The 72,089-nt window shown below is 41.3% G+C and overlaps 1 pseudogene; it reads left to right on the top strand.

Annotated features, from left to right (window-relative positions):
• The first annotated feature begins 35,727 nt into the window (after nt 1-35,727).
• On the top strand, nt 35,728-46,979 carry LOC137234822 (trifunctional purine biosynthetic protein adenosine-3-like; annotated as a pseudogene).
• The last annotated feature ends 25,110 nt before the right edge of the window (nt 46,980-72,089 follow it).

The raw sequence follows: 72,089 nt of genomic DNA, 5'->3' as shown, positions 1-72,089 counted from the left end.
CCTATATACCTAAGACCCACTCCCTCTTAAAATGCTCAGTAACACCTTTAGTTTGTTACCCTTATCGTACAAACATTCCAGAGTCACCCTTGGTCCACCTTTATGGCGATATCTCGAAAAGGCGTCCACCTATAGAACTAAGGATCACTTCCTTTTAAAATACTCATTACCACCTTTCATTTGATAGCCATATCGTACAAACACATTCTAGAGTCACTCTTGGCCCACCTTAATGGCAATGTCTCGAAAAGGCGTCCACCTATAGACCTAAGGCTCACTCCCTCTTAAAATGCTCATTAACACCTTTCATCTGATACCCATATTGTACAAACCTTCTAGAGTCACCCTTGGTCCACCTTTATGGCGATATCTCGAAAAGGCGTTCACCTATAGAACTAAGGCCCATTCCCTTTTAAAATACTCATTAACACCTTTCATTTGATACCAATATCGTACAAGCACATTCTAGAGTCACCCCTGGTCCACCCTTATGGCGATATCTCGAAACGGCGTCCACCTATGGAACTAAGGATCACTCCCTTTTAAAATACTCATTAACACCTTTCATCTGATACCCATAGCGTACAAACATATTCTAGAGTCACCCCTGGTCCACCTTTATGGCGATATCTCGAAAAGGCGTTCACCTATAGAACTAAAGCCCATGCCCTTTTAAAATACTCATCAACACTTTTCAATTGATGCCCATATCGTACAAAACATTCTAGAGTCACCCCCGTTCCACCTTTATGGCAAAATCTCGAAAAGGCCTTCACCTATAGAACTAAGGCCCATTCACTTTTAAAATACTCATTAAAACCTTTCTTTTGAAACCGATATCGTACAAACACATTCTAGAGTCACCCCTGGTCCATCTTTATGGCGATATCTCGAAAAGGCGTTCACCTATAGAACTAAGGATCACTCCCTTTTAAAATACTCATTAACACCTTTCATCTGATACCCATAGCGTACAAACATATTCTAGAGTCACCCCTGGTCCACCTTTATGGCGATATCTCGAAAAGGCGTTCACCTATAGAACTAAAGCCCATGCCCTTTTAAAATACTCATCAACGCCTTTCATTTGATGCCCATATCGTACAAACAAATTCTAGAGTCAGCCCTGGTCCACCTTTATAGCGATATCCCTAAATGGCGTCCATCCATAGAACTATGGCCTACTCTCTCTTAAAATACTCTTTAATACCTTCCATTTGATACACATGTCATACAACCACATTCCAAGGTTACCCTAAGTTCATTTTCCAACATGGTGATTTTCCCTTCTTTTGTCTTCACAGCTCTCAACTGAGTATGTAATGTTCGGTTACACCTGAACTTAGCCTTCCTTACTTGTTTATTTTATTTCTGCCATCAACCATCACCTCCACACACCTTTCATTGTTTTTGTTAGAGTCGTATTCATTATCTTTAAAATTTGTTTTTGATGGAATTTTTTATATCAGCCATCTCCGCAAACAAATCCTTAAATTTAAGGTCCAGGGCAAGCATTGTGGACTCTAATGTAGCTTTATTGGATGCCAACAAAGCGTCATAGGCGTTGCAAAGCTTACCATAGGCATTTGTGCAATCCGCACACATATAACTTAAGTGGTGGTTCTTCGTAAGCAAATTCACGTCGTACTCTGAAAAGTTGCCTTCACAGCAAGAACGATAGTAGACATTCTTGCAAAAGCCACGACAAGGCAGAATAAGGGTATCCGAACGCGGAAGATGCTTGTCGCACTTGGCACTAAACTTATCCATTACACCAGATATCGTAATAGGAAAAATAAATAAATAACAACTGGACGAAAAGAATAAAAAACAGAGAGCGAGATAATACACGTCTGTTCGGCACGAAGTTATTAACAAATTTTTATGTTTAAAATTTGTCAAATGTATTTTTTATTAAATTATGGGTGTTTTATATTTTTATAGTTACCCTGAAAACGATTACCGTGTGTAATCGAAATATATTGGTAAGAAACGGATAAAACTTGCATTTTATTCATACATTTTCTGTACCTCAAGCCGGCTAAAACTTGAAAATTTTTCATCTAATGAGTTTTTCGATAACTATTATTATGTATATTGTAGTGATAGTTTCTCTAACGCAACCGGGTTTGAAAGGGGTTGTTGTGTCCTAATTACAAATCGATATCGATTATAATAATAGTGACGTGGAACAAATCTGTATATGCATTACGTTTACTAGTAAAAGTAAATAATAGTTTAAAAAAACTAAAAAAAACACGCTTTTATAGCTAACCGAACTAAAAAATAGAAAATAATTTTCAATTAAAAAGAGTTTATATTATAGTAGTAGAAGGTCAAACAATCATTTATAGTTAATCACCTCAAAATAAAATTATAATAAAATTTAAGTTATTAACAGAATAATTTAATTCACAGTAAAAAGCGTGGGGTGCATTTGACTAAATTTCATATCTTTCCTCTCAGATAGTTGTTTATAGAATGATTGTAACATTCAATATCAAGCACCCCACGCTTTTTACTGTGAATTAAATTATTCTGTTAATAACTTAAATTTTATTATTTATTAACTTTGATTGCATAACGGTTGGTTGTACAGGTATAAAGGAATCGAGATAGATATAGACTTCCATATATCAAATTCATCAGTATCGAAAAAAAATTCGATTGAGCCATGTCCGTCCGTCCGTCCGTCTGCCCGTTAACACGATAACTTGAGTAAATTTTGAGGTATCTTGATGAAATTTGGTATGTAGGTTCCTGGGCACTCATCTCAGATCGCTATTTAAAATGAACGATATCGGACAATAACCACGCCCACTTTTGCGATATCGAAAATTTCGAAAAATCGAAAAAGTGCGATAATTCATTACCAAATAAGCATTAAGCGATGAAACTTGGTAGGCGAGTTGAGCTTATGACGCAGAATAGAAAACTAGTAAAATTTTGGACAACGGGCGTGGCACTGCCCACTTTTAAATGAAGGTAATTTAGTGGTTTTGCAAGCTGTAATTTGGAAGTCATTGAAGATATCATGATGAAATTTGGCAGGAACGTTACTCTTATTACTTTTTGTCTGCCTAATAAAAATTAGCAATATCGGAGAACGACCACACCCACTTTTAAAAAAATTATTTTTTAAATTCAAATTTTAAAAGAAAAGTTAATATCTTTAGAGCATATAAGTATATTATGCCAACATTCAACTCCAGTAATGATATGGTGCAAAAAAATACAAAAATAAAAGAAAATTTCAAAATGGGCGTGGCTCCGCCCTTTTTCATTTAATTTGTCTAGGATGCTTTTAATGCCATAAGTCGAACAAAAATTAACCAATCCTTGTGAAATTTGGTAGAGGCTTAGCTCCTAGGACGATAACTATTTTCTGTGAAAAAGGGCGAAATCGGTTGAAGCCACGCCCAGTTTTTATACACAGTCGACCGTCTGTCCTTCCGCTCGGCCGTTAACACGATAACTTGAGCAAAAATCGATATATCTTTACTAAACTCAGTTCACGTACTTATCTGAACTCACTTTGTATTGGTGTAAAAAATGGCCGAAATCCGACTATGATCACTCCCACTTTTTCGATATCGAAAATTACGAAAAATTAAAAAAATGCCATAATTATATACCAAATACGAAAAAAGGAATGAAACATGGTAATGGTATTGGTCTATTGACGCAAAATATAACTTTAGAAAAAAACTTGGTAAAATGGGTGTGACACCTACCATATTAAGTAGAAGAAAATAAAAAAGTTTTGCAGGGCGAAATCAAAATCCCTTGGAATCTTGGAAGGAATACTGTACGTGGCATTACATATATAAATAAATTAGCGGTACCCGACATATGATGTTCTGGATCACCCTGGTCCACATTTTGGTAGATATCTCGAAAACGCCTTCACATATACAACTACCACCACTTCCTTTTAAAACCCTCATTAATACCTTTAATTTGATACCCATATCGTACAAACACATTATAGAGTCACCCCTGGTCCACGTTTATGGCGATATCTCGAAAAGGCGTCCACATATAGAACTAAGGCCCACTCCTTTTTAAAACACTCATTAACACCTTTCATTTGATACCCATATCGTACAAACAATGTCTAGAGTCACCCCTGGTACACCTTTATGTCGATATCTCGAAAAGGCGTCCACCTATAGAACTAAGGCCCACGCCTTTTTAAAAGACTCATTAACACCTTTCATTTGATACCCATATCGTAAAAAAAAATTCTAGAGTCACCCCTGGCCCACCTTTATGGCGATATCTCGAAAAGGCATCCACCTATAGAACTAAGGCCCACTCCCTTTTAAAATACTCATTAACACCTTTCATTTGATACCCATATCGTAAAAAAGAATTCTAGAGTCACCCCTGGCCCACCTTTATGGCGATATCTCGAAAAGGCATCCACCTATAGAGCTAAGGCCCACTCCCTTTTAAAATACTCATTAACACCTTTCATTTGATACCCATATCGTATAAACAAATTCTAGAGTCACCCCTGGTCCACCTTTATGTCGATATCTCGAAAAGGCGTCCACCTATAGAACTAAGGCCCACGCCCTTTTAAAATACTCATTAACACCTTTCATTTGATACCCATATCGTACAAACAAATTCTAGAGTCACCCCTGGTCTACCTTTATGTCGATGTCTCGAAAAGGCGTTCACCTATAGAACTAAGGCCCACGCCCTTTTAAAATACTCATTAACACCTTTCATTTGATACCCATATAGTACAAACAAATTCTAGAGTCACCCCTGGTCCACGTTTATGGCGATATCTCGAAAAGGCGTCCACATATAGAACTAAGGCCCACTCCTTTTTAAATACTCATTAACACCTTTCATTTGATACCCATATCGTACAAACAATGTCTAGAGTCACCCCTGGTACACCTTCATGTCGATATCTCGAAAAGGCGTCCACCTATAGAACTAAGACCCGCGCCTTTTTAAAAGACTCATTAACACCTTTCATTTGATACCCATATCGTATAAACAAATTCTAGAGTCACCCCTGGTCCACCTTTATGTCGATATCTCGAAAAGGCGTCCACCTATAGAACTAAGGCCAACCCCTTTTTTAAAAGACTCATTAACACCTTTCATTTGATACCCATATCGTAAAAAAAAATTCTAGAGTCACCCCTGGCCCACCTTTATGGCGATATCTCGAAAAGGCATCCACCTATAGAACTAAGGCCCACTCGCTTTTAAAATACTCATTAACACCTTTCATTTGATACCCATATCGTATAAACAAATTCTAGAGTCACCCCTGGACCACCTTTATGTCGATATCTCGAAAAGACGTCCACCCATAGAACAAAGGCCCACTCCCTTTTAAAACACTTATTACACTTTTCGTTTGACACCCATATTGTACAAACGCATTCTAGTGTCAACCCATGTCCACTTTTATAACGATATTCTGAAATGCGTCCACCTATAGAACTTAGGCCCACTCCCTTTTAAAATACTCATTAACACCTTTCATTTGATACCCATATAGTACAAACAAATTCTCACCCCTGGTCCACGTTTATGGCGATATCTCGAAAAGGTGTCCAAATATAGAGCTAAGGCCCACTCCTTTTTAAAATACTCATTAACACCTTTCATTTGATACCCATATCGTACAAACAATTTTTAGAGTCACCCCTGGTACACCTTCATGTCGATATCTCGAAAAGGCGTCCACCTATAGAACTAAGGCCCAAGCCTTTTTAAAAGACTCATTAACACCTTTCATTTGATACCCATATCGTATAAACAAATTCTAGAGTCACCCCTGGTCCACCTTTATGTCGATATCTCGAAAAGGCGTCCACCTATAGAACTAAGGCCCACGCCTTTTTAAAAGACTCATTAACACCTTTCATTTGATACCCATATCGTAAAAAAAAAATCTAGAGTCACCCCTGGCCCACCTTTATGGCGATATCTCGAAAAGGCATCCACCTATAGAACTAAGGCCCACTCCTTTTAAAATACTCATTAACACCTTTCATTTGATACCCATATCGTACAAACAATGTCTAGAGTCACCCCTGGTACACCTTCATGTCGATATCTCGAAAAGGCGTCCACCTATAGAACTAAGGCCCACGCATTTTTAAAAGACTCATTAACACCTTTCATTTGATACCCATATCGTAAAAAAAAATTCTAGAGTCACCCCTGGCCTACCTTTATGGCGATATCTCGAAAAGGCACCACCTATATAACTAAGGCCCACTCCCTTTTAAAATACTCATTAACACCTTTCATTTGATACCCATATCGTATAAACAAATTCTAGAGTCACCCCTGGTCCACCTTTATGTCGATATCTCGAAAAGGCGTCCACCTATAGAACTAAGGCCCACGCCCTTTTAAAATACTGATTAACACCTTTCATTTCATACCCATATCGTACAAACAAATTCTAGAGTCACCCCTGGTCTACCTTTATGGCGATATCTCGAAAAGGCGTTCACCTATAGAACTAAGACCCACACCCTTTTAAAATACTCATTAACACCTTTCATTTGATACCCATATCGTACAAACAAATTCTAGAGCCACCCCTGGTCCACTTTTATGGCGATATCTCGAAAAGGCGTCCACCTATAGAACTAAGGCCCACACCCTTTTAAAATATTCATTAACACCTTTCATTTGATACCCATATCGAACAAACAAATTCTAGAGTCACCCCTGGTCTACCTTTATGGAGATATCTCGAAAAGGCTTCCACCTATGGAACTAAGACCCCTTTTAAAATGCTCACTCCCTTTTAAAATACTCATTAACACCTTTCATTTGATACCCATTTAGTACAAACAAATTCTAGAGTCACCCCTTGTCCACGTTTATGGCGATATCTCGAAAAGGCGTCCACATATAGAACTAAGGCCCACGCCCCCTTAAAATACTCATTAACACCTTTCAATTGATACTCATATCGTACAAACAAATTCTAGAGTCACCCCTGGTCCATCTTTATGGCGTTATCTCGAAAAGGCGTACATCTATAGAACTTAGGCCCACGCTATTTTAAAATACTCATTAATACCATTTATTTGATACCCATATCGTACAAAATAAATTCTAGAGTTACCCCTGGTCCACCTTTATGGCGATATCTCGAAAAGACGTCCACCTATAGAACTTAGGCCCACGCCCTTTTAAAACACTCATTAACACCTTTCATTTGATACCCATATATATCGTACAAACAAATTATCGAGTCAGGCCTGGTCCACCTTTATGGCGATATCCCTAAATGGCGTCCATCTATAGATCTATGGCCCACTTCCTCTTAAAATACTCTTTAATACCTTCCATTTGATACACATGTCATACAAACACATTCCAGGGTTACCCTAGGTTCTTTTTACAACATGGTGATTTCCCTTACTTTGTCTCCACTGCTCTCAACTGATTATGTAATGTACGGTTACACCCGAACTTAGCCTTCCTTACTTCTTTTTAGTTCGGTTAGCTATAAAAGCGTGTTTTTTTAGTTTTTTTAACTATTATTTATTTTTAATTTTTTAGTTCAAGTAATTTTAAAAGTTTTAGTCGAGAGTGATGAAACCTCGAAACGCCAGCGGTCCATGGATGAACACAACCCCACGGCACCGAAAAGGGCCAAGACGCAGGGGGGCTAGACGCGGTCTTTCGCCGAAATCGCCAAGGGTCGGCAGATCATTGGAATTATAGACGAGAGCAGCGAAGATGGCAGGATCCCGAAACAACTGTGGAAGTGGATCGAGGCCGCGCTCGGTACGGTGGCCGTTAAGATTAAGAAAGACAACCCTGGTCCACCGCCATCTAACACCGATGCAGGGTGGTTCCAGGCCAAAGTCAAGCTAATTGCCTGTGACGACGCCAGTTCGGTAAACCTCTATAGGGCCGCCGTCACGCTGATAGGGGTGGTATATCCGGGCGCGCGCCTCAAGGTATTGGAGGCGGGTGATATCCCCTCACGACCAAGGGCTAGATCTTGGGTTCCAGTGACGCCAACGGACCCAGCTGACATCCTGGAGCTGCTCCAGGAGTACAACCCGCCACAGGTTTGGAAGTCAACCCGGATAAAACCGAGCTTGTCCTCTTCACGAGGAGGTACAAAGTACCAAATCTTATACCGCCAAGAATTGGGGGTACGTTTTTAGCATTTAGAGATCAAGTCAAGTATTTGGGAGTCATTCTGGATAGGAAGCTATTATGGAGTGACCATATTTTGGAGCGATCCAAGAAGGCAGCAACAGAGCTGTTCACCTGCAAGAGGGCAATTGGCACCTCCTGGGGATTCTCCCCTAAGGTGACCTACTGGATTTACACAGCCATTGTGTGCCCGATTCTTCTTTATGTTGCCTTGGTCTGGTGGCCTGCACTAGCTAAAAGTACCTATCTTAAAATGCTTCAAAAGGTGCAACGGAGTTCGGAGCTCTGCATTACCGGTGCTCTCGGCTCCACTCCAGATTCCGTTACATACATACATGGATACATAGATACATAGATAGATATAGGCCAAGCCAATAAAAGCGTGTTAAAAAGGGCTCCAGTATGCTCTTTCGTAGATGTGTCATGCATCCCCTTCTATCATTAATAAAGTAATGCGTTCTTCGCATTATGTGCAAGGTTTCAAATCTATGGCCATTTGGGGTGGTCATAAGTTCAATTGACCTTATGTCACCCCACCATCACATTATTGCATTGTCATTGAGCCTTGATACGTGTGCAAAGCTTCAATCAAACTTATGGCCATTCAAAGTGGTAACAAGGCCACTTTACCTTATGGCCGTTGACCTTATGTCACCACACCATCACATTAATGCATTGTCATCGTGCCCTGATACGTGTGCAAAGTTTCAATCAAACTCTTGGTCATTCTAAGTGATAATAACGCCAGTTGACCTTATGGCCGTTGACCTTATGTCACCACACCATCACATTAATGCACTGTCATCGAGCCTTGATACGTGTGCAAAGTTTCAATCAAACTTATGGCCATTCAAAGTGGTAAAAAGGCAAATTGACCTTATGTCACCCCACCATCACATTATTGCATTGTCATTGAGCCTTGATACGTGTGCAAAGCTTCAATCAAACTTATGGCCATTCAAAGTGGTAACAAGGCCACTTTACCTTATGGCCGTTGACCTTATGTCACCACACCATCACATTAATGCATTGTCATCGTGCCCTGATACGTGTGCAAAGTTTCAATCAAACTCTTGGTCATTCTAAGTGATAATAACGCCAGTTGACCTTATGGCCGTTGACCTTATGTCACCACACCATCACATTAATGCATTGTCATCGTGCCCTGATACGTGTGCAAAGTTTCAATCAAACTCTTGGTCATTCTAAGTGATAATAACGCCAGTTGACCTTATGGCCGTTGACCTTATGTCACCACACCATCACATTAATGCATTGCCATCGTGCCTTGATACGTGTGCAAAGTTTCAATCAAACTTATGGCCGTTCAAAGTGATAATAAGGCGAAATGACCTTATGGCCGGTGACCTTATCTCACCACACCATCACATTAAGGCATTGTCATCGAGCCTTGATACGTGTGCAAAGTTTCAATCAAACTTATGGCCATTCAAAGTGGTAAAAAGGCAAATTGACCTTATGTCACCGCACCATCACATTAATGCATTGTCATCGAGCTTTGCTACGTGTGCAAAGTTTCAATCAAACTTATGGCCATTCAAAGTGATAATAAGGCGAATTGACCTTATGGCCGTTGACCTTGTGTCACCACACCATCACATTAAGGCATTGTCATCGAGCCTTGATACGTGTGCAAAGTCTCAATCAAACATATGGCCATTCAAAGTGGTAAAAAGGCAAATTGACCTTATGTCACCGCACCATCACATTAATGCATTGTCGTCGAGCCTTGATAATTGTGCAAAGTTTCAATCAAACTTATGGTCATTCTAAGTGATAATAACGCCAGTTGACCTTATGGCCGTTGACCTTATGTCACCACACCACCACATTAATGCATTGGCATCGTGCCCTGATACGTGTGCAAAGTTTCAATCAAACTTATGGCCATTCTAAGTGGTAAAAAGGCAAATTGACCTTATGTCACCGCACCATCATATTAATGCATTGTCATCGAGCCTTGGTACATGTGCAAAGTTTCAATCAAACTTATGGCCATTCAAAGTGGTAAAAAGGCAAATTGACCGTATGTCACCCCACCATCACATTATTGCATTGTCATTGAGCCTTGATACGTGTGCAAAGCTTCAATCAAACTTATGGCCATTCAAAGTGGTAATAAAGCCAATTTACCTTATGGCGGTTGACCTTATGTCACCACACCATCACATTAATGCATTGGCATCGTGCCCTGATACGTGTACAAAGTTTCAATCAAACTTATGTCCATTCTAAGTGATAATAACGCCAGTTGACCTTATGGCCGTTGACCTTATGTCACCACACCACCACATTAATGCATTGTCATCGAGCCTTGATACGTGTGCAAAGTTTCAATCAAACTTATGGCCATTCAAAGTGGTAAAAAGGCAGCCTTGATACGTGTGCAAAGGCAAATTGACCTTATGTCACCACACCCTCACATTAATGTATTGTCTTCGAGCCTTGATACGTGTGCAAAGTTTCAATCAAACTTATGGCCATTCAAAGCGGTACTAAGGCCAATTGAATTTATGGCCGTTGACCTTATGTCACCACACCATCATATTAAGGCATTGACATCGTGCTTTGATAAGTGTGCAAAGTTTCAATCAAACTTATGGCCATTCAAAGTGGTAAAAAGGCAAACTGACCTTATGTCACCGCACCATCACATTAATGCATTGTCGTCGAGCCTTGATACGTATGCAAAGTTTCAATCAAACTTATGGCCAATCAAAGCGGTACTAAGGCCAATTGAATTTATGGCCGTTGACCTTATGTCACCACACCATCACATTAATGCATTGTCATCGAGCGTTGATACGTGTGCAAAGTTTCAATCAAACTTATGGCCATTCAAAGTGGTAAAAAGGCAAATTGACCTTATGTCACCGCACCTTCACATTAATGCATTGTCGTCGAGCCTTGATACGTGTGCAAAGTTTCAATCAAACTTATGGCCATTCAAAGTGGCAAAAAGGCAAACTGACCTTATGTCACCGCACCATCACATTAATGCATTGTCGTCGAGCCTTCATACGTGTGCAAAGTTTCAATCAAACTTATGGCCAATCAAAGCGGTACTAAGGCCAATTGAATTTATGGCCGTTGACCTTATGTCACCACACCATCACATTAATGCATTGTCATCGAGCGTTGATACGTGTGCAAAGTTTCAATCAAACTTATGGCCATTCGAAGTGGTAAAAAGGCAAATTGACCTTATGGCCGTTGACCTTATGTCACCACACCACCACATTAATGCATTGGCATCGTGCCCTGATACGTGTGCAAAGTTTCAATCAAACTTATGGCCATTCTAAGTGGTAAAAAGGCAAATTGACCTTATGTCACCGCACCATCATATTAATGCATTGTCATCGAGCCTTGATACGTGTGCAAAGTCTCAATCAAACTTATGGCCATTCAAAGTGGTAAAAAGGCAAATTGACCTTGATACGTGAGCAAAGTTTCAATCAAACTTATGTCCATTCTAAGTGATAATAACGCCAGTTGACCTTATGGCCGTTGACCTTATGTCACCACACCACCACATTAATGCATTGGCATCGTGCCCTGATACGTGTGCAAAGTTTCAATCAAACTTATGGCCATTCTAAGTGGTAAAAAGGCAAATTGGCCTTATGTCACCGCACCATCATATTAATGCATTGTCATCGCACCTTGGTACATGTGCAAAGTTTCAATCAAACTTATGGCCATTCAAAGTGGTAAAAAGGCAAATTGACCGTATGTCACCCCACCATCACATTATTGCATTGTCATTGAGCCTTGATACGTGTGCAAAGCTTCAATCAAACTTATGTCCATTCAAAGTGGTAATGAGGCCAATTTACCTTATGGCCGTTGACCTTATGTTACCACACCATCACATTAAGTCATTGTCGTCAAGCCTTGATACGTGTGCAAAGTTTCAATCAAACTTATGGCCATTCAAAGTGGTAAAAAGGCAAATTGGCCTTATGTCACCGCACCATCACATTAATGCATTGTCTTCGAGCTTTGATACGTGTGCAAAGTTTCAGTCAAACTTATGGCCATTCTAAGTGATAAAAATGCCAGTTGACCTTATGGCCGTTGACCTTATGTCACCACACCATCACATTAAGTCATTGTCATCAAGCCTTGATACGAGTGCAAAGTTTCAATCAAACTTATGGCCATTCAAAGTGGTAAAAAGGCAAATTGACCTTATGTCACCGTACCATCACATTAGTGCATTGTCATCGAGCCTTGATACGTGTGCAAAGTTTCAATCAAACTTATGGCCATTCAAAGTGGTAAAAAGGCAAATTGACCTTATGTCACCGCACCATCACATTAATGCATTGTCGTCGAGCCTTGATACGTGTGCAAAGTTTCAATCAAACTTATGGCCATTCAAAGTGGTAATAAGGCAAATTGACCTTATGTCACCGCACCATCACATTAATGCATTGTCATCGAGCTTTGATACGTGTGCAAAGTTTCAATCAAACTTATGGCCATTCAAAGTGATAATAAGGTGAGTTGACCTTATGTCACCACACCATCACATTAAGGCATTGTCATCGAGCCTTGATACGTGGGCAAAGTTTCAATCAAACTTATGGTCATTCTAAGTGATAATAACGCCAGTTGACCTTATGGCCGTTGACCTTATGTCACCACACCACCACATTAAGGCATTGTCATCGAGCCTTGATACGTGTGCAAAGTTTCAATCAAACTTATGGCCATTCAAAGTGATAATAAGGCGAATTGTCCTTATGGCCGTTGACCTTATGTCACCACACCATCACATTAAGTCATTGTCATCAAGCCTTGATACGTGTGCAAAGTTTCAATCAAACTTATGGCCATTCAAAGTGGTAAAAAGGCAAATTGGCCTTATGTCACCGCACCATCACATTAATGCATTGTCATCGCGCCTTGATACGTGTGCAAAGTTTCAATCAAACTTATGGCCATTCAAAGTGATAATAAGGCGAAATGACCTTATGGCCGTTGACCTTATGTCACCGCACCATCACATTAATGCATTGTCATCGAGCCTTGGTACATGTGCAAAGTTTCACTCAAACTTATGGTCATTCAAAGTGGTAAAAGGGCAAATTGACCTTATGTCACCGCACCATCACATTAATGCATTGTCGTCGAGCCTTGATACGTGTGCAAAGTTTCAATCAAACTTATGGTCATTCTAAGTGATAATAACGCCAGTTGACCTTATGGCCGTTGACCTTATGTCACCACACCACCACATTAATGCATTGGCATCGTGCCCTGATAGGTGTGCAAAGTTTCAATCAAACTTATGGCCATTCTAAGTGGTAAAAAGGCAAATTGACCTTATGTCACCGCACCATCATATTAATGCATTGTCATCGCACCTTGGTACATGTGCAAAGTTTCAATCAAACTTATGGCCATTCAAAGTGGTAAAAAGGCAAATTGACCTTATGTCACCGCACCTTCACATTAATGCATTGTCGTCGAGCCTTGATACGTGTGCAAAGTTTCAATCAAACTTATGGCCATTCGAAGTGGTAAAAAGGCAAATTGACCTTATGGCCGTTGACCTTATGTCACCACACCACCACATTAATGCATTGGCATCGTGCCCTGATACGTGTGCAAAGTTTCAATCAAACTTATGGCCATTCTAAGTGGTAAAAAGGCAAATTGACCTTATGTCACCGCACCATCATATTAATGCATTGTCATCGAGCCTTGATACGTGTGCAAAGTCTCAATCAAACTTATGGCCATTCAAAGTGGTAAAAAGGCAAATTGACCTTATGGCCGTTGACCTTATGTCACCACACCATCACATTAAGTCATTGTCATCAAGCCTTGATACGTGTGCAAAGTTTCAATCAAACTTATGGCCATTCAAAGTGGTAAAAAGGCAAATTGACCTTATGTCACCGCACCATCACATTAATGCATTGTCTTCGAGCTTTGATACGTGTGCAAAGTTTCAATCAAACTTATGGCCATTCTAAGTGATAAAAATGCCAGTTGACCTTATGGCCGTTGACCTTATGTCACCACACCATCACATTAAGTCATTGTCATCAAGCCTTGATACGAGTGCAAAGTTTCAATCAAACTTATGGCCATTCAAAGTGGTAAAAAGGCAAATTGACCTTATGTCACCGTACCATCACATTAGTGCATTGTCATCGAGCCTTGATACGTGTGCAAAGTTTCAATCAAACTTATGGCCATTCAAAGTGGTAAAAAGGCAAATTGACCTTATGTCACCGCACCATCACATTAATGCATTGTCGTCGAGCCTTGATACGTGTGCAAAGTTTCAATCAAACTTATGGCCATTCAAAGTGGTAATAAGGCAAATTGACCTTATGTCACCACACCATCACATTAAGGCATTGTCATCGAGCCTTGATACGTGGGCAAAGTTTCAATCAAACTTATGGCCATTCAAAGTGGTAAAAAGGCAAATTGACCGTATGTCAACCCACCATCACATTATTGCATTATCATTGAGCCTTGATACGTGTGCAAAGCTTCAATCAAACTTATGGCCATTCAAAGTGGTAATAAGGCGAAATGACCTTATGGCCGTTGACCTTATGTCACCACACCATCACATTAAGGCATTGTCATCGAGCCTTGATACGTGTGCAAAGTTTCAATCAAACTTATGGCCATTCAAAGTGGTAAAAAGGCAAATTGACCTTATGTCACCGCACCATCACATTAATGCATTGTCTTCGAGCTTTGATACGTGTGCAAAGTTTCAATCAAACTTATGGCCATTCTAAGTGATAAAAATGCCAGTTGACCTTATGGCCGTTGACCTTATGTCACCACACCATCACATTAAGTCATTGTCATCAAGCCTTGATACGAGTGCAAAGTTTCAATCAAACTTATGGCCATTCAAAGTGGTAAAAAGGCAAATTGACCTTATGTCACCGTACCATCACATTAGTGCATTGTCATCGAGCCTTGATACGTGTGCAAAGTTTCAATCAAACTTATGGCCATTCAAAGTGGTAAAAAGGCAAATTGACCTTATGTCACCGCACCATCACATTAATGCATTGTCGTCGAGCCTTGATACGTGTGCAAAGTTTCAATCAAACTTATGGCCATTCAAAGTGGTAATAAGGCAAATTGACCTTATGTCACCACACCATCACATTAAGGCATTGTCATCGAGCCTTGATACGTGGGCAAAGTTTCAATCAAACTTATGGCCATTCAAAGTGGTAAAAAGGCAAATTGACCGTATGTCAACCCACCATCACATTATTGCATTATCATTGAGCCTTGATACGTGTGCAAAGCTTCAATCAAACTTATGGCCATTCAAAGTGGTAATAAGGCGAAATGACCTTATGGCCGTTTACCTTATGTCACCACACCATCACATTAAGGCATTGTCATCGAGCCTTGATACGTGTGCAAAGTTTCAATCAAACTTATGGCCATTCAAAGTGATAACAAGGCGAATTGTCCTTATGGCCGTTGACCTTATGTCACCACACCATCACATTAAGTCATTGTCATCAAGCCTTGATACGTGTGCAAAGTTTCAATCAAACTTATGGCCATTCAAAGTGGTAAAAAGGCAAATTGACCTTATGTCACCGCACCATCACATTAATGCATTGTCATCGCGCCTTGATACGTGTGCAAAGTTTCAATCAAACTTATGGCCATTCAAAGTGATAATAAGGCGAAATGACCTTATGGCCGTTGACCTCATGTCACCGCACCATCACATTAATGCATTGTCATCGAGCCTTGGTACATGTGCAAAGTTTCACTCAAACTTATGGCCATTCAAAGTGGTAAAAGAGCAAATTGACCTTATGTCACCGCACCATCACATTAATGCATTGTCGTCGAGCCTTGATACGTGTGCAAAGTTTCAATCAAACTTATGGTCATTCTAAGTGATAATAACGCCAGTTGACCTTATGGCCGTTGACCTTATGTCACCACACCACCACATTAATGCATTGGCATCGTGCCCTGATACGTGTGCAAAGTTTCAATCAAACTTATGGCCATTCTAAGTGGTAAAAAGGCAAATTGACCTTATGTCACCGCACCATCATATTAATGCATTATCATCGAGCCTTGGTACATGTGCAAAGTTTCAATCAAACTTATGGCCATTCAAAGTTGTAAAAAGGCAAATTGACCGTATGTCACCCCACCATCACATTATTGCATTGTCATTGAGCCTTGATACGTGTGCAAAGCTTCAATCAAACTTATGGCCATTCAAAGTGGTAATAAGCCCACTTTACCTTATGGCCGTTGACCTTATGTCACCACACCATCACATTAACGCATTGGCATCGTGCCCTGATACGTGTGCAAAGTTTCAATCAAACTTATGTCCATTCTAAGTGATAATAACGCCAGTTGCCCTTATGGCCGTTGACCTTATGTCAACACACCACCACATTAATGCATTGTCATCGAGCCTTGATACGTGTGCAAAGTTTCAATCAAACTTATGGCCATTCAAAGTGGTAAAAAGGCAGCCTTGATACGTGTGCAAAGTTTCAATCAAACTTATAGCCATTCAAAGTGGTAATAAGGCAAATTGACCATATGTCACCACACCCTCACATTAATGTATTGTCATCGAGCCTTGATACGTGTGCAAAGTTTCAATCAAACTAATGGCCATTCAAAGCGGTACTAAGGCCAATTGAATTTATGGCCGTTGAACTTATGTCACCACACCATCACATTAAGGCATTGTCATCGAGCCTTGATAAGTGTGCAAAGTTTCAATCAAACTTATGGCCATGCAAAGTGGTAATAAGGCAAATTGACCTTATATCACAACACCATCACATTAAGGCATTGTCATCGAGCCTTGATACGTGTGCAAAATTTCAATCAAACTTATGGCCATTCAAAGCGGTACTAAGGCCAATTGAATTTATGGCCGTTGACCGTATGTCCCACACCATCACATTAAGGCATTGCCATCGTGCCTTGATAAGTGTGCAAAGTTTCAATCAAACTTATGGCCATGCAAAGTGGTAATAAGGCAAATTGACCTTATGTCACCGCACCATCACATTAATGCATTGTCGTCGAGCCTTGATACGTGTGCAAAGTTTCAATCAAACTTATGGCCATTCAAAGTGGTAAAAAGGCAAATTGACCTTATGTCACCGCACCATCACATTAATGCATTGTCGTCGAGCCTTGATACGTGTGCAAAGTTTCACTCAAACTTATGGCCATTCAAAGTGGTAAAAAGGCAAATTGACCTTATGTCACCACACCATCACATTAAGGCATTGTCATCGAGCCTTGATAAGTGTGCAAAGTTTCAATCAAACTTATGGCCATGCAAAGTGGTAATAAGGCAAATTGACCTTATATCACACCACCATCACATTAAGGCATTGTCATCGAGCCTTGATACGTGTGCAAAATTTCAATCAAACTTATGGCCATTCAAAGCGGTACTAAGGCCAATTAAATTTATGGCCGTTGACCTTATGTCACCACACCATCACATTAATGCATTGTCATCGAGCCTTGATACGTGTGCAAAGTTTCAATCAAACTTATGGCCATTCAAAGTGGTAAAAAGGCAAATTGACCTTATGTCACCGCACCATCACATTAATGCATTGTCGTCGAGCCTTGATACGTTTGCAAAGTTTCAATCAAACTTATGGCCATTCAAAGTGGTAAAAAGGCAAATTGACCTTATGTCACCGCACCATCACATTAATGCATTGTCGTCGAGCCTTGATACGTGTGCAAAGTTTCACTCAAACTTATGGCCATTCAAAGTGGTAAAAAGGCAAATTGACCTTATGTCACCACACCATCACATTAATGCATTGTCATCGAGCCTTGATAAGTGTGCAAAGTTTTAATCAAACTTATGGCCATTAAAAGTGAGAATAAGGCCAATTGACCTTATGTCCGTTGACCTTATGTCACCACACCATCAAATTAATGCATTGTCATCGAGCCTTGATACGTGTGCAAAGTTTCAATCAAACTTATGGCCATTCAAAGTGGTTGGTTAGGGGGTGGCAATGTAAAAGTTACCTTCCTTTTGGTGTATGGCTGTATGGCTGTTGATGACTGCAATAGTCTCTCAACCATCGTCCCCGCCCTAGGCGCGTTCAGCGGCTAGAGCCTCTTGCAGCTCTTGAAGAGTCCGTAGCGCATCTCGTACGAGGAGGTCAGACACCTTTCCCCTGAAAGTGGCAGTTTGCATCCCTTGAGCGGTGCACCGAACGGTGCGTCGAGCGGCAGTAGATGCTGGCGGTTGTGCTTCGGTAGCTGGGCGAGACCGAGAGATAGCTGGGCGAGAACGGGATCGCACGGTGGGGGTAGAGGGTACCTGAGGTGGTTCTACTTGGCGACCAGGCCGGGGTGCCTGGGTATGACGTGGGATGCTCGGGGATTGCTTCCCGTCGATGCAGCAGAGAGTGATGTCGTAAGCCGCAAGTTCGGCAGCGATCATGTGAGCTGCATTCATCTGTGGCGTGCGATAGCGCTAAGCAATTTAGGCAGAATTTATGCGCCCTCGCGAGAATCCATCGTTGTGGCGGCTTCAGTTTCTTGAAGACTCTGCAATTGCGAAGAGCGTGGGTTTGCATACATACGCGGCATCGTCGGTAGTCGATTTGCAGCGGCGGGCTGCGCGCGACCACTGCTGACCGCAAGGAGTTTCGGGGTGCCCGTTGCTGATCGCGATTCATGACAATCTGAAAGTATAATTATAAATGCCTTTTAGGTGAGAGAAATGTTAAGGCAGGGAGTTTCAGTTGGCATTATGTTGCGAAATACGACTATTAGTGACGGTTATGTGGTAAGAGTGGACAGAGGTGGTTTGAGAGTAGCTACGAATTCTCCGTGGTTGCCCGAGAGGGTGGGCTTTCAGTCTGAGGGAGGAAACAGAATTTGACAAGTGGTCGTGTGAGGGTGCCGGTTTGAGTACGAACGTCAACAACACGTATGTGGCCGTCAGGTCCTGCATGTAATTTTTCAATACGTCCAAGGCGCCATTCAGTCGGGGGAAGTGAGTCGTCACGAATGCAGGCACACTCACCGACCTTGGGTTCGGGTTGTGGATTTTTCCACTTCTGCCTTTTTTGGAGATCCTTTAGGTAGTCTTCCTTCCACCTTTTGCTGAATTGATGATGTAGGCTTTTTACCCTGTCCCATCGGTTTATAAGAGATAACTCCGCGTGATCCACTTCAGGAATAGCGAGGAGGGGGCCACCTCTGAGAAAGTGGCCGGGGGTCAGCGCGGTAAACTCGGTGGGATCTTGGGATAAAGGTGAGATAGGACGAGAGTTTAATACGGCTTCAATTCTTACCAAGAGGGTGGTAAATTCTTCAGATGTGAACTTGTGGGCTCCTGCAGTCTTCTTGAAGTGCAGTTTGAAACTCTTCACTGCAGACTCCCACAAGCCGCCCATATGGGGAGCTCCGGGCGGAATGAATTTCCAACTGATGCCCTGGGGAGAGTATTTAGCGATTACTTCTTGAGAGGCAGTTTTCAGGAAGTCAACGGTCGCTCTATTAGCTCAAATAAACGTTTTGCCGTTGAAGCGAGCAAATGCTGCGAGAAAGGCATTTATTGTTAAGTCCGAGCACTTCTCAAGGTGGATAGCTTTTGTCACGAAACAGACAAAAACGGCCACGTAGCCTTTCAGTAAGGTGTGAGACCTTAGCAAGGAGGCTTTTATTTGAAAAGGCCCCGCAAAGTCGACACCGGTAATGGTAAAAGGCGGAGCGTATGTGCATCGTTCCGGGGGCTAGGCCGCCATGATTTGCGATCGCATTTGCTGCTTGTGGAGGGTACAAGTTTTGCACTGATGTATATATGAGTGGTTTGAGTCGTGGAATATAGAGATCCTGTCTGAGGCATTGCAGCATGAGACGTATTTCGGCATGGAGAAGAAGTTCATGGAGGTATTGTATATAGAGGACAGCGAATCTTGATTTTTCTGGGATAATAACGGAATGTTTTTCATTGTAAGTCAAAGTCGAATGAGCTAGTCTACCATGAACCCTGAGGAGCCCGTTTTCATCGAGGTATGGGTTGAGGGTTAGCAGAGAGCTTCTTTTATCAATGGGTTTTGCATTTTCCAAGCATGCTCTTTCGCGAGCAAAATATCGGGTTTGGGTTAACGTCACAAGTTTATTTTTCATTTTGCGGAGATCTTCATGAGACAGAGAGGGAGTGTAAGCGGGTTTAATGCCTCGAATTCGGTCCTTGAGATTATTAATGAACCTAAAAGCATATGCCATGACCCTGAGGGCGCGAGGAAAAGAGGAAAATCGATCCAATACATTGGGGTCATCTTCAGCTGAGTGTAGTGCTTCGACTCGGCGCATTTCAGGAGGGTTGATGCTGCGGGTAGATGGTTTTGGCCAAGCTTCGGGAGGCTGGGTCAGCCACGCAGGGCCATTCCACCACAGCGAAGAATTTGCCAAGTCCATGGGTTTGCATCCTCTAGTGCCCATGTCTGCTGGATTGTCGCGACTGCCTACATGCTTCCAGGAGGCGCTTCCGACGAGATCCATAATTTCAGCTGTTCGATGGGATATGAAAGTTTTCCACGCGTGGGGAGGCCATGCTAACACAATTTCCGAGTCAGACCACATGTAAAGATTTTGAAGAGAGAGCTCGAGATGGGATTGTACGACGGCGATTAGTTGGGCAAGGAGTAGAGCTGCACATAGTTCTAGTCTTGGAAGACTGGTAGTGCGAAGAGGGGCAACCTTGCCTTTAGCGACCAGAAGGTGGGACGACGTGGTGGCACCGTGGGTTGTTCCTTTTCTGACGCATCGCAGAAGCCATGCATTTCAACCTGCTGGTTCGGGATGTAGTCAACCCATCGAGGTATCTTTATATTTGAGATGTTGGGTAAATTTTTTGCGAACTGCATCCATTTAATGAAGCGGAGGGGCTTCACTGGTTCGTCCCAGCCAGTTCCGTCTATCCATAGCTCTTGGAGTAAAATCTTGGCCTGAATCATAATCGGCGTAAGCCACCCTGCGGGGTCAAAAAGTTTTGCGACAGAGGAGAGAATTTGTCGTTTCGAACTAGCGGACGAGAGGGGTATTGAGTCCACTGTATACGAAAACGTGTCGGTCAGGGCGTTCCACTGTATGCCGAGAGTTTTGGTGTTGCTTGCTTTCTCGAATTCCAAAAGATTGGTATCTAGCAAGTCCTCTTCTTTGATGTTTTTTATTATACTGGGGTAATTGGCCGTTATTTTCTTTAATGGAAATCCTGCTAACGCTAACACTTGGATGACTTTGGAGAGAGATGTTTCAGCAGAGAGAATTTCATGGCTGCCAGAGAGAACGTCATCTACATATGTTTCTTTCGTCAAAACAGGGACAGCTTTGGGGAAAGTTTCTTCTACATCTTTGGCCAGTTGGTGAAGAGTACGTATGGCGAGGTAGGGGGCACAGTTCACACCAAATGTAACTGTTTTCAGACGATAGTCTTTTATGGGGTCGCTCGGAGATGAGCGAAAGACGATCCTCTGATAGTCTCTGTCGTCTTCATGCATTATGATTTGACGATACATTTTTTCTACGTCTCCGTTAAAAACAAATTGGTAGGTACGCCACTTGAGAATCAGAAGCATCAGATCGGGCTGGAGGGTAGGGGCGGTATAAAGAACGTCGTTAAGCTCATGTCCAGATGCCGACTTTTTTGAGGCGTTAAACACGACCCGCACCTTTGATGTCTTTTTCTCGGGTTTGACAACTGCGTGATGAGGAAGATAAAATGAGAGGCATTTTCCTCCGTCAAATTTTTCATAGGAGCCGGTTTCCTCCATATGATCGAGGGTGAGGTATTCTTCTAGGACACTATCATATTGAGTCTTTAAATCCCCTTTCTTGTGGAGACTTCTCTCCATTCCAAGAAACTGGCTTAGAGCTGAAGACCGATAGTGGGATAATGAGATTGACTCTGGGAAGCTGGGTTTAAACGGCAGCCTTACGATATAACGACCGTTATCATCGCGCGAGGTTGTGGCTGCGTAGAAATTCTCGCAAAACTCGTCTTCTGGGGTTATTTGGGGTTTGGTGGGAACTTCCTCCAATTCCCAGAATTTTCGCAATAGAGAGTTAAGATCTTCGTTCGTCACTTCTGACACTTGCATGCAGAAAGAGTTGACCATCACAGGGGCTCTACCGTTCAGAATCCATCCAAAAATGGTGTTGAGAAACTTTCCCACTTTCCCCCCATCTTCTAGCGCAGAAAAAATATTTGAGATATAAAATCGATATACGTGCCCACTGTATCTAGCTTAGTTTTTCTTATTATATATTTAATTGAGGACAAGAGATATTTCAGTTCAACTTCAGAAAATTTTAAAATATGTTGAGATTTGTCGCAATAAAATTTGAGGGTTAGTTTTATCAATCGTGCCCACTGTAGCTCTAATCGAGTTTTTCTTCTTATGCTTTGCACATATACCGTATTGAGTTTTGCAATATCGGGTTATTGCTGTATATATATATATATATATATATATATGTATATATACGAAATGGTATATGCAAGTTTTGGCGGGAAAGTGAGAAAATTTGGTGTGAGATGAGGATTATTGGCGGTAATCACCAATCCTCGAGAGTCAAATTTTTCCGCTCTATATATATTTCTTCGTATGGGGGTGTATTAAAATCGCATTTAATACTCACGATTTACCAAATGTGTACTTATGTTTTTCCTGCGCTGGTTTCCCTAGTGGCGTCGAAGGACCACTGGTTAGGGGGTGGCAATGTAAAAGTTACCTTCCTTTTGGTGTATGGCTGTATGGCTGTTGATGACTGCAATAGTCGCTCAACCAGTGGTAATAAGGCCAATTGACCTTATGGCCGTTGACCTTATGTCACCGCACCATCACATTAATGCATTGTCATCGAGCCTTGATACGCGTGCAAAGTTTCAATCAAACTTATGGCCATTAAAAGTGAGAATAAGGCCAATTGACCTAATGGCTGTTGACATTATGCCACCGCACCATCACATTAATGCATTGTCATCGAGCCTTGATACGTGTGCAAAGTTTCAATCAAAATTATGGCCATTCAAAGTGGTAATAAGGCCAATTGACCTTATGGCCGTTGACCTTATGTCACCGCACCATCACATTAATGCATTGTCATCGAGCCTTGATACGTGTGCAAAGTTTCAATCAAACTTATGGCCATTAAAAGTGAGGATAAGGCCAATTGACCTTATAGCCGTTGACCTTATGTCACCACACCATCACATTAAGGTATTGTCATCGAGCCTTGATACGTGTGCAAAGTTTCAATCAAATTTATGGCCTTTCAAAGTGGTAATAAGGCCAATTGACCTCATGGCTGTTGACATTATGCCACCGCACCATCACATTAATGCATTGTCATCGAGCCTTGATACGTGTGCAAAGTTTCAATCAAACTTGTGGCCATTCAAAGTGATAATAAGAAAATTGACCTTATGGCCGTTGACCTTATGTCACCGCACCATCACATTAATGCATTTTCATCGAGCCTTGATACGTGTGCAAAGTTTCAATCAAACTTATGGCCATTAAAAGTGGTAATAAGGCCAATTGACCTTATGGCCGTTGACCTTATGTCACCGCACCATCATATTAATGCACTGTCATCGAGCCTTGATACGTGTGCAAAGTTTCAATCAAACTTGTGGCCATTCAAAGTGATAATAAGAAAATTGACCTTATGGCCGTTGACCTTATGTCACCGCACCATCACATTAATGCATTCTCATCGAGCCTTGATATGTGTGCAAAGTTTCAATCAAACTTTCGGCCATTCAAAGTGGTAATAAGGCCAATTGACCTTATGGCCGTTGACCTTATGTCACCGCACCATCACATTAATGCATTGTCATCGAGCCTTGATACGTGTGCAAAGTTTCAATCAAACTTATGGCCATTAAAAGTGAGAATAAGGCCAATTGACCTTATAGCCGTTGACCTTATGTCACCACACCATCACATTAAGGCATTGTCATCGAGCCTTGATACGTGTGCAAAGTTTCAATCAAACTTATGGCCATTCAAAGTGGCAATAAGGCCAATTGACCTTATGGCCGTTGACCTTATGTCACCGCACCATCACATTAATGCATTGTTATCGAGCCTTGATACGTGTGCAAAGTTGCAATCAAACTTGTGGCCATTCAAAGTGATAATAAGAAAATTGACCTTATGGTCGTTGACCTTATGTCACCACACTACCAAATTAATGCATTGTCATCGGTCCTTGATACGTATGCTAAGTTTCAAATTAATCAGACTTCTAGAAACCAGGGAAAATCAAGCTCAAAGATTCCGTTACATACAGGCCAAGCTAATAAAAGCGTGTTAAAAAAAATTTCTTTTGTCGTACATTCCATCAAGTAGTGACTTTGCTATGTATCAGAAGCATACAGATAATTTAATTCGAGTTGTTAATAATGCTAATCTGTTTGATGAAATTATATATTTAGGCGATTTCAATCTAAGTGATCTTGGTCTAATGGTTGTCATACTTTACCTTCAAATATTCAATCCGAAATCGATTAACTACTTGTTAGCACCTTATCTTCATACGGTCTGAAACAATATAACTCTCAAACGAATAATAATGGTAGGTTCCTAGATCTAGTTTTTAGATCTGCTGATTTAATATATCATGCCTTGAGTGTCCATTTCCAATTTTGGAAAATAGTTTTCACCATAATGCTTTTGCTATAAATTTTGATTTTTATGATTTTTATAAAAAACCAGCCGAATCTACTTTGGAATATAATTATTTCAAGGTCGATCGTGTGGCGATAAACGAGTTCTTCTTAGCTACTGATTGGAACTTTCTTAACTTCTCAGGAAACCCGAAAGCCTCCTACGAAATTTTTAGGAGGAGGCCTTTAGTAGCCCTGTCGAGTTTCGTACCTCTAAAATGTAAGGTCTTATTGAATAGGCCACCCTGGTTTAATCTAAATCTAAATAACCTTAAAAACAGAAAAAATAAAGCTTTTAAAAAACATAAGAAGAGCTGTAAAGAATCGATCGACTTAACTATATAAGACTTAAAAAACAATTCGATTCCCTTAATAAGTCCCTATTGAAGCAATATATGCTTAAAATCGAATCAAAACTAAAGTCAAAGCCGTCTAGTTTCTGGTTGGTTATTAACTCCAAAAGAAAAACCAAAGGCTTTCCAACGACCATGGAGTATGATGGCGAAGTGTCCAGGAATAAACAGGATGCCTGCAACTTGTTCGCTAAATCATTCCAAAAAGTTTACTCAAAGTTTACCTCTTCACCTAATCCTATATTTCACTCTGGGTACCAATGCCAAATTTCTAATTTCGTTGCTACCGCAGATGACGTTCTTCTGTCAATCTCTAAATTAACAAGTAGTACAAAATCAGATACTGTAGGATTTCCCCCGATATTTTTCAAAATATGCGCAAGCTCCATTGCAGAGCCCTTAACTTTTCTCTTTCAAAATTGCTTGAACAGCGGAATTTTTTTGGACTCGTGGAAATTATGTTCCATAAATCCCGTATTTAAGTTTGGTAAACGCAATAACATTTGCAACTACAGACCGATTGTTAAACAGAGTAATCTGGCAAAAATATTCGACCATGTACTTCAACGTAAATTGTTCGATTATATAGGCAAGACTAGAGTGTATTGCCAGCATGGATTTTTTCCAGGTAGGTCCACTTCCTCAAATTTAGCTCTAGTTATTAATCGAATTGTCCGTGCGTCATATATACTGACTTCTTGAAAGCATTTGACAAGGTTGATATTCTGGTACAAAAGTTAGCCAAGTATGGAACCAAGGGCAATTGGAGCCGACAAGTCATCTCTGCCCATTAACCCTTGGTCAAGTATTCCGCAGGGTATCTACCCGTTGTGGCCCTTTATTATTCCTAATTTTTATAAATGATTTAAATTCGCAAAATGTTAGATGTTTGCAGACGATGTCAAGCTATTTCTAACTGTCCGTAATAAGTCTGACTGGACTAACTTGCAATCTGATCTAGAATCTTTTGCCGGATGATGCGCAGACAATAATTTATTTTTAAATGCAAACAAATGCTGCGTTGTGTCTTATTCTAAAAAGACAACTGAGACCTATTTGGGTGTAATTTTCGACTCCAAAGTCTCTTTTTCTAGTCACATTGACTTAATTCTTTCAAAATCCTTTGCAATGGTTGGGTTCATTAGACGTAACACCAATGACTTTAAGGACCCTATGACGTTGAAGGCACTTAATATATCCTTGGTCAGAAGTCGTCTTGAATATTGCTCAGTAATATGGAATACTTTCTGTGAATGTAACTCCTATAAAATTGAGAGAGTTCAAAAAATCTTTACGAAAATTGCTTTAAGTATGCTTCATTGGCCAGACGGCCTGCCATCGTATACCAGCAATCGCAAATTGCTTGGTCTTCAGGCTTCGCACGACAGAAGAACTTGTATCTCACTCATGCTTGCCTAATAATTTAATAAATTTTAGCATGAGTTGCCCTGATTTATCTATTTTGTTCACTCCATATATTCCATTGCGTGATCTTCGGCATAATAGATTATTTATCGAAATAACTCATAAAACGAATTATGCTATGAATGAACCTATAACTAGGACTATACATCTAGCAAATCTGTTTAGTAGTGTTCTTAATTTTAATAACAGGTTATATAAGTTTAAACTTGAATTGTTTTCTATTTTTAACTATTTTCGACTGAATTAATTGAATAAATAAATAAACATTTTGAGGTATCATAATGAAATTTGGTACGTAAGTTCCTGAAAAAAATCGGACTATAACCTCGCCCAATTTTTCGATATCGAAAATTTCAAAAAACCGAAAAAGTTTGATAATTCATTACCAAAGACGGATAAAGCGATGAAACTTGGTAGGTGGGTTGACCATATGACGCAAAAAAGAAAAATAGTAAAATTTTTGACAATGGGCGTGGCACCGCCCACTTTTAAAAGAAGGTATTTTTAACGTTTTTCAAGTTTTAATTTGGCAGCTGAATATGTAATGTTCGGTTTCACCCGAATTTAACCTTCCTTACTTGTTTTATTTTGTTGGTGGGACTTTTCTAGCCTCTTTTTGATTATTTCCGTGTAGATACAAGAATTATTTATTTTTTTGAGTTATATGTTTTGGTAGCCTTCTTTTGTTGCCTGTATATAGAGACTAATCTGTATTTTTTTTTTCAATAGAGAACATTGCTTTGGGAATATCTGGGATTTGATGATAAAAGCTAAAGTGAAACTTCTGGCATTGTCTAGACTGCCACTGTTTCGTTGATATTCGGAATAGGGCAAGCGTCGGATGCGGTAACTGCATTTGGACGTTTAAACCCTACAACCATTATATATTGCTGCTCAACAGAAGCTTTAGATTTTTTGGGAAACACCCAAATGGGGAAGTTATAGGGCTTTTAGATGGTTGTTATATGCCTTCATCAAGCAATTCAGAAATTTGGTTTCTATCTCCTCCTTTATGTTTGCATGACTTTAATGTTGGGGTTTATTGTGAGGAAGTGGGTCTTCCTGTCTGTAACGGCACCTAGTTCTTTAAGGGTGTCATCGCATATTATCCCATTCTGAAAGAACGTTTCTCTTATTATATTCAGCGTGCTTTGCACACAGAGTATATTAACTTTGATTGGATAACGGTTGGTTGTACAGGTATAAAGGAATCGAGATAGAATAGACTTCCATATATCAAAATCATCAGTATCGAAAAAAAATTTGATTGAGCCAGGTCCGTCAGTCCGTCCGTCTGTCTGTCCGTTAACACGATAACTTGAGTAAATTTTGAGGTATCTGGATAAAATTTGGATAGCAGGTTCTTGGGCACTCATCTCAGATCGCTATTTAAAATGAACGAAATCGGACCATAACCACGCCCACTTTTTCGATATCGAAAATTTCGAAAAACCGAGAAAGTAAATAATTCATTTTTTTTATAATTTATTTAATAATTTGGGAAAATTTTAAACAACGTGACATCAGGACGGACAAGGCGACAGCTGTTTCGATTATACCTTTTAAATCTCTTCAAAGCCTTTTCTCCCGGGAGTGGGAGTGGAACCCGCACTCCTACGATAGTTGAACTGGTTATAAACGCATTCAGCTACATCATGCCTTAGTTGTTGTAAAGTTTTTTCCCAATTGCCTTCTTTTTGCATATTTTACTCTTTTACACATTGCATATTTCGTATGCAATTATGTGTTAAAGCTATGCTTGGTACGGCGGTTTTCAAAGAAACTTTGGTTTTGTTGCTGTTTTTGTTCTATTTATAGAGCTACAACGAATTAACCAATTTTGTCTGTTTGTATGATTTAATACTCGGGGATTGCCCGTATTGCTTTTTTTAAATGTATGAAAACATTTATTTGAAGCAATTTTTTTTTTAATTTTTTTATAATTTATTTAATAAAAAAAAATAAATAAATTTAAGGCGCGATAACCTCCGAAGAGATCTAAGGCCGAGCTTCTCTTCCAATTTGCGTCGTGCTCCTCTTGATTTTTCCCTACAAATTGGCCGGACGGGACCTACATGTTTTATGTCGACTCCGAACGGCATCTGCAAGGCAGATGAGTTTTCACTGAGAGCTTTTCATGGCAGAAATACAATCGGAGCGCTTGCCAGACACTGCCGAGGGGCGACCCCGCTTAGAAAAATTTTCTTCTAATTGAAAAATCTTATTTCTAAAATTTTGATGTTGCTTTGCCCGGGAGTTGAACCCAGGGAATACGGTGTGATAGGCGGAGCACGCTACCATCGCACCACGGTTGCCGCCATTTATTTAATAATTAATAATAATTCATTACCAAAGACGGATAAAGCGACGAAACTTGGTAGGTGGGTTGACCTTATAACGCAGTATAGAAAATTAATAAAATTTTGGACAATGAGCGTGGCACCGCCCACTTTTGAAAGAAGGTAATTTAAAAGTTTTGCAAGCTGTAACTTAGCAGTCGTTGAAGATACCATGATGAAATTTGGCAGGAACATTACTCCTATTACTATATGTGTGCTCAATAAAAATTAGGGAAAATCGGAGGACGAACACGCCCACTTAAAAAAAAAAAAATTTAAGTCAAATTTTAGCAAAAAAATGTATTATCTTTACATTATATAAGTAAATTATATCAACATTCAACCCCAGTAATGATTTGGTGCAACAAAAGACAAAAATAAAAGAAAATTTCAAAATGGGCGTGGCTCCGCCCTTTTTAGTTTAATTTGTCTAGAATACTTTTAATTCCATAAGGGGAAAAAAATTTACCAATCCTTGTGAAATTTGGTAGGGGCATAGTTTCTTTGACTGTTTTCTGTGAAAATGGGCGAAATCGGTTGATGCCACGCCCAGTTTTTATACACAGCCGGCCGTCTGTCCTTCCGCTCGGCCGTTAACACGATAATTTGAGCAAAAATCGGTATATCTTTACTAAACTTAGTTCACGCACTTATCTGAACTCGCTTTATCTTGGTAAAAAAAATGGCCGAAATCCGACTATGACCACGCTCAACTTTTCGACATCGAAAATTACGAAAAATTTTAAAAATGCTATAATTCTTTACAAAATATGAAAAAAGGGATGAAACAAGGTAATTGGATTGGTTTATTCATGCAAAATATAACTTTAGAAAAAAACTTTGTAAACCATTATGCCGATATCTCGAAAAGGCGTCCACCTATAAAACTAAGGCCCACTCCCTTTTAAAATACCCATTGACACCTTTCATTTGATACCCATATCATACAAACACATTCTAGAGTCGCCCCTGGTCCACTTTATTGGCATATCTCGAAAAGGCGTCCACCTATAAAACTAAGGCCTACTCCCTTTTAAAATACTAATTAACACCTTTCATTTGATACCCATATCCTACAAACGCATTCTAGAGTCACCCCTGGTCCACCTTTATGGCTATATCTCGAAAAGGTGTCCACCTATAGAACTAAGGCCCACTTCCTTTTAAAATACTCATTAGCACCTTTCATTTGATACCCATATCATACGAAGTCATTCTAGAGTCACCCCTGGTCCACCATTATGCCGATATCTCGAAAAGGCGTCCACCTATAAAACTAAGGCCCACTCCCTTTTAAAATACCCATTAGCACCTTTCATTTGATACCCATATCCTACAAACACATTCTAGAGTCACCCCTGGTCCACCTTTATGGCGATATCTCGAAAAGGCATCCACCAATAGAACTAAGGCCCACTCCCTTTTAAAATACTAATTAACACCTTTCATTTGATACCCATATCCTACAAACGCATTCTAGAGTCACCCCTGGTCCACCTTTATAGCGATATCTCGAAAAGGCGTCCACCTATAGAACTAAGGCCCACTTCCTTTTAAAATACTCATTAGCACCTTTCATTTGATACCCATATCATACGAAGTCATTCTAGAGTCACCCCTGGTCCACCATTATGCCGATATCTCGAAAAGGCGTCCACCTATAAAACTAAGGCCCAATCTCTTTTAAAATACCCATTAGCACCTTTCATTTGATACCCATATCCTACAAACATATTCTAGAGTCACCCCTGGTCCACCTTTATGGCGATATCTCGAAAAGGCATCCACCTATAGAACTAAGGCCCACTCCCTTTTAAAATACTAATTAACACCTTTCATTTGATACCCATATCCTACAAACGCATTCTAGAGTCACCCCTGGTCCACCTTTATGGCGATATCTCGAAAAGGCGTCCACCTATAGAACTAAGGCCCACTCTCTTTTAAAATACTCATTAGCACTTTTCATTTGATACCCATACCGTACAAACATACCCCTGGTCCACCATTATGCCGATATCTCGAAAAGGCGTCCACCTATAGAACTAAGGCCCACACCCTTTTAAAATACCCATTGTTGCGGGGGGAATGTGGCACCCGGATCGGGGGGGCGCGATCGCACGCAAATAAAAGAAATAAAAAAGAAGAATTAGTGGCGAGCAATAACAAATTTATTCACGTTATAAATGATATAAATTCTTAGCTTTATTTATTATCAAAAAAGGAATGACTTCACAAACCAATTCTAAATTCAGTGTTCCAAAATGTTTATTTACAAATAATTCGTGCACAGACTAAATTCGAAGTCAACCAGAAAGATATACCGGTAAAATGAAAGAATTAGTTAGATGCACACTTCACTATACACTCTGACAATTCGAATTTATCAAATTAATTTCTTGCAATCTTAATGCAAGTGCAAATGGTTAAAATATGAAAATTTACACTCTTTTCAAAGTTTGAAAATTACACGCAAAATTAATTATAAGTCGAAAATGTGGAAAAGATTTGGCTCTATATTACTCAACTGGGCTAGCTGCTGGCTCGTGAACGTTCCAAAATAGAAGGAAAAGTTTAAAACGAAAAAAGGTCCGTACCACCTGCCGATAGCTAACTTTCGTCGAGTTTTTCCCCTTTGAAGTTAGCGCTCGGCAGGGATGAGCCGTTACCGGTAAATAATAATATTGCCAAAAATATGCATAAGGGTGGTAGGGAATATTAAGGCCGGTGGCCTAAACATACCGGCCGCCTTACGGCGAGCAACTCGAAAGAACATAAACAAACTGATGAGTACGCCAGCAACCTTCCCAAGGCAGGATAACCTAAATAAATTAAAAAATATGATATGTATGTATTAGGCCGGGTCGATTTGTGGGGAGGCAAAAAAATCGCCCATTGCTCTGTGAAAATCATATTCTAGGGATCAAAATAAGAAACTCTGCCGAAGGAACCATCCCTTTAAAACGAATTCCCCCCCCCCCCCCCCCCCCTTTGGTTCGTAGGGGCAAATTTTGAAAAATCCCACTTTGAAATGCCTATGTTTTTTTTTTTGGAGTTTAATTTTCTTTTTGGAAATTTATTTAGTCAGAATATATGTAAATGAAAAAAGGAATTTAACTTAGTAATAGAAAAGAAATTAAAAAAAATTATTAGAAATTAGCGTTTTTACAACCCCCTTTTAAAACCAATGCATCACTGTGATGCATTTGTATGTCGTAAACATAGTTGTGTGGGTTTTTTATTCAACCGTTTTAAAAAATAAAGGTATCGCCGTGACACAATTCCCGATCGTATAATTGCTTCTGTTGTTTTTTTTTAAGCCACCACAAGACAGAGCAGGTAGAATTGAAATTGCCCCTACCCAAAAGTTCGACCAAAGGGGGGGGGGGGATCAGAATTCATTTTAGAGGTATGGTTCCTTCGGCAAAGTTTCTTATTTTGATCCCTAGAATACGATTTTTACAGAGCAATGAGCGATTATTAAATCGACCCGCACTAGTATGTATGGATGTATGGTAAGTGCGATCTCCGGTGGACATTCGTGCTTCCAATACTGCAGCCTCGCTGACCTGTGGATGAAAGAGAAAGGCGTTAGTGTTCAAGTACGTGGGGTTGCTTGGTTTAAAGTGCACCTTGTGGTATACTTAAAGTTTTTGTAGCGGGTGGGCTCCAGACACAACGAGGCCGAAAATTGTGGCATGGGTGAGGAGCCCGCCGACAGTCGACGCGGGTGTACTGCCGACCATAATACTGGCGTAGACGTCGGCGCCCAAAATGAGCAACACTCGTGACGATCGGCAAAACGTCGGATCGGCCAGCTTCATGAACTGGAATGGGGCCGCTACCGACGGGTCCATATTTGCCGTTGGGTTTAACCTGGCATAGTTTGCTATTACCGTGGCTTGGGTCGTGATCTTTCCCGCTACCCCATACTTCCCTTTAAGAACGACGGTGCACCTCGAAAGACGTGCGGTATTGTTGCGCTCCAGGTGTAGATCTTTGTATAGATTGGCATCGATAATGCTGGTGGGAGCGCAGGCATCTAACAGGGCGCGGACCAGGTGTAAACGGCCTCCTGCCTCAATTCGGACTATTGCTGTCAGCACGATGGCGATCAATGCTCGAGTTATAGTAGGTGCCGCTAAATTGTCCCGGAGTCGACCACTCCTGAAGCCAGTAGGGGTTTGTTGTTGCCTCACGAGAGCTCTATGGTTGTTGCGCATCTTATTAGGGGCCGCTCTCCCAGTGAACTGTCGTGACGAGCGGGATGGACGCGGTCCCGCGTCGTCACGCTTTTTACCAGTAGGGTGGTGCGATGGGCGGAAAGGACGTGTTTCCGCGCCATCCCCGATTTGTAATCGGGCGAAAGCGCCGTGCATAGGCGAGCGGTTCTCGGGTCTCTCGTGACGTAGTGGTGGCCGGAATCGCGGAGTCTCTAAGTTGCCCGATTGGGCTACCTCTGCTGCATTGGCCAGCCTCTCTTCTTCCTTTTCTTCCTCGACTTGCTGGGCCCATGATTTTGTTTGCTCCGTACGTGGATGGAGAGGACCCCATCAGAGCTCGCATCGTCGTCGTCGTACTTGCTTTGAGGTGGCGACGGCTGATCCTCGTCCATATGTAGCGTCGTGTGATGTGGTTCACTGCAACGTCGGCATCGGTCTTGGCTGGGGCATATTTCCAGGCGGTGGAACGGGGATAGACAGTTGGGACAATAACGGTGAACGAGTATTGCGCGTAGTCGCTCCTCAGTCAACATATCCCTGTAAATTGGGCACAATCTTTTCACGGCTCCTTGGAATTCAGAGCTGGTGAGTGAGATTGTCGTTTAAGCGCCGTCGTGCAAATAAATGTGCGACAGATGTAAAGTGGCCTTTATTCGCTGCCTTGGAACACTGTTTGTGTTGATTTGGGCCATGTTGTGTGAGAATCACAAATTGTGGTGTGTTTGTTGATTTCAACACAACCCTGGCGGGAATAGCCTACACTATCAAGTGTGGCAATTTGTAAAGCTGTCAGCAGATAACTCTTCCACTCTTTGGAGTCAGACAGCTGTGCGGTGCTGCCAATCTAATGGTCATGTCGCGAGAGTGTTTGAGGACATTTACGTTTGAGTTCTGACGCGACCTGAATTCTGAAATGTTTCATTTTTTTTTTTTGTGTGTTTTTCCTCATAAAGTTCATTTGGTTGAACTATTATTTCATGAAAGTTTCTGAACTTTCCTTTAGTTATTTTTATTAATCTTGAAAATTGTATCATATTCTCCAATTAGCTTTTCCGCAGTTAAGTTTAGGCTAATAAAACTTGAAAGGTCTCCTTCGAAAGTTATTTCTTCGTAGTTTAAGAGACAGTCTTAAGCTAAGTTGGAGTTTAGAAGAAGGCTTTACTTTTCCAAATGAAATAATAATGGAAAGTGAGTTACGTTTTTTTTTTTATTTCCTCTTATTTTGTTTTGTGAAATTCAGCTTGTCGTCGACCGCTGTTGATCAGCGCTTTTGGTTTTACTCATTTGCTGATGTCTGTCTGGCAGCACTGTATTTTAGTGTTGTTATCTTCGCTGAGTCTGTGCACACAACCGGCATTTGTAGCGTGACAAGCGAAGTGGCAAGTTTCATCCAAGGAAAAAACATGTGAGTATACGGGTTGTAGCCCTTTTTTTTGGTTACGGGATCATTTTCCATAATATAATGATACCACTTTCTTTCCTTTCCGTTTCAGGGCATCGTTCAAACTTCGTCCCAATCTTCGCATTACGTTTTTAAATGTGCCGCGGAACTTAAACCGCTTAAGGTTGACAGTTCGATATTATAACGAGGGACCTTCGTGGTACACCCGTTTTTATCGGGGTTATCAGGGGTCCTTTGGGTGCGCGCAGACTCCTCGTGCGGCCAGAAATTTGTGTGCCGAGTGTGTGGGCACACGCTCAGCTGCTTTACCACATTGAAGGCCCACCTCAATCTCCACATGGGTTTCGCACCCTATAAGTGCAGCTGCGGGAAGCGATACCCCTCGGCTTCCTCACTGGGGTTGCATCGCCAGAGAAAGCATAGCTCGCATTAAGCGGGATTACGTCGGTCTCTGCTTTTTCAGTTGGTTATTTGGACGATGAATGGACATAGTTTTTTTTGTGTCTTTTATTTTGTCCTCCCTCCCCTTTTTTTCTCATTTGGTTGTTTGGTTTTTTTTTTTTTTTTTTTGGTGTTTCTCCAACCATAGTTGTTGGTAGGGTGTGTCGGGCACCTAACTAGCTCGCGTATGACTTGTCGTGCTTGTGGGATCTCATGGATCCGAATTGTGGTCCCATGGTATCGCATATAATGTGTTCACCGCGTAAGAAACAAAAAGGGGGAATATCATACGAGTGGCAACCTTGCTTTTACTCATTCAGAAATGTCATTCATTCTTGGAAGTGAGTATTGATACATTTTGAATGAATTTTCACTATGAAGAAAAAACGTGTAATGGGTAAGTATAAGTATCGTTCCCTTTTTATTATTTTGTAACATTTTTTAATTGCTTATTCTTTTGTTTCATTTCAGCTGATTATTGATGGGAGAAAGTGGAGATTACGTAGTGGGCACCACTAATATTCCAGCCTACATTGTGCAGGCTTTCACTACGAATTCTTAGCATTACCTTTTCTGACCTCAATCCAACCAGTTGCTTTACACTTAAACATTTTCTATTACTTATACTAATGAAATACTCGCGCTCTTAAGGGAATGCGAAATTCAAGCCATATCACACATTACTACGGGCTTGCTGCCAGATGTGCAACGTATTATACCACTGGATCATGAAATCTTTCTAGATTTTGGTGATCTCAAAATACTCTCCATCTACGGTTGGTCGGCCGGATAGCTACGCTTAAGTACACACTCTTTTAGATAATCTTAACTGCGGTATTGGTTTGGTATTGATTGTTCCAAAAAAATGTACTGTTTTGAAAAAGCTTTTAGGATCAGGTGCTAGATTAGAACGAAATACATGTACATTGGTTGAGCCACATTAACGCGATTTGGCATTAGAGCTGTGCGATGCAGCAATGACTCAGCAGCGAAATGACTTTTCGACCACAAAATTAGGTAGACGTTTAACGCCCATACCAACTATGTATAAGGACCACGTACTTGTGTTGGGCACAGATGGTGTGGGTACTAAAATAAAGATTGCATAGCAGACTGAGCGTAAGGGAACTGTGGGTATCGACTTGGTGGCGATGTGCGTGAATGATATTTTGTGTACTGGTGCTGAATTGTTAACTTTTTCAAGCTACTATGCACGCGATGCCTTGGTGGAGGAAATGGCGGCAACAATAACAAGTGGAATAAGTGAAAGAGCATCACAGGCGGGCAGCCGTTTAGTTGAGATACATTGCAGAAGTGCCCTTGCTGTATCCCTCCGATGTCTATGATCTCGCTGGCTTCTCACTAGGTATCACCGAATAGAATCGCCTACTGCCACGTAGCGATGATATACGCGATGGCGACGTACTCATCGGTCTACCGTTCTCCAGCGTACGCAGCAAGGGATTTAGTTTGGTACATGCCATTACGAAACGTGCAGGCGTCACTTTTCAAGATAAAGCATCATTTAGTAATCGCATTTTCGGCGAAGAATTCCTCATCCCAACACGCATTTATGTCAAAGCACTTTTACCGCTCAGACAACAAGGTCATAAAAAAAGGACGTGTGGCACTCGGGGACCGCCGCGGTAAAGCTATTGCATATTATCAACTTATGCCATTATAATTGTTTGAGCGAATGTCGTAGTCGCCAACAGCCAACCCTTCTATTTAATAGAAATTAGGTTTAAGAAAACCTAAACTTGAATTGTAATTGAATTATTGTATATATATGTACCTTTTATTTGTAAGCTACATACATGTAAAAATGTATACTAGAATTATTTATACATTGAATATGTATAGTCATCATAATCCTTAATAGTCATCACTTATACTCATCAGTTGAGGTAAGTTTTATACGAATTTGTATTTCGCCCCTCTGGCAACCCCAATTGATGAGTTGACAGTTGACATGAACGTACATATGTACATATATATACAATGTTTTGACATTTTGCTTTTTTACTAATTCGATTTTTTATCCATTCGGTGTGACACAAAAATTTGCAAAATCTCTGTTAAAAGGAATATATATACAATATATTAAAAGAAATAGTTTCACTGCATAATATTATTGAGTTGATTTGGTGAGGTGTGGTAACCGAAAGGAGGCAATTATTGTTTGAAAATAAGCATAAGAATCCTCTTTGAACATTGATAACCTTTTCTATGGTACATAACTCTTGGTGAATCTGGACTATTAAGTTGTAGGTGAAGTGAAGTCCTAAGTGTTAACAGCCTTACTTGCCATAAAACCATCTACCCGCAGCATCAACCCGCCTGAAATGCGCCGAGTCGAAGCACTACATTCAGCTGAAGATGACCCTGACGTATTGGATCGATTTTCCTCTTTTCCTCGCGCCCTCGGGGTCATGGCATATGCCTTCGGGTTCATCAATAATCTCAAGGACCGAATTCGAGGCATTAAACCCGCTTACACTCCCTCTCTGTCTCATGAAGATCTCCGCAAAATGAAAACTAAACTTGTGACGTTAACGCAAACCCGATATTTTCCTCGCGAAAAAGCATGCTTGGCAAATGCAAAACCCATTGATAAAATAATCTCTTTACTAACCCTCAACCCATACCTCGATGAAAACGGGCTCCTCAGGGTTCATGGTAGACTAGTTCATTCGACGTTGACTTACAAAGAAAAAGACCCCGTTATTATATCGGAGAAAACTAGATTCGCTGTCCTCTATATATAGTACCTCCACGAAATTCTCCTTCACGCCGAAATACGTCTCATGCAGCAATGCCTCAGACAGGATCTCTATATTCCACGGCTCAAACCCCTCATAAAGAGATGCATCCATCAGTGCAAAACTTGTACCCTCCACAAGCAGCAAATGCGATCGCAAATCATGGCGGCCTGGCCCCCGGAACGATGCACATACGCTCCGCCTTTTACCACTACCGGTGTCGACCTTCCGGGGCCTTTTCAAATAAAAGCCTCCTTGCTAAGGTCTCACACCTTACTGAAAGGCTACGTGGCCGTTTTTGTCTGTTTCGTGACAAAAGCTATCCACCTTGAGCTGTGCTCGGACTTAACAACAAATGCCTTTCTCGCAGCATTTGCTCTCTTCGTCGGACGTCGTGGATATCCTGCCACAATGATGAGTGACAACGGCGAAACGTTTATTTGAGCTAAAAGAGCGACCGAAAAGGAGTTCGTTGGCTTCATTAAAACTGCCTCTCAAGAAGTAATCGCTAAATACTCTCCCCAGGGCGTCAATTGGAAATTCATTCCGCCCGGAGCTCCCCATATGGGCGGCTTGTGAGAGTCTGCAGTGAAGAGTTTCAAACTGCACTTCAAGAAGACTGCAGGAGCCCACAAGTTCACATCTGAAGAATTTACCACCCTCTTGGTAAGAATTGAAGCCGTATTAAACTATCGTCCTATCTCACCTTTATCCCAAGATCCCACCGAGTTTACCGCGCTGACCCCCGGCCACTTTCTCCGAGGTAGCCCCCTCCTCGCTATCCCTGAATTGGACCACGCGGAGTTATCTCTTATAAACCGATGGGACAGGGTAAAAAGTTTACATCATCAATTCAGCAAACGGTTTAAGGAAGACTACCTAAAGGATCCCCAGAAAAGGCAGAAGAGGAAAAGTGTGTTTGTATTCACGACGACTCACTCCCCCCAGAGGAGTGGCGTCTAGGACGCATTGAGAAAATATATCCCGGGCCAGATGGTCATATACGCGTTGTCGACGTTCGCACTCAAACCGGCACCCTCAAACGCCCACTCGTAAAATTATGTTTCCTCCCTCAAAGCGAAACACAGATAGGGCAAGCACGGCAAGCTCACCAAGCTACCACTGAACCACCTCTTCCACTCCTACCGCATTCCCGTCGCAACAGTATCACACTTTGCAGGCCCAGTGCCAACTGAAACTCCCCGCATTAACATTTCTCTCACCTAAAATGCATTTATAACTGTACTTCCAGATCGCTATGGATCGCGCTCAACTGGCATCCCGAAGGTCAGTGAGATCGGAGATCGTCGATCCGAACCACGCCGGCGAGTCCCGAATCTCACCACTGCTAGTGAACTATAGACGATGCCGGATTTGCACACGTCAGCACGTCCTCCGAAATTGTGCTATATTTAAGACAACGAAGCCGCCAAAACGATGGATACTCGCGAGGGCGCATAATCTCTGTTTGAATTGTTTGGCGCTATCGCATGCAACAGATGAATGTAGTTCTTATGATCGCTGTCGAACTTGCGGATTAAGGCACCACTCTTTGCTGCATCGGCGTGATGCAACCCCGGGCATCCCACGTCATACCCAGGCACCCCGGCCTGGTCGCCAAGTAGTACCACCTCAGGTACCCTCTACCCCCACCGTGCGACCCCGTTCTCGCCCAGCTATCTCTCGGTCTCGTCCACCTACCGAAGCACAACCGCCAGCATCTACTGCCGCTCGACGCACCATTCGGTGCACCGCTCAAGGGCTGCAAACTGCCACTTTCAGGGGAAAGGTGTCTGACCTCCTCGTACGAGATGCGCTACAGACTCTTCAAGAACTGCAAGAGGCTCTAGCCGCTGAACGCGCCTGGGGCGGGGACGATGTTTGAGCGACTGTCGTAGTCGCCAACAGCCAACCCTTCTATTTAATACAAATTAGGCTTAAGAAAACCTAAACTTGAATTGTAATTGAATTATTGAATTTATATGTACCTTTTATTTGTAAGCTACATACATGTAAAAATGTATACTAGAATTATTTATACATTGAATAAGTATAGCCATCATAATCCTTAATAGACATCACTTATACTCATCAGTTGAGGTAAGTTTTATACGAATTTGTATTTCGCCCCTCTGGCAACCACAACTGATGAGTTGACAGTTGACATGAACGTGCATATGTACATATATATACAATGTTTTGACATTTTGCTTTTTTACTAATTCGAATTTTTATCCATTCGGTGTGACACAAAAATTTACAAAATCTCTGTTAAAAAGAATATATATACAATATATTAAAAGAAATTGTTTCACTGCATAATATTATTGAGTTGATTTGGTGAGGTTTTTGTAACCGAAAAGAGGCAATTATTGTGTGAAAATCAGCATAAGGATCCTCTTTGAACATTGATAACCTTTTCTATGGTACATAACTCTTGGTGAATCTGGACTATTACGTTGTAGGTGAAGTGAAGTGCTAAGTGTTAACAGCCTTATTTGCTGGCTGTGAACCAACGTTATATGCAATATCTATACAGCCGCTATAATAGTAGAAATAAAGCATAAGTTAGCTTTGACACAACTTTTACCGAACCCGCTGCAGACAAACTGAACGCGATATTATCCCGCCCAGGAGCCACCGCCACCAGATTCAACCGCCACCACCATCACCAGCATAACGTCACCAATCCAGCTGTACCCACAGTCACACAGCCACATCCCAAAAGAGGTAAGGTAAATTTATCCTGCCGCCCCTTAAACAATAATATTTGTGCAACATTTTGTTTTCTTTGATATTAATTCAAGTTTTGTCTTTGCTATTAATTCAAGTTAACCTTTTTAGGCGTAGTGACCGATAAGAAAACAAATTGTTTACTTTTGTTGAATAAATGAGAAGGTAATATTTAACTTTCACTTTAACCTTAACTTTATTTTTAACTTTAACTTTACTTTAACTTTATTTTTAACTTTAACTTTAACTTTAACATTCACTTTAACTTTAACTTTAACTTTAATTTTAACTTTAACTTTAACTTTAACTCTAACTTTAAATTTAACTTTAACTTTAACCTTAACTTTAACTTTGACTTTAACTTTAACTTTATCTTTAACTTTATCTTTAACTTTAACTTTAGCTTTAACTTTAACTTTAACTTAACCTTAACTTTAACTTTAACTTTAACTTTGACTTTAACTTTAACTTTCATTTTAACTTTAACTTTATCTTAACTTTAACTTTAACTTTAAATTTAACTTTAACTTCAAATTTAACTTTAACTTTAACATTGTGGATGGCCTGTTTCCCACCCAACTGCCTAGGGATGGCGGGTACGTTACCCATGAAGATCGCAACGTGGAACCATTCCAAGAAGAAGAGCTTAAAACTGCCGTGCGAACTATGAAACCTAAGAAAGCATCTGGGCCCGACGGAATACCCGCGGAGGCAATTAGACTAGCTGCAAACGACTGCCCAGAACTTATGTTGCACATGTACAACAAATGTCTCGAAGAAAGAACTTTCCCCACCATATGGAAGACAGCACGACTGGTTCTCATTCCAAAAGGGAAAGGAGATCCCAACTCTCCATCATCCTACCGTCCCCTATGTATGTTGGACACAGCAGGGAAATTGATGGAGAGTCTCCTGAAGCAACGCCTCACCAGAGCGTTACAGGACGCCGGAGGACTGTCGCCCAGACAGCATGGTTTTCGGAGGGGGCACTCCACAATCGATGCCATTGCAGAAGTTATAGACGCAGTCAAGAAAGCCGAGACAGCGTGCCACAGAGTAAGACTTATAGTGTTGCTTGCCACGCTGGACGTCAAAAACGCTTTTAACTCAGCTAGGTGGGAGGACATGCTTGAGGCACTAGAAAGCACTTTCAAAGTACCGCAATATTTATTAGAAATTTTAAGGGACTACCTAAGAGAGAGGTATCTAATATATGAAAGTACTCACGGTCAAAAAAAGGTAAAAATAACAGGTGGAGCAGCCCAGGGTTCGGTACTAGGTCCCGATCTCTGGAATATAACTTACGACAGTCTTCTTCGATTAGACATGCCAGAAAGCACCTTCCTCGTTGCATTTGCAGACGACGTGGCAGCTGTGATAACAGCACCAAGCTGCGAGCTGGCACAGCTAAAATTAAACCAGGTCATGCGTATTGTAAATAGGTGGATGGATGAGCACGGTCTCCAGCTAGCAACAGCCAAACCGGAGATCGTCATCCTCACAAAGAGACGTATTCCCACTTCCAGGAACATGATGGTTGGGGACCAGCCAATAGAAACACTCGCTTCAACGAAATATCTGGGAGTAAGGTTAGACAGCAAAATCAACTTCTCGGATCATATACGAGGGGCCTGCGAAAGAGCTGCGCGCATAATAGTGCAGTTGTGTAGATTAATGGCAAGCACAGGTGGCCCAAAGCCATGCACAAGGAAATTGCTTGCATCAGCCTCGGATTCTATACTCTTATATGGTGCAGAAATCTGGGCGAACGCAATGAAATACCGGAAGAACCGAGTCACCCTCACCTCGGTCCAACGCAGAGGGGCGCTGCGAATATCTTCGGCTTACCGCACGGTATCAGCTGAAGCTGTCCTGGTCGTTGCGGGAACCATACCGATATATCTTCTCGTTGAGGAAAGAAAAACAATATATGACAACGGATCGCAAGCAAGTAGAGCTGCAGTTGCCATGCAGGCGCGAGAAGAATCGATCCGACGTTGGCAAGATCAGTGGAGCAACAGCATCGTAGGAAAGTGGACTAGGGAACTAATCCCTGAACTTGATCCATGGTTGAAGCGACCGCACGGAGAGGTAGACTTTTACCTGACCCAGTTTCTAACGGGACATGGTTACTTCCGCAAATACCTACACAGAATGGGTAAGGTTGATAGCCTGAGCTGTCTGTACTGTGGGGAAATAGACGATGTACGCCACACCTTCTTCGAATGCAGGCACTTCTCCCATCAGCGAAGGAGGGTAGAAGATGTACTTGGCGACCTATCCCCGGGCAGTGTCATTAGCGTGAGAGTAGCCATAGAGCTCACGTAGCGCGCACCCGTACCCGAAGTAATGCTAAACGCGGTCCCTGGTACGGGGATTTGCGCGGGCCGTGGGAGGTTAGGTTCTAGTGGGTAGACCTTCATGGAAGAAGGGAGTCCTACACTCGGAGAGTCTCGCAGTGAGGCTTAAATATCCCGGTCAGTGCATAAAGCATTTCCTCCTTCCACGAAACACAAAAAAAAAAAAAAAAAAAAAAAAAAAAAAACTTTAACTTTAACTTTAAATTTAGTTTTACTTCAACTTTAACTTTAACCTTAACTTTAACTTTAAATTTAACTTTAACTTTAACCTTAACTTTAACTTTAACTTTGACTTTAACTTTAACTTTAAATTTAACTTTAACTTTAACCTTAACTTTAACTTTAACTTTGACTTTAACTTTAACTTTATAACTTTAACTTTAACTTTAACCTTAACTTTAACTTTAAGGGACTACCGAAGAGAGAGGTATCTAATATATGAAAGTACTCACGGTCAAAAAAGGTAAAAATAACAGGTGGAGCAGCCCAGGGTTCGGTACTAGGTCCCGATCTCTGGAATATAACTTACGACAGTCTTATTCGATTAGACATGCTAGAAAGCACCTTCCTCGTTGCCTTTGCAGACGACGTGGCAGCTGTGATAACAGAACCAAGCTGCGAGCTGGCACAGCTAAAAGTAAACCAGTTCATGGGTAATGTAAATAGGTGGATGGCTGAGCACGGTCTCCAGTTAGCAACAGCCAAAACGGAGATCGTCATCCTCACAAAGAGACGTATTCCCACTACCAGGAACATGATGGTTGGGGACCAGCCAATAGAAACACTCGCTTCAACGAAATATCTGGGAGTGAGGTTAGACAGCAAACTCAACTTCTCGGATCACATACGAGGGGCCTGCGAAAGAGCTGCGCGCATAATAGCGCAGTTGAGTAGATTAATGGCAAACACAGGTGGCCCAAAGCCATGCACAAGAAAGTTGCTTGCATCAGCTTCGGATTCTATACTCTTATATGGTGCAGAAATCTGGGCGAACGCAATGAAATACCGGAAGAACCGAGTCGCCCTCACCTCGGTCCAACGCAGAGGGGCGCTGCGAATATCTTCGGCTTACCGCACGGTATCAGCTGAAGATGTCCTGGTCGTTGCGGGAACCATACCGATATATCTTCTCGTTGAGGAAAGAAAAACAATATATGACAACGGATCGCAAGCAAGTAGAGCTGCAGTTGCCATGCAGGCGCGAGAAGAATCGATCCGACGTTGTCAAGATCAGTGGGGCAACAGCATCGTAGGAAAGTGGAAATTGAATCCATGGTTGAAGCGACCGCACGGAGAGGTAGACTTTTACCTGACGCAGTTTCTAACGGGACATGGTTACTTACGCAAATACCTACACAGAATGGGTAAGGTTGATAGCCCGAGCTACCTGTACTGTGGGGAAATAGACGATGTACGCCACACCTTCTTGGAATGCAGGCACTTCTCCCATCAGCGAAGGAGGGTAGAAGATGTACTTGGCGACCTATCCCCGGGCAGTGTCATTAGCGTGAGAGTAGCCATAGAGCTCACGTAGCGCGCACCCGTACCCGAAGTAATGCTAAACGCGGTCCCTGGTACGGGGATTTGCGCGGGCCGTGGGAGGTTAGGTTCTAGTGGGTAGACCTTCATGGAAGAAGGGAGTCCTACACTCGGAGAGTCTCGCAGTGAGGCTTAAATATCCCGGTCAGTGCATAAAGCATTTCCTCCTTCCACGAAACACAAAAAAAAAAAAAACTTTAACTTTAACTTTAACTTTCACTTCAACTTTAACTTTAACTTTATTTTTAACTTTAACAATCACTTTAACTTTAACTTTATTTTTAACTTTAACTTTAACTTTCGCTTTAACTTTAACATTCACTTTCACTTTAAATTTAACTTTAACTTTTACTTTAACTTTAACTTTAATTTTAACTTTAACTTTAATTTTAACTATAACTTTAACTGTAACTTTAACTTTAAATTTAACTTTAACTTTAACCTTAACTTTAACTTTAACTTTGACTTTAACTTTAACTTTAAATTTAACTTTAACTTTAACTTTAACTTTAACTTTAACTTTAACTTTAGCCTTAACTTTAATTTTAACTTTAACTTTAACTTTAAATTTGACTTTAACTTTAACTTTCATTTTAACTTTAACTTTAACTTTATATTTAACTTTAACTTTCGCTTTAACTTTAACATTCAGTTTAACTTTAACTTTAAATTTAACGTTAACTTTAACTTTAACTTTAACTTTAACTTCAACTTTAACTTTAACTTTAACTTTAACTTTAACTTTATCTTTAACTTTAACTTTAACTTTATCTTTAACTTTAACTTTAAATTTAACTTTAACTTTAACCTTAACTTTAACTTTATGATCCGGGGTGGGCGTGAGCTTAGGACCTGCTAACAAGCCAACCTAATATAAACGCACGCAAGTCATTTTCTGTCAAAAATGTCTCATGCACATACAACTTGTATGAGAGCAACTCAAATTAAATTTGCTGCGTGAAAACCTAACTCGATTTCCAATTTTTGTTCTGCGTGACATTTAGATTTGACGTTTGCACACATGCTTTACATTGTCGGAACGCATGCTTATTTGGGTTAGGGCAAAAATCGCCGTTTGTTTGCGTGCGCTTAAAAAACGCAGTGCGGTTTTATTAGGTTGGCTTGTAAGCAACCATATATGTATACGATAAGCGATAGCACAATGGCTACTTCGTGAAAATCAACGACAGCTCTTTTAGTTTGATTTCGATGGTCGTACGGTGAGGAAGTGTCGCCCGCGCGCTTAAAACAGAGTACCAAAGAGTGCGTGTGACACATGTTCAACGTTCAAGCATTGAAATCAAACTAAATAAATATTTGATTTTGCTTTCGTGCTCGCTACGCGTTCGTGTTTACTAACACATTCTCAATTTTGTAACCGTATAAATGTAGTAGTGCCCACCGCTGTTTATGATAGAGGTCCAATTTTATGTATTTGGCCTGTTGCTAACACCGAACCTTTACGAAACTTTTCGAGCCTTTTCGCATTTTTTTGACAAATATCCGTTACGTTTTTTTTTTATTTAGTCGCCATGCCCGCGATAAAATCTATGCAATAGCTTAAAAACCTAGCACATATTACCAGTGGTGGTCTAACAGAAAATATACCATGCGTATTACAAAAAAATCTAGTCGTAAAATTAGATGCCACAGCATGGAATGTACCACCAGTTTTCGCTTGGCTGGCCGAGCAAGGCAATGTACCACCCGCCGAAATGCAGCGTACATATAATTGTGGTTTGAATATTATTTTGGTAATTGCACCCGAGCATATGCACACCATTTTAGCGGAGATTTAATATAGTGAACGTGCTACACGTGTGGGGGTGGTTTATAAACGCGGTAATCCCGACGAACCTCAAGTTGTTGTGAAAAGTTTCAAACGTTGTTTACAACTTGTACAATAATTACAAAGTAACCCACGCAACCGTGTTGCAGTAGTCATATCTGGCACTGGTAGCAATTTACAAGGACTCATCGATGCTTGTCGTGATACATCGCAGGGTGTGCATGCCGATGGGATATTAGTTATATCGAATAAGCCCGATGTTATGGGTATTGAATGCGCGCAAAAAGCTGGAATACCTGCATTTGTGGTACCGCATAAGTTATATGCAACGCGAAGAATCCGACGCAGAAGTGAGTCGCATTCTAAGGGAGTACAATGTGGGTTTGGTATGCACGGTGGCTGGGTGGGGTAACAAAGTCACTTGTATTGAACCTGCAGCTGCACTGGATGTCGCTGCTGTGGGGCATCAAGATGGCACAATTGCTATGCTTAATTGTAAATTCGATGAGGTGCTTATGAATTCGAACAAGATTGGGGTCGAGTATCGCAAGTACCAATGGTCATGTGGCATTTTGGAATTGGGAAGACAGAAAGGTAATTCTGTCTGTGCAGTACTCTCGTTGCTCGGCGTATATTGATGATTTTGTTTTTTTTTTAATAACTTGTAGATAGCTGGACAGCTGCAGGCGCATGATGGCACAATTAGAACGGCCATGGGAATGCAAGGACATGGGAAGGGCTGCTTTAGATGACTACGGGAATGGGACAGATTTGGGTGCTGTTGTATCTGAATTTCCATTTGGATCAACAATTGGCTAAAATGCTAATTGCCAGCTGTCAACGTAATTGCTCAAATGAAATACTTTAATTACTATTATGCTGTCAGGTGAAATTGCAGGCATTATTATGAATTGCACAGACTGCTATTTAAAAAAATACTTTTTATATTTTAATAAGCACAAGGGATGCGTTTTTGCAAGTTGTTGTTGCTTTAGTAGGTGTCACTGAAGGGGAGAAGTCCTTTAATTGTGAATAGGTAGCTGTTCTTATCGTTGTTAAGCACCAACGTTGTGGCCGTAATGTGCCAAACACTCCACGGGGACTGACCATGGTGTCATGCTCCGTCAGTTGTGTAAGTAAGGGATGATGACAGCATTGAAACGGTACCGACCAAGAACATCCTGCTCCGGTTGGCGCGGTGTTATTGGTTCAGGAGTGAGGTCGGTATGGGCACGCTTAGGGCCGAATACGCGGTCACGCTCGCTTCGAATAGCTAACGTTTTACATTTTTTTTTTTGAATATTCGTTTACGAAGATGACTAAATATAACCGTCTCTTTAAATTCTATTAAAGTTTTAGCGCAGTTTGTTTTAAAAATAAACAATAAATTAACAATTAGTTTGAGTCAGTTGTAAAGCGTTATTAGATATGATGAAATTTTAAATAATTTTAGAACTTTGACAAAAATTTCGAAAGTAAATTTCGAATTCTGAATATTGTTTCCTAGCGGTTCTGCGAAAGCATAGTTCCCCGCACGACCTCATGTGCAACTCAGAGGCTTTATTCTGCAACTCGATTCAAAGAAGATGCGATTGGGAAATGCGAAACACTCCTCTCTCGAACCGATTACATAATAGGGCACATGACAACTTTTCAAATCTTATTTGAAAATCGCACTCGGGCTTTCGTATCTGTTTCTCGATTATTCCACTATGCGTGAATAGATTTCAGTAATCGCAAATTAAGTTTCGAATTTAAAAATGAATTTAACGCATTTCGGTAATTGTTGGGTGTTGATACCGGGTTTCGGTATCAGCCTTTGGTACACCGATTAACTTCTAATCGCCTCGTAGCGCCCTGTTAGCCAAGCAACAATCAATTCTTAAAAGACCTTTGAAGCTTATAGGCAAACACTCCCTCTGACTCTTTGATTTCGTGTAAATGTATTTATGAATGCTGGGTATACATAAGGGGAAAAACAGAACGCGCCAAGTTGTATTTTCTGCGCTTTGGAAGTGGTAGGTATCTCAAAGAGCCTCTCATAACTGTCTTGAATATACATGACCATCGTGCGCTTGCGTATTTTGACTGCATGGACGTTAACTTGTTAGTCACAGGAGTTTTTGTTTTTAATATTAAGGTACGTCAACAGTGATGAATATACGTTCCGGTAATTGTAATGCTAAATTCGAAATTGCGAATCTTGATGGTTTTTTAGGAGGTGTAATTGTATTCTGGCAGATCGTGGATCTGTGTTAGGATTCTTTTGGCCTCGTTCGGGGTGAACGAGAGCTGGGTTCTCCCTTTCCCTCGACAGTTTCCCGGTAGGTGAGACTCGAAGGACCAGTCTGAGTGAGAGGGGGTAGTTATAAAGGTTGGGAGTTACGAGTATCAGTAGTAGGACCAGTTTCGTGATTGGTCTGGTGGTTTGTCCTCTTGCCGTATCCAGTTCGACGACTCGAACTCGGTTATCGGGGCCATAGTGAAGGTTGGCTATCCGACCTAGTCTTCATTCGTTGGGCGGCAGATTAACCTCCTTAATGACGACTAGGTCCCCCTGTTTGAGGTTTGATTGTGGATGCTTCCACTTAACGCGCTTCTGCAATTCGGTGATATACTCCGTTTTCCACCTTTTGCAGAAGGTTTGATGCAGCGCCTTAAGTTTTTCCCATCGATTGACGAGTGATGCGCGATTATCGCTGACGTCAATTTCTGGTGGCGCTAGTAGGTGGCCCCCGACTAGGAAGTGTCCGGGGGTAAGTGGCTCCAGGTTGGACGGGTCATTTGAAGATGGGCTTAGGGGTCGGGAGTTGAGAGAGGATTCAATCCTACACAGGAGGGTGCTAAACTCCTCGAGAGTAAATTTATGGTCCGATGCGATCATTTTGAAATGAGTTTTGAAACTCTTGACCCCCGCCTCCCACAGCCCGCCCATATGAGGAGCAGCTGCTGGTATGAAATGCCATGTCAGGGTTTGGTGGGCATATTTAGAGAGGGTTTGGTCACGCGCATCAACGAGGAATTCCTTGAACTCTGAGCGGAGAGCCCTCGACGCACCGACAAAGTTCGTCCCGTTGTCGGAATAAAGGTTTTTCGGGCATCCTCGTCTGGCGACAAACCGACTAAATGCTGCTAGAAACGCGGCGGTGCTGAGGTCGCTAGTCGCCTCTAAGTGGATCGCCTTCGTCGCAAAGCGGACGAATAGGCAGACGTAACCCTTAAACATGCGGCATCCTCGTCCGCTGTAAGACTTGATGTCAAACGGTCCGGCAAAACCCACCCCGGTGTGGGTAAATGCCCGAGAAAACGTAGTACGTTCCGCAGGGAAAATTCCCATGAGTTGCGTCGGGGAACGTTTGCGGAATAGCGTACAGGCCTTGCAGTTGTGAATGATGGATCGGATCATGTTTTTGACCCGAGGTATCCAATACTGTGTGCGTAGGAGCCGCAGCATCAGTTGGTTTCCGCCATGTATGGAAATGGTGTGGACAAACTGGACTAGGAGACGGGTGAGTCGGCAGGCGTAAGGGAGGATTATCGGGTGACGCTTGTCGACGGGAACGTTCCTGGATGCGTTGAGACGACCCCCCACCCGATGGACATTATTTTCGTCGATAAAGGGGCCTAGAGAGAGGATCCCTCTTTTGGCCGCGATGGGTTTCGTAGTTCTCAGAGCGTTCATTTCCTCGGCATAGAAGTTAGTTTGGGATATCCTTATAAGACGGCTAGCCGTAACTTTGATTTCGTCGGGCGAGATCTGGTGCGACTCTGCTTTAAAGGACGCTTTAGTTTTTGGATGAGTTCTATTCTAGAATCTTATAATGTAGGAGATTACCCGCAACGCTCTTGATAGATCGGAAAACTGATCAAGAATATCCTCGCTATTGTTGATGTTCGTTGCTGCATGCACTTGTACTCGTTTTTCTTCGATGTTTGTGTGGTACTCCTGTTCGCCTTGAGATGGCCATTTCGCTTTGCCTTCTTGCAGCCAAGAAGGTCCCTGTCACCACAAAGAGTAGTCGACTAATTCTGTGGCTGGAAGTCCTCTGTTGGCTAAGTCCGCTGGATTTGATGCGGACTCGACATGATGCTAAGCTTTAGTTCCTACCTTCTCAACGATTTTTGTCACCCTGTGAGCTACAAATGTTGACCAGGAACAAGGGGGTTTTCGAATCCATGCTAGGACTATGGTCGAATCTGTCCATAGGTGAACGTTAAATGTGCCTAAGTTCAGGTTCTCCATCACAGTTTCCAAAGTCTCAGCCAGCAAGACGGCGCCGCAGACCTCCAATATTGGTAATGAAATTGTTTTTACTAGTGCTACCCTCGTTTTTGCCATGAGTAGACTAACGTAGATTCTATCGTTAATCTTAGCTCGCACGTAAACCGTAGCCGCGTAGGCTTTTTCGGACGCGTCACAGAAGCCGTGAATTCATGTATCTTTAGTTGGGGTGAAGTGCACCCACCGAGGTATCCGAATCCGGTTAATGGCGGGGTACTCCTGCATAGAGGTTTGCCACCGATCTAGAGTGATTGTGGATATCGGTTCATCCCAATCCGTCCCCTCTAGCCAAATGTTCTGCATTAATATCTTAGCTACGATGATAAATGGGGCGAACCAGCCTAAAGGGTCGAAAAGTTTGGCGATGGCAAATAGGATCGCCCTCTTTGTTAAGATGTCCTGGTTTTCGATTGGTTTCGCTGTGAAATAAAATTAGTCGGAATGCGCGTTCCAACGGATACCTAGGGTTTTTACCCTGCTCTCATCCTCGAAACCTAGAAAGTCTTCCGTAAGCCTGTGAGGTTTAGGTATTCCCTGTAGTATCCTACTGCAATTATAGGTCCATTTTCGAAAAGGGAATCCTGCTGACTTTAATGCATCTGTGTTTTCATCACGAGCAGTGATTGCTGCCTCAATGCTATGCCCCCCTGCAAGGACATCATCGACGTACATACTGTTTCGCAAGATGTGCGCTGCGATTGGCAGCGATGCCTGGACGTCATCTGCAAGTTGTTGTAGGGTTCTGATTGCTAGATAGGGGGCACAGTTGACCCCGAAATTTACCGTGTTGGGTTGGTAAATACCGATCGGGTCACCTACTTTGAGACGAAAAACTATTCTTTGGTATTGGGTTTGGTTTTCTTTTATCCAGATCTGCCTATACATCTTCTCAATGTCGTCGTTAAAGACGTACTTGTAGAATCTCCATCGGAGAAGTAGTATTGTTAATTCGGCTTGAAGTACTGGGCCGGTGTGTAGAACATCGTTCAGGCTCGTGCCGTTGGATGTCGGGCACGACGCGTTGAATACGACCCTTATTTTAGTCGTTATGCTTCCTTCTTTGATCACCGCATGATGCAGTAAGAAATAGCCATCAGTTGATTGTGGTGGTACTACGGTGTGTACCTTGGACATGTGCCCTAACGTGATGTATTCTGTCAGTACCCTGTTGTATTCCATCTGTAGACCCGGTGTCTTAGCAAGGCGTGTCTCGTTCCGATAGAACTGAGAGCAGACGCTCTTAAGAGATGGGCCCAAAACAGAGGGTTTTTGGGAAGTCTTGTTTGAAGGGAAGGGCGACGGTGTACCTCCCATCAGAGTTCCTTTCCGTTGTGGTTTTATATAGTGCCTCGCAACAGGCATTACCTTCAGTCAGGGCCTTTTTCGTAGGTATGTTTTCAATTTCCCAGAAAGCGGTTAGTTGCTTGTCTAAGCTTATTTCATTGAAAAAGGATACCCGTGTATTTGTTGGGTGAGGTGCTTCTGCACGAACGGTTAAAATCCAACCGAAGACGGTTTCTTGAGCAAGAAGTGTATTTAGAACGTTCTTCCGTATTCCGTTTAGAATTATCTGGGGATAAATGCCGCTTCCAAGTATGAGGTCGACTGGTTCATTAATGAAGAACCTCTTGTCCGCCAGAATCAGATCACGGAACGCTTGCCGAGTCGCTGCGCTCACTTTGCAAGTCGGAAGGTCCCCTGTTAATTGAGGCAGGACTAGGACCACTGTATTGATGCTTACTAAGGGGTCTGTAAGCGAACCTAAGTTAATCGGACATGATTCCTTTACCTGTGCAGATGGTGTATTATTTATTCCTTACACTTGCACATGCAAACGTTTGGACGGAAGGTTTATTCACTTCTTTAGTCTTTCAGTTATGAAAGAGCATTCGGACCCAGAGTCTATCAGCGCACTGGCGGAAAATTTCACTCCATTGTAGATTATATTAACCCACACTGTTCCTAATAACACCACTTTTGTTGTGTTAGTATGACGCGAAGTGACGTTGTTAGCATTATCTTGCCTTTTTTCAGCTTCAAGTCTTGCTCTAGCCTCTTGTGAGGTTGAAGGTGTGCTGTCGGTGGTGTTTTGAGCCACCTTTGAGGGGTTGTCTTTGGTTGTGATGTCGGGAGATGGAGCAAGGTGTTGTGCCTTGCGTGGCACGTGCTGCAGTTGAATGGGCTGGTGCATCGTGTCACGGTGTGTTCACCCGACAGACAATTCAGACAATAAATATTGCTTTTTACAAACTCGATTTTCCCTGACGTAGACAACCTACGGAATTTTTGGCAATTTCGTAATTTGTGCTCCGTACTGTTGCACATCTTACATGCCGATTTTGGTACGCTGGCTTGTTAAACCCCAAGTTTCGTAGAATTTTCCCTAGAGTTCGAATTTTGACTTTTGGGTGCTTTTGTAATTTTGTTACCCCTAAGATCAGAAACCATCTCTAATGTCTGGAAGCGATTGGACAGGGATTTGTCCATATCCTCCCATTTCGGGATATCTGTTTTTCGTTCTACGATCTGTTCCCAAAGAGCCAACGTAGATTCAGGGAGTTTTGTGGAGCATAGGTAGGTTATAATTGCATCCCAATTTGTGATGTCAATATTATGACATTGTAGCGCAGAAATGCAATTGTTTATCTCCCGTTGCAATTTTTTGATTGAGGTTACACACTCCTGTTCGACTGCCGTTAGATTAAATAAGAGTTTAAGTTGGGTGTTTACTAGGATCCGTTTATTTTCATATCTATCGGTTAAATTTTTCCAGGCGGTTGCAAAACCCTCGTTTGTTAACGAGCACCTGCCCACTATTTCTTTTGCCTCCCCTTGCGTTTTTTGTTTTAAATAGTATAATTTCTCGACATCTTTCAGATCGGTATTGTGGATGTAAATGGCCGTGAACATATCTCTCAAGGCTGGCCAGGAAAGGTAGTCGTCTTTAAATACATCGGTGTCACAAGGCGGCAGCCGCATTTTATGTCCACGGCGCGAAGAGTCTTCATCCTTTGCTTCATCTTTTGCTGGCTGTGGGGTGATAGCTTCAACTTCAGCCGCCACAGCAGACATGCATTGCAGGTAGCATGCGAAGCAACTTTTATTCTTCCTTTTTAGCGAGCTGAGTTCCTCTTTGGACAGCTCAGGATTGCTGAGAAGACTTTCATATGTAGACTTGGTTTTCTTCCATAGTGGCCTTAGCTCCTCTTGCAGTAGTGCAAGGGTGTGCTTGTTCCGGGATTCGGCCGGGTGGAGTTGAAATCTTGTTCAAACTCGACTATGGAATCAGCCAATCTAATATAAGTCTCCATTGATTTTATTAATTTGAATATCTTGTTTCTTTAAAGGGTTCGAGATTGGAGGCAAAAGACTTAGCGGCGTTGGTGTGTATTCAACCGCAGCAAAAATTATAAGTGTGTTTTCTTTTTTGAACGTAGTCCAGCTATCAATCCTGCTGTGATTGTGCTGTATAAGTAGAATATTTAAAAACACACGGATTTAAATTCTGATCTGATTGAATGTGTTAACACAGATAGCAATCTTATGTGAATTTAGTGATAAGCAAAAATTTGAATCAGATGTAAATCTTGACGTGAATGTAATGTGTGGTCAGTGATATGAACCACTTATAGGGATCCTCACGAGGATTATGTAAGCCACAGATAGAAATCCTGACGAGGATTTAGTGTGTATAAAGTGATATAAAATACAGATTGAAATCCTGAGAGGATTTATTGTGTATGTAGTGATATGCAGCACAGATAGAAATCCTGAAAGGTTCTAGGGTGTACAAAGTGATATTAAACACAGATAAATACCCTGACGAGGATTTAGTGGGTCTACAGATATATGCAATGCAGAGAAGAGAAATCGTCTGTAAATATTTAATGTGTCTAAAGGGTGTGTTGGACACAGATAGAAATATGTTCTGAAAACTTAAAAATAAAATAAATGTAAGGCGCGATAACCTCCGAAGAGATCTAAGGCCGAGCTTCTCTTCCAATTTGCGTCGTGCTCCTCTTGATTTTTCCCTACAAATTGGCCGGACGGGACCTACATGTTTTATGCCGACTCCGAACGGCATCTGCAAGGCAGATGAGTTTTCACTGAGAGCTTTTCATGGCAGAAATACAATCGGAGCGCTTGCCAGACACTGCCGAGGGGCGACCCCGCTTAGAAAAATTTTCTTCTAATTGAAAAATCTTATTTCTAAAATTTTGATGTTGCTTTGCCCGGGAGTTGAACCCAGGGCATATGGTGTGATAGGCGGAGCACGCTACCATCACACCACGGTGGCCGCTGAAAACTTAGCGTGTCTAAAAAAAAATTAAAAAAACGCATATGTAATGCCGATGTGGATATAGTGTGTCAACTTCGAGATTTGAAACACAAATAGAAATGCTGTGGATTTAATGTGTGTAACCCAGAAATTTGAACCACAGATAGAAATCCCGATGAGGATTTAATGTGTATACCTAGTGATTTGAAACACAGATAGAAATCCTGACGAGGATTTAATGTGTATACAAGAAGTGTGATGTGAACGCTGATGAGTATCCTCGAGTAGCCAACCAGGGTATCTTTCCCAACAAAGAGAAATAAATTTTGTATATTCAACTCGACGTGGGAAACGTACAATTTAAAATATTTATTAAAAAAAGTGAGAAAAATACAGCTATATAATATAAAGTGATATAGTTTATTTGTGTGATCAAGTCACTAGCCACCCAACGTATTGATACTTTTTTGACTTTTGGTATTATTACAGCTCGCAAACTGATTACTAAAGTGAATTCTGTGATAGATAAGCTAAGGCTATCAACCAAGTGAAAATATGGTTCCTGTAGCAAGTTTTTGTCAAAGTATGTGATGACGATGGGTACAATATAGTGCAGTGATGAGTGTGAAAAAAACCAAAAAAAATTCACTGACTGTCTGCCTTGAGCGGTGTCGAGTAACCCTTACCACTGGTGGGGGGAATTACCCGATCGTCAAAAGGCGATTGGTGTGTTTAAAAAACACGAAATTTAGCAATTTCACTTGCTTTGGCTTTATTATATCTAACACATGCACTTTCCGTGCGTAAAATCACGCAACTAATAAAAAAGGGGTTTTTGTGCAACCAAGCAACCACGTACGTACCTTAAATTTTTATTTGATAAATTGATCGTTGGGCAGAGATGTGTTGATGTGATGGACTGTAGAGTGATAGCAACACTGTGATGATGATATGATGTGCTGATGCTATTGACGGATTGTATGTAATGTTGATGAGTAATGTGATGATGTGATGAAGCTATTGGATTGTATGTGATGTGGATGAGTGGACTGTTTGATTTTGTGCGCTGATGTGATGTGATTTCGATTTGACGATGATATTAGTGGACCGTATGAGTGATAATGGACTGTATGATGTGATGCCAATGGATGTGATATCGTATGATGCTTTGATTAATTTTAGCTGTATAATGGGATGATTGTATGGCTGTATGTATTGTCGTTTGTTTTGTTTCGCTGATTTTTGATTGTAGATTTTAATAAGCTTATAAATAATTTTGCTTGCTTGATAAATAATTTCCAATTCTTCAGGAGGGCTGATTCTTTTTGATAAACCACCTTAGTTGTCTTCAAAATCTTGATTTTCTCGGCGCGTAAGGACCGATGTTGCGGGTGGAATGTGGCACCCGAGTCGGGGCGCGATCGCACGCAAATAAAAGAAATAAAAAAGAAGAATTAGTAACGAGCAATAACAAATTTATTCACGTTATAAACCATATAAATTCTTAGCTTTATTTATTATCAAAAAAGGAATAACTTTACAAACCAATTCTAAATTTAGTGTTCCAAAATGTTTAATTACAAATAATTCGTGCACAGACTAAATTCGAAGTCAACCAGAAAGATATACTGGTAAAAGGAAAGAATTAGTTACATGCACACTTCACTATACACTCTGAAAATTCGAATTTATCAAATTAATTACTTGCAATCTTAATGCAAGAGCAAATGGTTAAAATATGAAAATTTACACTCTTTTCAAAGTTTGAAAATTACACTTGTGGAATTGGTAAAATTAATTATAAGTCGAAAATGTGGAAAATATTTGGCTCTATATTACTCACCTGGGGCTAGATGCTGGCTCGTGAACGTTCCAAAATAGAAGGAAAAGTTTAAAACGAAAAACGGTCCGTACCACCTGCCGATAGCTAAGTTTCGTCGAGATTTGCCCTTTGAAGTTAGCGCTCGGCAGGGGTGAGCCGTTACCGGTAAATAATAATATTGCCAAAAATGTGCATTAGGTTGGTAGGGAATATTTAGGCCGGTGGCCTAAACACCCATCAACACCCTTCATTTGATACCCATATCGTACAAACGCATTCTAGAATCACCCCTGGTCCTCCTTTATGGCGTTATCTCGAATAGGCTTCCACCTTTAGAACTAAGGCCCAATTCTTTTTAAATAAACATTAACCCATTTCATTTGATATCCATATCGTACAAACGCATTCTAGAGTCACCCCTGGTCCACCTTTATGCCGATATCCCGAAAAGGCGTCCAGCTATAGAACTATGACCTACTCCCTTTTAAAAAACTCTTTAATACCTTCCATTTGATACGCATATCGTACAAACAAATGCATTCTAGAGTCTCCCCTGGTCCACCTTTATGGCGATATCTCGAAAAGGCGTCCACCATTAGAACTAAGGCCCACACCCTTTTAAATAATCATTAAGCCATTTCGTTTGATATCCATATCGTACAAACGCATTCTAGAGTCTCCCCTGGTCCACCTTTATGGCGATATCTCGAAAAGGCTTCCACCTTTAGAACTAAGGCCCACACCATTTTAAATAATCATTAAGCAATTTCGTTTGATATCCATATCGTACAAACGCATTCTAGAGTCTCTTCTGGTCTACCTTAATGGCGATATCTCAAAAAGGTGTCCATCTATAGAACTAAGGCCCACTCCCTTTTAAAATACCCATTAACACCTTTCATTTGATACCCATATCGTACAAACACATTCTAGAGTCACCCCTGGTCCACCTTTATGGCGATATCTCGAAAAGGCGTCCACCACTTCCTTTTAAAATACTCATTAGCACCTTTCGTTTGATACCCATATCGTTCAAACACATTCTAGAGTAACCCCTGGTCCACCATTATGCCGATATCTCGAAAAGGCGTCCACCTATAGAACTGAGGCCCACTCCCTTTTAAAACACCCATTAACACCTTTCATTTGATACCCATATCGTACAATCACATTCTAGAGTCACCCCTGGTCCACCATTATGCCGATATCTCGAAAAGGCGTCCACTTATAGAACTAAGGCCCACTCCCTTTTAAAATACTCATTAACACCTTTCATTTGATACCCATATCGTACAAACAAACGCATTCTAGAGTCTCCCCTGGTCCACCTTTATGGCGATATCTCGAAAAGGCGTCCACCTATAGAACTAAGGCCCACTCCCTTTTAAAATACTCATTAACACCTTTCATTTTATACCCATATCGTACAAACAAACGCATTCTAGAGTCTCCCCTGGTCCACCTTTATAGCGATATCTCGAAAAGTCGTCCAACTTTAGAACTAAGGCCCACACCCTTTTAAATAATCACTACCCCATTTCATTTGATACCCATATATTAAAAACAAACGCATTCTAGAGTCTACCCTGGTCCACCTTTATGGCGATATCTCAAAAAGGCGTCCACCTTTAGAACTAAGGCCCACACCCTTTTAAATAATCACTACCCCATTTCATTTGATACCCATATATTACAAACAAACGCATTCTAGAGTCTCCCCTGGTCCACCTTTATGGCGATATCTCAAAAAGGCGTCCACCTTTAGAACTAAGGCCCACGCCCTTTTAAATAATCATTAACCCAATTCATTTGGCGGCCACCGCGGTGTGATAGTAGCGTGCACCGCCTGCCACACCGTATTCCTTGGGTTCGCAGCCCGGGCAAAGCAACATCAAAATTTTAGAAATAAGGTTTTTAAATTAGAAGAAAATTTTTCCAAGCGGGGTCGCCCCTCGGCAGTGTTTGGCAAGAGCTCCGGGTGTATTTCTGCCATGAAAAGCTCTCAGTGAAAACTCATCTGCCTTGCAGATGCCGTTCGGGGTCGGCATAAAACATGTAGGTCTCGTCCGGCCAATTTGTAGGGAAAATCAAGAGGAGCACGACGCAAATTGGAAGAGAAGCTCAGCCTTAGATCTCTTCGGAGGTTATCGCGCCTTACATTTATTTATTTTTTAACCCATTTCATTTGATACCCATCTCGTACAAACGCATTCTAGAGTCTCCTCTGGTCCTCCTTTATGACGATATCTCGAAAAGGCTTCCACCTTTAGAACTAAGGCTCACACCATTTTAAATAATCATAAACCCATTTCATTTGATACCCATATCGTACCAACGCATTCTAGAGTCTCCCCTAGTCCACCTTAATGGTGATATCTCGAAAACGCATCCACCTATAGAACTAAGGCCCACTCCATTTTAAAGAATCATTAACCCATTTCAATTGATACCCATACCAAATAAACGCATTCTAGAGTCATACCTGTTTCACCTTTTTGTCGATATCCCGAAATGGCATCCACCTATAGAAATAAGGCCCACACCCTTTTAAAATACTCATTAACACATTTCATTTGATACCCAAATCGTAGAAGCGAACGCATTCTAGAGTCATACCTGGTCCACCTTTATGGCGATATCTCGAAAAGGCGTCCACCTTTAGAACTAATTCCCACACCCTTTTAAATAATCATTACCCATTTCATTTGGTACACATATCGTATAAACAAACGCATTCTAGAGTCTCCCCTGGTCCTCCTTTATGGCAGTATCTCGAAAAGGCTTTCACCTTTAGAACTAAGTCACACACCCTTTTAAATAATCATTAACCCATTTCATTTGATACCCATATTGTGCCAACGTATTCTAGAGTCTCCCCTAGTCCACCTTAATGGTGATATCTCGAAAACGCATCCACTTATAGAACTAAGGCCCACTCCCTTTTAAATAATCATTAACCCATTTCAATTGACACCCATACCGTACAAACGCAATCTAGAGTCATCCCTGTTCCACCTTTATGACGATATCCCGAAATGGCGTCCACCTATAGAACTAAGGCCCATACACTTTTAAAATACTCATTAACACCTTTCATTTGATACCCATATCGTACAAAGAAACGCATTCTAGAGTCACCCCTGGTCCACCTTTATGGCAAATCTCGAAAAGGCGTCCACCTTTTAGAAATAAGGCCCACTCCCTTTTAAATAATCATTAACACATTTCATTTGATACCCATACCGTACAAACGCATTCTAGAGTCACCCCTGGTCCACCTTTAAGGCGATATCTCGAAAAGGCATCCACCTATAGAACTAAGGCCCACTCCCTTTTAAAATACTCATTGAAACCTTTCATTTGATACCCATATCATACAAACACATTCTAGAGTCACCCCTAGTCCACTTTATTGGCATATCTCGAAAAGGCGTCCACCTATAGAACTAAGGCCCACTCCCTTTTAAAATACTAATTAACACCTATCATTTGATACCCATATCCTACAAACGCATTCTAGAGTCACCCCTGGTCCACCTTTATGGCGATATCTCAAAAAGGCGTCCACCTATAGAACTATGGCCCACTTCCTTTTAAAATACTCATTAGAATCTTTCATTTGATACCCATATTGTACAAAGTCATTCTAGAGTTACCCCTGGTCCACTGTTATGCCTATATCTCGAAAAGGCGTCCACCTATAGAACTAAGGCCCACTCCCTTTTAAAATACCCATTAACACCTTTCATTTGATACCCATATCCTACACACACATTCTAGAGTCACCCCTGGTCCACCTTTATGGCGATATTTCGAAAATGCATCCACCTATAGAAATAAGGCCCACTATCTTTTAAAATACTCATTAGCACCTTTCATTTGATATCCATATCGTACAAACACACCCCTGGTCCACCATTATGCCGATATCTCGAAAAGGTGTCCAACTATATAACCAAGGCACACACCCTTTTAAAATACCCATCAACACCCTTCATTTGATACCCATATCGTACAAACGCATTCTAGAGTCACCCCTGTTCCACCTTTATGGCGATATCTCGAATAGGCTTCCACCTTTAGAACTAAGGCCCACTCCCTTTTAAATAATCATTAACCCATTTCATTTGATACCCATATTGTACAAACGCATTCTAGAGTCTCCCCTGGTCTACCTTATTGGCGATATCTCGAAAAGGCTTCCATCTTTAGAACTAAGGCCCACTCCCTTTTAAATAATCATTAACCCATTTCATTTGATACCCATATAGTACCAACGCATTCTAGAGTCTCCCCTAGTCCACCTTGACGGTGATAGCTCGAAAACGCATCCACCTATAGAACTAAGGCCCACTCCCTTTTAAATAATCATTAACCCATTTCAATTGATACCCATACCGTACAAACGCATTCTAGAGTCATCCCTGTTCCACCTTTATGACGATATCCCGAAATGGCGTCCACCTATAGAACTAAAGCCCATACTCTTTTAAAATACTCATTAACACCTTTCATTTTATTCCCATATCGTACAAAGAAACGCATTCTAGAGTCACCCCTGGTCCACCTTTATGGTGATATCTCGAAAAGGCGTCCACCTTTAGAAATGAGGCCCACTCCCTTTTAAATAATCATTAACCCATTTCATTTGATACCCATACCGTACAAACTCATTCTAGAGTCACCTCTGGTCCACCTTATCTCGAAAAGGCGTCCACCTTTAGAACTAAGGCCCACTACCTTTTAAATAATCATTAACCCATTTCATTTGATACTCATTTCGTACAAACGCATTCTAGAGTCACCCCTGGTCCACCTTTATGATGATATCTTGAAAAGGCTTCCACCTTTAGAACTAAGGCCCACTCCCTTTTAAATAACCATTAACCCATTTCATTTGATAACCATATCGCACAAACTCATTCTAGAGTCACCCCTGTTCCACCTTTATGGCGATATCTCGAATAGGCATCCACCTTTAGAACTAAGGCCCACTCCCTTTTAAATAATCATTAGCCATTTCATTTGATACCCATATCGTACAAACGCATTCTAGAGTCTCCCCTGGTCCACCTTAATGGCGATATCTCGAAAAGGCGTCCACCTTTAAAACTAAGGCCCACTCCCTTTTAAATAACCATTAACCCATTTCATTTGATACCCAAATCGTACAACCGCATTCTAGAGTCTCCCCTGGTCCACCTTAATGGCGATATCTCGAAAAGGCGTCCACCTTTAGAACTAAGGCCCACTCCCTTTTAAATAATCATTAACCCATTTCATTTGATACCCATATCGTACAAACGCAATCTAGAGTCTCCCGTGGTCCACCTTAATGGCGATATCTCGAAAAGGCGTCCACTTTTAGAACTAATGCCCACACCATTTTAAATAATCATTAACCCATTTCATTTGATACTCATATCGTACAAACGCATTCTAGAGTCACCCCTGGTTCACCTTTATGACGATATCCCAAAATGGCGTCCACCTATAGAACTATGGCGTACTAGCTTTTAAAATACTCTTTAATACCTTCCATTTGATACGCATATCGTGCAAAAAAATGCATTCTAGAGTCTCCCCTGGCCCGCCTTTATGGCGATATCACGAAAAGGCGTCCACCTCTAGAACTAAGGCCCACACCCTTTTAAATAATCATTAACCCATTTCATTTGATACTCATATCGTACAAACGCATTCTAGAGTCGCCCCTGGTCCACCGTTATGACGATATCTCGAAATGGCATCCACCTATAGAACTAAGTCCCACTCCCTTTTAAAATACTCATTAACATCTTTCAGCTGATACCCATATCGCAAAAACAAACGCATTCTAGAGGCTCCCCTGGTCCACCTTTATGGCGATATCTCGAAAAGGCGCCCACCTTTAGAACTAAGGCACACAACCTTTTAAATAATCATTAAGCCATTTCATTGATATCCATATCGTACAAACGCATTCTAGAGTCTCTCCTGGTCCACCTTAATGGCGATATCTCGAAAAGGCGTCCATCTATAGAACTAAGGCCCACTTCCTTTTAAAATACTCATTAGCACCTTTCGTTTTATACCCATATCGTACAAACACATTCTAAAGTTACCCCTGGTCCACCATTATGCCGATATCTCGAAAAGGCGTCCACCTATAGAACTAAGACCCACTCCTTTTAAAATACCCATTAACACCTTTCATTTGATACCAATATTCTACAAACACATTCTAGAGCCACCCCTGGTCAACCTTTATGGCGATATCTCGAAAAGAAGTCCACCTATAAAAATAGGGCCCACTCCGTTTTAAAACACTCATTAACACCTTTCATTTGATACCAATATCGTACAAACAAACGCATTCTAGAGTCTCCCCTGGTCCACCTTTATGGCGATATCTCAAAAAGACGTCCACCTTTAGAACTAAGGCCCACACCCTTTTAAATAATCATTACCCCATTTCATTTGATACCCGTATCGTACAAAAGCATTCTAGAGTCACCCTTGGTCTACTTTTATTGCGATATCTCGAAAAGGCTTCCACCTATAGAACTAAGGCCCACTCCCTTTTAAAATACCCATTAACACCTTTCATTTGATACCCATATCGTCCAAACACATTCTAGAGTCATCCATGGTCCACCATTATGCCAATATCTCGAAAGGCGTCCACTTATAGAACTAAGGCCTACTCCCTTTTGAAATACTCATTAACACCATTCTTTTGATACCCATATCGTACAAACAAACGCATTCTAGAGTCTCCCCTGGTCCACCTTTATGTCGACATCTCGAAAAGGCGTCCTCCTTTAGAACTAAGGCCCACATCCTTTTAAATAATCATTAACCCATTTAATTTGATACCCATACCGTACAAATGCATTCTAGAGTCATCCCTGTTCCACCTTTATGACGATATCCCGAAATGGCGTCCGCCTATAGAACTAAAGCCCATACCCTTTTAAAATACTCATTAACACCTTTCATTTGATACCCATATCGTACAAACAAACGCATTCTAGAGTCACCCCTGGTCCACCTTTATGGCGATATCTCGAAAAGGCGTCCATCTATAGAACTAAGGCCCACTTCCTTTTAAAATACTCATTAGGACCTTTCATTTTATACCCATATCGTACAAACACATTCTACAATCACCCCTGGTCCACCATTATGCCGATATCTCGAAAAGGCGTCCACCTATAGAACTAAGACCCACTCCCTTTTAAAATACCCATTAACACCTTTCATTTGATACCAATATCCTACAAACACATTCTAGAGTCGCCCCTGTTCCACCTTTATGGTGATTTCTCGAAAAGGCGTCCACCTTTAGAACTAAGGCCCACTCCCTTTTAAATAATCATTAACCCATTTCGTTTGATACCAATATTGTACAAACGCATTCTAGAGTCTCCGCTGGTCCACCTTTATGGCGATATCTCGAAAAGGCGTCCTCCTTTAGAACCAAGGCCCACACCCGTTTAAATAATCATTAACCCATTTCATTTGATACCAATATCGTACAAACGCATTCTAAAGTCACCCCTGGCCTACCTTTATGGCGATATCCCGAAATGGCGTCCACCTATAGAAATATGGCCACTTCCTTTTAAAATGCTCTTTAATGCCTTCCATTCGATACCCATGTCATACAATCACATTACCCCAGGTTCCCTTTCCTACATGGTGATTTTCCCTTTTTTGTCTCCAAGATCTCAGCTGAGTGGGTAATGTTCGGTTACACCCGAACTTAGCCTTCCTTACTTGTTTTTTATTAAGATGGGGTCAGCACTTGTATGAACTTGGAATGGTGTGTGTTTAATACTGTAACGAATTTACTGCAAATCCTCTTATTTGCAACCTTCTGCTAAGTTCGAATCACTAAACTGTTGAATAAATAACAGAATGGAAAAATGGCCTTTATTAAAATACTTCACAATAGCCCTTACACTTTGCAACAAGCTTGCTTAATACCCAAACTGACTGATCTCTCGCCTCCACTGTTTTCGCCCTTTTATACCAGAACTTACTAGTTTGTTATAAATTTCTCAGCTACAAGTACAGATGTATAATTTTTATAGCTTCTCTCATACCACATGCGCTTGTATGTGTGAGCGACACTTCCACAATCACAATTGCATACCTTTAGGAGCATTTCAGATAAGATATCTGCATGTGCCTGTGCGTTGCTTCTCCGCTGCGTGCACGTGTATTAGCAAAAAATTTTTAATATAAAGATATTGCATGCGCGAACTTCGGTGGAAAGCAGCGGAGCGTAACAAAATTCTATTAGGTCACTTTCACCACACCAAAAACTTTAACACAATTTTTAGCATAATTTAAGCACAGAAATACCCTGATTGGAGTTTTAGTGAGTAAAAGTTAAAATTCTGAACACATTAGCTGAATAAAAAGTGTACAAATAATTACTAAATAACAAATACAGACAGTGGTAGTTTAACAAATTCTGCTGTGGTAAGTGGTGAATGTGACCTACTAGAATTTTGTGAAGCTTGCCTCACACGATTTTTCGTCTACGCATAGACATTAGTAGACATAATGATTGAATTATTGATGTGAATTCACGTCACTGCTTAGCATCGGCCTAGACATGGCAGTACCTCTTAGTGCCGCCAACATTCCTAACACTGCCTTCCACCTAAGTCTGATCGTCCCGATCAGACAAATCTCTCGATCTGAACGCCGCAAGCATCTCCAAATGTACCACTCTTCTAGTTCGTGGTTTCCCAATGGTTCGTATGCGGTTAATGGTATCACTGATCTTCTTCACAACCTTGTACGGGCCTTCCAAACTGCACCGAAATTTGGATGGAACACCTTTCCAACGGTGAGGGTTGTATAACAGTACCAAATCTCCCTCCAAGAAACCTTACGAATTATTGTTCTCATCGTACCTGCGTTTCATCTTGCTACTCATTATCCTTGATCGTTCCCTCGCACTCTGTCGTTTGTCCAATGAACCACTTTGTAGAGCTTGCTCTTGACGGATTGGCTTCACACAATCAGTATCGTTCCGACGTTTCTCAACAGAAGTGCGCGCTGGCTTGAAACCACCCTTGCATTCTTTCTGGAAAATTCTTTCTGTCGTTTTATTGCGTCAATTAGGTTTTGTCAATGCCAGTGTTTTTCTCGCAGGTACCTTTGGTTTTGATTTGCTTGGCTCATTCGTTCCATCAACCCTTGCCCGATGCGCTGTCTTTGACTTTTTCAGTTTTTGTCGAATCTCATTCACCAGCACTCGATTACTGCTGAACCCTTCTTCCAAACTGGAGTAAAGTGGCACATCCTGGTTCTTATAACGCATAATCCTTTTCTGCATGTCGATCCTAATATCATGGTCACCCAATAAGTCCACTCCCAATTTGATTTCATCAACGATCTTCGCCACAACAAATTTGTGTAGAATCATGACCTTCCGAATTAAGACTTCACATATCACTTCTCACTGGACTTAGTTATACTCGCCTGTGACCGTGACCCTGGTCCACCATTTTGCCGGTATCTCGAAAAGGCGTCCACCTATAGAACTAAGACCCACTCCCTTTTAAAATACCCATTAACACCTTTCATTTGATACCCATATCCTACAAACACATTCTAGAGTCACCCCTGGTCAACCTTTATGGCGATATCTCTAAAAGGCGTCCACCTATAGAAATAAGGCCAACTCCCTTTTAAAATACTCATTAACGCCTTTCATTTGATACCCATATCGTACAAACAAACGCATTCTAGAGTCTCCCCTGGTCCACCTTTATGGGGATATCTCGAAAAGACGTCCACCTTTAGAACTAAGGCCCACACCCTTTTAAATAATAATTAACCCATTTCATTTGATACTCATATCGTACAAACGCATTCTAGAGTCGCCCCTGGTCCACCTTTATGACGATATCCCGAAACTGCGTCCACCTATAGAACTAAGGCCCACTCCCTTTTAAAATACTCATTAACACCTTTCATTTGATACCCATATCGTACAAACACACCCCTGGTCCACCATTATGCAGATATCTCGAAAAGGCGTCCACCTATATAACTAAGGCATACGCCCTTTTAAAATACCCATCAACACCCTTCATTTGATATCCATATCGTACAAACTCATTCTAGAGTCACCCCTGGTCCACCTTTATGACGATATCCCGAAATGGCGTCCACCTATAGAACTATAGCCTACTCCCTTTTAAAATACTCTTTAATACCATCCATTTAATACAGGTATCGTACAAACAAATACATTCTAGAGTCTCCCCGGGTCCACTTTAATGGCGATATCTCGAAAAGGCGTCCATCTATAGAACTAAGGCCCACTTCCTTTTAAAATACTCATTAGCACCTTTCATTTTATACCCATATCGCACAAACACATTCTAGAGTTACCCCTGGTCCACCATTATGCCGATATCTCGAAAAGGCGTCCACCTATAGAACTAAGACCCACTCCTTTTAAAATACCCATTAACACCTTTCATTTGATACCAATATCCTACAAACACATTCTAGAGTCACCCCTGGTCAACCTTTATGGCGATATCTCGAAAAGAAGTCCACCTATAAAAATAAAACCCACTCCCTTTTAAAATAATCATTAACACCTTTCATTTGATACCCATATCGTACAAACAAACGCATTCTAGAGTCTCCCCTGGTCAACCTTTATGGCGATATCTCAAAAAGAAGTCCACCTATAAAAATAAGGCCCACTCCCTTTTAAAATAATCATTACCCCATTTCATTTGATACCCGTATCGTACAAAAGCATTCTAGAGTCACCCTTGGTCCACTTTTATTGCGATATCTCGAAAAGGCGTCCACCTATAGAACTAAGGCCCACTCCCTTTTAAAATACCCATTAACACCTTTCATTTGATACCCACATCGTACAAACACATTCTTGAGTCACCCCTGGTCCACCATTATGCCAATATCTCGAAAGGCGTCCACTTGTAGAACTAAGGCCCACTCCCTTTTAAAATACTCATTAACACCATTCATTTGATACCCATATCGTACAAACAAACGCATTCTAGAGTCTCCCCTGGTCCACCTTTATGGCGATATCTCGAAAAGGCGTCCACCTATAGAACTAAGGCCCAATCCCTTCTAAAATACTCATTAACACCTTTCATTTGATACCCATATAGTACAAACAAACGCATTATAGAGTCTCCCCTGGTCCATCTTTATGGCGATATCTCGAAAAGGCGTCCACCTTTAGAACTAAGGCTCACACCCTTTTAAATAATCATTACCCCATTTCATTTGATACCCATATCGTACAAACAAACGCATTCTAGAGTCTCCCCTGGTCACCTTTATGTCGACATCTCGAAAAGGCGTCCTCCTTTAGAACTAAGGCCCACATCCTTTTAAATAATCATTAACCCATTTAATTTGATACCCATACCGTACAAATGCATTCTAGAGTCATCCCTGTTCCACCTTTATGACGATATCCCGAAATGGCGTCCGCCTATAGAACTAAAGCCCATACCCTTTTAAAATACTCATTAACACCTTTCATTTGATACCCATATCGTACAAACAAACGCATTCTAGAGTCACCCCTGGTCCACCTTTATGGCGATATCTCGAAAAGGCGTCCATCTATAGAACTAAGGCCCACTTCCTTTTAAAATACTCATTAGCACCTTTCATTTTATACCCATATCGTACAAACACATTCTACAGTCACCCCTTGTCCACCATTATGCCGATATCTCGAAAAGGCGTCCACCTATAGAACTAAGACCCACTACCTTTTAAAATACCCATTAACACCTTTCATTTGATACCAATATCCTACAAACACATTCTAGAGTCGCCCCTGGTCCACCTTTATGGCGATATCTCGAAAAGGCGTCCACCTTTAGAACTAAGGCCCATACCCTTTTAAATAATCATTAACCCATTTCATTTGATACCCATATCATACAAACGCATTCTAAAGTCACCCCTGGCCCACCTTTATGGCGATATCTCGAAAAGGCGTCCACCTATAGAACTAAGGCCCACTCCCTTTTAAAACACTCATTAGCACCTTTCATATGATATTCATATCGTACAAACAAGCGCATTCTAGAGTCTCCCCTGGTCCACCTTTATGGTGATTTCTCGAAAAGGCGTCCACCTTTAGAACTAAGGCCCACTCCCTTTTAAATAATCATTAACCCATTTCGTTTGATACCAATATTGTACAAACGCATTCTAGAGTCTCCGCTGGTCCACCTTTATGGCGATATCTCGAAAAGGCGTCCTCCTTTAGAACCAAGGCCCACACCCTTTTATATAATCATTAACCCATTTCATTTGCTACCCAAATCGTACAAACGCATTCTAAAGTCACCCCTGGCCCACCTTTATGGCGATATATCGAAATGGCGTTCACCTATAGAAATATGGCCCACTTCCTTTTAAAATGCTCTTTAATGCCTTCCATTTGATACCCATGTCATACAATCACATTACCCCAGGTTCCCTTTCCTACATGGTGATTTTCCCTTTTTTGTCTCCAAAGATCTCAGCTGAGTGGGTAATGTTCGGTTACACCCGAACTTAGCCTTCCTTACTTGTTTTTTATTAAGATGGGGTCAGCACTTGTATGAACTTGGAATGGTGTGTGTTTAATACTGTAACGAATTTACTGCAAATCCTCTTATTTGCAACCTTCTGCTAAGTTCGAATCACTAAACTGTTGAATAAATAACAGAATGGAAAAATGGTCTTTATTAAAATACTTCACAATAGCCCTTATACTTTGCAACTAGCTTGCTTAATACCCAAACTGACTGATAGCTTAAATGAAACTGATCTCTCGCCTCCACTGTTTTCGCCCTTTTATACCAGAACTTACTAGTTAGTTATAAATTTCTCAGCTACAAGTACAGATGTATAATTTTTATAGCTTCTCTCATACCACATGCGCTTGCATGTGTGAGCGACACTTCCACAATCACAATTGCATACCTTTAGGAGCATTTCAGATAAGATATCTGCATGTGCCTGTGCGTTGCTTCTCCGCCGCGTGCACGTGTATTAGCAAAAATTTTTTAATATAAAGATATTGCATGCTCGAACTTCGGTGGAAAGCAGCGGAGCGTAACAAAATTATAGTAGGTCACTTTCACCACACCAAAAACTTTAACACAATTTTAACATAATTTAAGCACAGAAATACACTGATTGGAGTTTTAGTGAGTAAAAGTTAAAATTCTGAACACATTAGCTGAATAAAAAGTGTACAAATAATTACTATATAACAAATACAGACAGTGGTAGTTTAACAAATTCTGCTGTGGTAAGTGGTGAATGTGACCTACTAGAATCTTGTGAAGCTTGTCTCACACGATTTTTCGTCTACGCATAGACATTAGTAGACATAATGATTGAATTATTGATGTGAATTCACGTCACTGCTTAGCATCGGCCTAGAGATGGCAGTACCTCTTAGTGCCGCCAACATTCCTAACACTGCCTTCCACCTAAGTCCGATCGTCCCGATCAGACAAATCTCTCGATCTGAACGCCGCAAGCATCTCCAAATGTACCACTCTTCTACTTCGTGGTTTCCCAATGGTTCGTATGCGGTTAATGGTATCACTGATCTTCTTCACAACCTTGTACGGGCCTTCCAAACTGCACCGAAATTTGGATGGAACACCTTTCCAACGGTGAGGGTTGTATAACAGTACCAAATCTCCCTCCAAGAAACCTTACGAATTATTGTTCTCATCATACCTGAGTTTCATCTTGCTACTCATTATCCTTGATCGTTCCCTCGCACTCTGTTGTTTGTCCAATGAACCACTTTGTAGAGCTTGCTCTTGACGGATTGGCTTCACATAATCAGTATCGTTCCGACGTTTCTCAACAGGAGTGCGCGCTGGCTTGAAACCACCCTTGCATTCTTTCTGGAAAATTCTTTTAGTCGTTTTATTGCGTCAATTAGGTTTTGTCAGTGCCAGTGTTTTTCTCGCAGGTACCTTTGGTTTTGATTTTCTTGGCCCATTCGTTCCATCAACCCTTGCCCGATGCGCTGCCTTTGACTTTTTCGGTTTTTGTCGAATCTCATTCACCAACACTCGATTACTGCTGAACCCTTCTTCCAAACTGGAGTAAAGTGGCACATCCTGGTTCTTATAACGCATAATCCTTTTCTGCATGTCGATCCTAATGTCATGGCCAACCAATAAGTCCACTCCCAATTTGATTTCATCAACGATCTTCGCCACCACAAATTTGTGTAGAATCATGACCTTCGGAATTAAGACTTCACATATCACTTCTCACTGGGCTTGTTTATACTCGCCTGTGACCGTGACCCTGGTCCACCATTATGCCGATATCTCGAAAAGGCGTCCACCTATAGAACTAAGACCCACTCCCTTTTAAAATACCCATTAACACCTTTCATTTGATACCCATATCCTACAAACACATTCTAGAGTCACCCCTGGTCAACCTTTATGGCGATATCTCTAAAAGGCGTCCACCTATAGAAATAAGGCCCACTCCCTTTTAAAATACTCATTAACGCCTTTCATTTGATACCCATATCGTACAAACAAACGCATTCTAGGGTTTCCCCCTGGTACACCTTTATCGCGATATCTCGAAAAGACGTCCACCTTTAGAACTAAGGCCCACACCCTTTTAAATAATAATTAACCCATTTCATTTGATACTCATATCGTACAAAGTCATTCTAGAGTCACCCCTGGTCCACCGTTATGCCGATATCTCGAAAAGGCGTCCACCTATAGAACTAAGGCCCCCTCCCTTTTAAAATACCCATTAACACCTTTCTTTGATACCCATATCCTACAAACACATTCTAGAGTCACCCCTGGTCAACCTTTATGGCGATATCTCTAAAAGGCGTCCACCTATAGAAATAAGGCCCACTCCCTTTTAAAATACTCATTAACGCCTTTCATTTGATACCCATATCGTACAAACAAACGCATTCTAGGGTTTCCCCTGGTCCACCTTTATGGCGATATCTCGAACAGGCGTCCAACTTTAGAACTAAGGCCCACACCCTTTTAAATAATCATTACCCCATTTCATTTGATACCCATATCGTACAAAGTCATTCTAGAGTCACCCCTGGTCCACCGTTATGCCGATATCTCGAAAAGGCGTCCACCTATAGAACTAAGGCCCCCTCCCTTTTAAAATACCCATTAACACCTTTCTTTGATACCCATATCCTACAAACACATTCTAGAGTCACCCCTGGTCTACCTTTATGGCGATATCTCTAAAAGGCGTCCACCTATAGAAATAAGGCCCACTCCCTTTTAAAATACTCATTAACGCCTTTCATTTGATACCCATATCGTACAAACACATTCTAGAGTCACCCCTGGTCAACCTTTATGGCGATATCTCTAAAAGG

Source organism: Eurosta solidaginis, chromosome X (assembly GCF_040869045.1).
Source record: "Eurosta solidaginis isolate ZX-2024a chromosome X, ASM4086904v1, whole genome shotgun sequence".
NCBI classification, from domain to species: domain Eukaryota; kingdom Metazoa; phylum Arthropoda; class Insecta; order Diptera; family Tephritidae; genus Eurosta; species Eurosta solidaginis.
This window is presented reverse-complemented; position numbering and strand designations above follow the sequence as displayed.